This window comes from Haemaphysalis longicornis, unplaced genomic scaffold, assembly GCF_048455015.1.
Source record: "Haemaphysalis longicornis isolate Haplotype H1 unplaced genomic scaffold, Haemaphysalis longicornis Haplotype H1 scaffold_1, whole genome shotgun sequence".
Taxonomy (NCBI): domain Eukaryota; kingdom Metazoa; phylum Arthropoda; class Arachnida; order Ixodida; family Ixodidae; genus Haemaphysalis; species Haemaphysalis longicornis.
The window spans coordinates 256601184-256672471 of record NW_027526203.1 but is presented as its reverse complement, the minus strand read 5'-3'; the positions used below and the strand labels follow the sequence as shown (position 1 = coordinate 256672471).

The 71288-nt window shown below is 50.1% G+C and overlaps 2 protein-coding genes across 2 annotated transcripts; one reads left to right on the top strand and one right to left on the bottom strand.

Annotated features, from left to right (window-relative positions):
- Positions 1–21682: 21682 nt before the first annotated feature.
- On the bottom strand, positions 21683–22303 carry LOC144158638 (disks large-associated protein 1-like). Its single transcript, XM_077689671.1, has one exon. The coding sequence runs from the start codon at positions 22301–22303 to the stop codon at positions 21683–21685; it is 621 nt and encodes a 206-aa protein (XP_077545797.1).
- A 19136-nt stretch (positions 22304–41439) lies between these two features.
- On the top strand, positions 41440–53881 carry LOC144169351 (uncharacterized). The gene is made up of 11 exons (XM_077698457.1): positions 41440–41636; positions 49208–49384; positions 49705–49881; positions 50202–50376; positions 50696–50872; positions 51193–51369; positions 51689–51865; positions 52186–52362; positions 52679–52855; positions 53178–53316; positions 53627–53881. The coding sequence occupies exons 2-11, from the start codon at positions 49251–49253 to the stop codon at positions 53686–53688; spliced, it is 1572 nt and encodes a 523-aa protein (XP_077554583.1). The 5' UTR covers positions 41440–41636; positions 49208–49250; the 3' UTR covers positions 53689–53881.
- Positions 53882–71288: the final 17407 nt, after the last annotated feature.

Below are 71288 nucleotides of genomic sequence, written 5' to 3'. Positions count from 1 at the left end.
TTGGGAGATTTGTTCATTTTTAGGATGGGAGGGACAAGTTGGAGGCCAAATTGAGCAGGGAGGGTGCCGGAAGACAAGTGGAAGTTTCAAAGTCAAGAAGGCGCGAGTGCTGCCTCTCGGCTACGGGCGCACTTTTCCTTTTTGCATTTTGAATGGCCCGCACCAGCTCGGCCGCCATGAAAGGAGCTTCAAAAGCCGTGCTCAGGGCGAAGGAGGGAGCCGGCGCGGGGGCGTCAGATTCTTCGTTTTGGGCTGCGGCAGGGTTTGCGCGAGAAGAGAAAGCTCGGCCACGTTTTTTCCCCTTGCGATGGAGCGGGCGAGGAGGGAGGGGGGGGGGAGGTTGTATGTCGGGGCAGGTCGGGGTCGCGGAGATGGCGCGAAGCAAGTGCCGTGCATGGAGGAAGGCCCTCGTCCTGCAGTAGACAGGCTGACGATGGGTATTTCATTTATGTGCGTGCCTGTGCGTGTGCGTGTAAGTGCCGTATTATATGCAGCTAAAGTACAGTAATTAAAGTACACGAGGCGATGGTACAGTGAACCAACGTTTTCTAAACCAACCTAATCTAAAAACGTTGCAGTGAACTGTGGCTAAAACGTCCATTGGGCATAACCATTTGAACTTTTATAGGTGACGTAATTTCTCCAAAACATGGGTTAGTGTGGTGTTTCACATAATAAATCAATGGAAAGCAGCTATACATTCAACATTCCTCAATATTGCGGCAACCTAGATAAACATGTACACAGGCAATGTTAATTTGAAGGTTTTTCTTGAGCATTGCTAAATATGTAGAAACTGTACGTACGCGTTGATCACATTTAACCACACTCCCGAAATTAACGTATCCTGACGTTACATGTACTATATCGCAAACATTCAAGTGTGCTGTACGGGATCATTTGAATTTTTAGGCAGCTTATGTAACTCCACGTGAAATCGTTTATCATCATAAATATGACATTTGCCAACATTCGGCAACATTGCTGCAACGCGAAAAAAGCGTGTAAATGGCAAAGTTTCTCATGCGTTGTTTTTAAACGTTGCATGAATGTATCCAACGTTGGCCCACATTTGGCAACATTGCTGCAACGCAAGAAAATGTGCAAGTGGGCAACATTGCCTACGCGTTAAACGTTGCGTGAATGTTGTTGGATGCGTCCAACACTGATTTTACGTTGGCCCACATTTGGCAACATTGCTGGAACGTGAAAAAACGTGCATACGGGCAACGTTGCCCATCCGTTGCTTGTAAACGTTGCATGAATGTTTTTGAATGGGTCCAACGTTGGCCACATTTGGCAACATTGCTGAAACGTGAAAAAATGTGCATACGGGCAACGTTGCGCATCGGTTGTTTGTAAACGTTGCGTGCATGTTGTTGAATGTTTCTGAAGTTGGCCCACATTTGGCAACATTGCTGTAACGTGAAAAAACGTGCATACGGGCAACATTGCCTATACGTTGTTTGTAAACGTTGCGTGCATGTTGTTGAATGTCTCCAACGTTGGCCCACATTTGGCAACGTTGCTGCAACGTGAAAAATGTGCATACAGACAACGTTGCCTATACGTTGTTTGTAAACGTTGCGGGAATGTTGCTGAATGTGTCCAATGTTGGCCCACATTCGGCAACATTGTCACCACGTTGTGTAACGTTGCGTAACGTTACACAACATTGGCAACACGGCAGAAACGTTGCGGCAACAATTTGTGCTACTAGGGCTATAACGGAAGCTGCTTTTCGAAATCGTACGGGCAAGTAGCTTTGTAAATCAAGGTCTGCCCTTTTACTTGCAATGCCAAAAACTGCTACTCCGGCAGTTAATATGATGTAAAAAAATTACTGTCGGGTGGTCTACTTCATCTCGACTGATAGCAATGGGATGCCGGAATAGCGCCTACCTCCATTATCATGAGCATACGTTAGTGGAAGTTCTTCTGTGGAAATAAAAATGCGAAACGCGGCGCTACCAAGCGCATTTGAAGGCGGCTCTCAGCGGCCGCAGGTCCTGGCGCGGCCGCTTCCGTTCTGCCACGTACGTCACGTCCGGTCGCCGGTAATGGCCGCCTTTTCTATTCAGTTTCGGTTCCGAAAACGCCAATGTCACGAGACGTTTGTGTGGCGCGCGTTGATGTTTGAAGCGCAGTATTTTGCATTTCGCGCCCTTTTTATATGCACTATTTGGTGACATTATTTTTACGTTCTCAAAAATTTTGGTGCAGTTGGCCTTTAGAGGGACCCTGCAACACTTGCCATCGACTACTAGTACTGTATTTTGGGATAAAGTCTATTGTCCCAGAAATCTTCTCCCGCAAGAACTATGAAAATCCGTTCACAATTAACGAAACTACGCGCGATGAGAAATCGCGCATAATCGTTCCCTCTCAACTCGAACGCGGACAAGGCGCCGAAAGCTGCGCGCTCTCTCCCGGAGAGGGGGGCGGCTCGCGGCGTTCTCTTCGGTGGCCTTCGATATATCACATGCCCGGTAGTTTTCTCCTTTTCTCCGCAACGCGGAGGGGCCTATTTCCGGTCTGGTGCCACAAAAAAGCAGGCATGGGTGCCTCCTCGCAAGTGCGCGCTCGGGCTGGTAGGGCGTTTTTGAAGCAATAAACGTTTGTAGTCGAGTGGTCCCGTTGAAAGGGAAGCATTGAGCTCATCACTCAAACTCCGCGCGCACTCAAAACACAAAATAAACGGCAAAACTGTGCCTACAGGTTCAGGCATAGAAGAGGTTCGTACACAGCGATGACGACGACGGAAATGGGAGAATCTAGCCGCGAAGTTGACCAGTGACAGCCGATCGGGCAGCCATGGCCTATGTGACGTCCCTTAGGCCATGCATAATGAGGACAACTGAAGAGAGAGCGGTTTGTTTTTTCGCGTCTTTCACATCGATTTGCGCGCTCACCGCTTCACGTGCACGTGTAATATTTGGCTCAGGTATTCCTGGCAGTGTATTCTAAACGTCGCGCAGGTTTACTTGCACTGCTCAAAGAGTGTTGCAGGGTCCCTTTAAGGGCGCTTTGCTAAAAAAAGTTAGAGAAGCAAGAAATACATCTTTCAACAACACTCTAGCAGAGTTTATAAAAACGATCCATCGAAATTCTGGCGCTACTTAGGCAACAGCAAAACTGAAGTGTCCAAATTGAATGTTGAGGGAGTTGCTTCGACTGATGCTTTTAGCATAGCGGAAATCTTTAATCGGTACTTTCACAGTGTTTTTTTCTGAACGTGAAGAATATGAGCCCCGAACCAGCGCATCGGACATGCCACAGGTCATTACGATAACGGGAGAAGGTGTTTTGGCGATGATTTTAAGCATTGATATTGGCCTAGAGGACATACCGTGGCGCCACCTACGAGTGACGTCACTTGTATAGGACGCCGAATCGTGTTGTCGTCTGCTACAACATTTCCCGTGCGTATGCGGAAGCGTGTTTTTCTGTTGTGGCCACCGTCTCGCCCGCTCCTTGTGGATTTGATGCAAATTACCAAAAAAGTTGTCTGTAAACCAAATAATTCGGGCAAGCAATCAGCGACTCGCTTGTTCCCGGCGGCACCGCCGCGTTTAGGTAGTTGCTACCATCGCGTCGACCCACAGCTCTTACATACGCAGCCAGCTAACGCCAAAGACGATGCAACTGATGCCGAGTAAAGTACGCTGTAAATTCATTATGAAATACTTGTGACGGAACATGTGTGTACAAGCAAACACCTTGTAACAGCGACGGAAACGCGTCGCTCACTTATGATCTCACCGTGCAAACTGGTCGAAACTGGCCTGGTAAATTAATGACGCGAGAACGGTGATCAGATTGCTTCGCCGCACATGCTTAAAAGTATTGTTATGGTGTGCAGTTTGGCTTAATAAGTGCCTATTTCCCCTTCGATGTTTTTTATAGTCATGCCCGGGTTTGATTAACGATCACTGCCGTAGCCTACTCTGCACGGCTGATACTTTTCGCGACTTGTCCGCAATGTATGAACGGTATGAACGCGAGTTTTTAACGCCTTCGAGCGGGTTCGGACAAGGTTATATTAAGTTTTCATTAGGTGCTCGGCGTGGTAATTTATAACTGCAGCGTGTTTTGTATGTTTACAGTAAGCCGGCATTTCTCAAGCATAAATTTCGAAACTCACGACTGCTCACAGAAGGCGAGGCTGCGTACGAGGCGAAACACGTCGTTAATGATTTCGGGTAATGGGGATATTTAGAATAGGAGAACCGAGCGTTGGGGGTCCCCAAGAAGTTAGAGGAACCCAAACGCAACACGCGCGTGCGCGACGGGAGGGCCTTCGCCAACAGCTCGCAGCCGGCTTCGGATGCACGTAATCGGATGTTGGGAACTTTAGGCTTGGCGTCGCAGAAGATATTTCATCGCCGTTAGAGTTGCGAGTGACAGTCCCTAACAGAACGTTTCACCGCGCTGGGAACTCTGTAAGCGCGGTGATTTCCGTTGACGCGATCGACAATCAAGGTATACCTGCACGGCCTCTCGGCCGCTCGCCGCACCGTGCGTGAACGGGCCGGCGCTGCCGGGACCGACCTCCGCGGCCGGTCGGCGTAAATTGCGGCAGATATTTGGGCACCGCTTTGAAAACCACAGCTGATGACACTACCTATCAGGATTTTTCATCACACTAACATCCGCTTTCACCAATTTGGAACTTCTTTTCCACGACTTGTGTGATTTTAAAAAGCGGCGACAAGTTGTTGCTGCCGCGACCTGCGTCGGTTCGAGCCGCACCGTCGGCTGTGCGGGCAGGCAAGGCGGATGCATGTGCTTCTGCGAGCAGTTAACGCTTCACGATTACCTGCTTTATACATTTCTTGCAAGCAAGGGAAATCTAGAAACTTCACTGGGCGATCGTCGTAGTCCACATTGTTGATCGGGGAAACAAGCTGCTGCTTACGCTTCGGTCGCATGCGTAATACACCACCACGCTCATGGTGTTTGCGGATAATCTACCACAGTTGATACGGTTATACAGTCACCATTAGGTCGAACTGCGCTTGACGCACTGAGAATTAACTTCAAACAGAGGAAATTAACACGAAAATACTTTTAGAACGCGTTTCCTAAGCGAAGTGTCACGCGCTGCAAGCCAACTACGCAGCAAGATAGGAACGGTGATTTTACAAGTGACGTCAAAACGATCGCAGCGCCGGCTTCTCCAGTGGTGGGCCTCGCGGCCATCCGCGGGGCCGGACGGCCTCCCAAACCAGTTTTTGAGGCGATATGCTGAACAACTGTATTGGTTTTTAACGGAATTATTTAATTTGTCACTGGCAACGGGTGAGATCCCAGAGGACTGGCGTAACGCACGTGTAGTTCCGATACATAAGAAGGGCAGCCGGCTTCTGCCTGATAACTACCGCCCGGTTTCTATCACCAACCAATGCTGCAAAATGTTGGAGCATGTGATTGCTAAATACATACGGGAATTTCTTGTTGAACATAAGGTGTTGTCAGTTTACCAACACGGGTTTAGACAAGGTATGTCCCCTATTACCCAGCTAATATCAACGTTACATGACTTGTTCAGTGTTCTTGACAAGGCTGGCCAAGTAGATGTTTTGTTTATGGATTTTTGCAAGGCCTTCGACAAGGTACCGCATGGCAAATTGTTATACATGTTGGAGAGCATTGGTCTTCCTCCCTGTATTATTAAGTGGATTTCCGCATACCTTAAAAACAGAAAACAATTCGTACAAGTGCCAAATGTTTTTTCTAGTATGCTTCCTGTCACCTCCGGGGTCCCACAGGGAAGTGTATTAGGACCTTTATTGTTTTTAATTTATATAAATGATTTAGCAGAAGTGATTCCACATGATGTTTCAATAAGATTATTTGCCGATGACTGTGTTGTTTTTAAAACAATCGAGACCGAAAGAGACCATGCTCCTCTACAGGCAACTGTTGTGGCAATTCATGACTGGTGTGTGAGGTGGGGCATGGCCCTGAATGGTGAAAAAACTGTCCTTCTGCGTGTAACAAGAAAAAAAATCCCGAGTGTTTGCAGTTACCAGCTTAACAGCAGCACTATTAAAGAGGTTGATAAATATAAATACCTAGGGGCAACACTAACCGGTAATCTATCTTGGGGGGTGCACATTTCTGAAGTCTGCGTGTCAGCTTTTCAAAAATGATGTTTTCTGAAGAGGAAACTTAAAAATGCCACTTCAAGTGTTCGGCTTTTAGCGTAAAATGCGTGTGTGAGGTCCAAGTTAGAATACGCGTCGGCACCAAGGATGTTAAAAAAAATTCCTTAAGTGGAGGGGACGCCCGTAAAGTGAAGCCGCCGCGACGCCATCTTGCCAAGGGGAGAAGACGCGTAGTTATAGCAGCGCGCGTTCCGTGCGTGCACGGAAAAGTGTTGTTGATTCGTATATGATTGGTTCGTGCGTGGCTTACGGTTGTGCAAACAGTGTGAATGCGGCGCCGGGAGTCAAATTTCCCACGTAAGCTGCACGCGTGCAAGTTTATTCCAAACTGGTCATGCTCGTTGCATTGTGTCGCGCAGTATTTGTGCCTTCAACGTTTGATTTATTTGCTGCTAGGTTTACGAACGATGCTGAGTCAGTGTCTTTTGTCAGTGTCGTTTATTTGCCATTTGAGAGTATGTTTTATCAATTGGATGTCTTGGATCATAAGTCTGTCTTATTTCAAAGAATAAACACTTTGTTTTCCAAATTACAAACTAGTTCATTCTTTTTCGTTAGTTCATGTCCCTGGCAATGTAATCTCATGGTGTTTTTTACCAGGAACATTGTTGGGTTTATTTTTCAGTTTATTTTTCGTTATGTTACGCAGCAATGCAATGAACGTAATAGCATCGGTTACTGTCATACTCATGAATGTTTTCTGTGTCGGTTTCTTTTCACTCCATTATGTCTATTATCACAATACTGGAATCTGGGTGTTTCCTGTTGTTTTTCTGACAATGCTGCATTTTATGGTCACTTAATTTGTTGCATAACTGCTGTTTTTCACTCTACAGTGGCAACTCTCAATTGCTTTTTGTTCTTACAACTTTCATGATAAATTTCTGCATTTGAACAGTTTAGAATAAAGAACATAAGTGTTAATGACTTTGCGAGTTCCTATGTATTTGTTTTTGCTTTGTGGAATCGGCATACCCGACCCTATTAGGTGAAAAAAAAAACAATGTCCGTGTACTCGGAGTTCTGAGTTTTAACAAAATTCCTTTGGTAAAAACCAATACGGAGACGTCCGGCATGGCTCGCCTCATAGCACGCAGTGTTGAATTATAGCTTGAGAATCCCTTACGTAATTTAAAACCTCTGGGAAGTCCGCAAAGACCGCTACAAAGCACTTGACATGAGGTTTCGTGCCCCCAGCAAGATGGCGCCGCCGGCTTCAGCCAGGCCCATTCCCAAGTAGCACAGAACATTAGAATAACGTTATCTGGAAGTTGCGAAAGTTTAAATAACGTTAAATGTTACGTGGCAATGTTTATGTAACGTTTAAAAAAACATTCAATGTGCATGTTGTGTTAGAAACGTTATTTTTACGTTGAAAACAAACATGTATGTTAACGTTTTGTTCCCAACATTTATTTAACGTTTAGGAAACAACTTAAAACCAATGTTAGAAATGCTAATGTTATTACAATGCTTATGACTCAACATTAAAGTAATGTTAAATATACAAACATTATAACAACGTTCAGGGCATGTTCAGGAAACAACTTATGACCAATGTTAGAAATGGTAACGTTATTACAATGCTCAGGACTCAACATTAAAGTAATGTAAAAATTTAAACATTATAATAACGTTCAGAGCATGTTCACGGCAGAACATTAATGGGATGTAAAAATGTAAACATTATTTTAATGTTAGGAAGCAACCGCACAGCAACGTTATAGGTAACACCTTTATTGCAACATTATTACAATGTTCAAGCCATAACGTTGAAGTAACTTTAGAAATTTAACGTATTAAAATGCTCGAGGTAATACTGTCAGGTAACATAATAAATCTGAACATAAGCATAACATTTAAATTACAACGGCAGAGTAACGTTATGCTGGAAGCATTAAAGAAATGTTCAAACTAATTGCACAATACGACAACTGGCTTTTACCAAAGTCCTCAGGGCCACAGCTGGTTAAACACGCCCTCTCCCCGAAATTTTTCGGGGGGGGGGGGGGGGTGTCATATAGGACGGGTATTTCGTGTAAACGTGAATCGCACGCGCCAGATAACGCTTCCAGGCTCCGGCGCGTACCGCTCGGTTCTTCTGGCTCCCTCTTCACCATTTTGACATACTAAAATGATAAGGATATTTCGGGTTGTTTCCTTATTTCACATATATGGAACTTTGCATCTCGTGCCGTCGGCGTGTCGCCACCGATTCTGCTATCTCTGGCGTGTCTTCCGCGGCCAACTTCCGGCTCGTTTGAGTAGCTCTGGCAGCTTGGGCCAACAATTCCTAATAGCATATTACCAGTCTTAAGCTGACAGATCACTGGAAGCCACATGCTCGTTCAGCCAGTCACGTATATATTTTTAGATGCAGAGCATCTGATTCACTCGCCTTGTCCCTCCGGCGTCGTCGTCGTTGTCGGCGTTGTCCACCCGTCCCCCATTCTCCTCGCCGCGCCAGCTGCGCTCTCCGCCGCTCACCCCCTCTCCTCTCCGATAGCGAACACTCTCTCGCGAGGGGCATTGGATTGGATTCGATTAGATTGGATTGGATTGGCTTGGCTTGGCTTGGCTTGGCTTGGCTTGACTTGGCTTGGCTTGGATTGGATTTGGATTGGATTGGATTGAAGTGGATTGTGTTGGATTGTGTTGCGTCATAGCCGCGGCACGTTACGTCATAGCCGCGGCAGACGCGCTGGGGCCGGCGCATGTGCAGTACTCTCTCTTCCGCGGTTTCCTCTCATTCGGGCGCGCTGCGCACATAACCGGTGTGCCGTTCTGCGGTGAAGCAACATCCACGCTTGGCTCAAACACCTAGAGTCCACGCCGCTTTACAAGTACGCCAACGTCGTCATCGACTGGGACCGGCTTACGCAGTCCCCTCAACGTTATGCGCCCTATAAAACGCGGTCCCTTCGCCGCTCCGCCTATGCGGCGCATCTACACAGGGGTTCCCGCGAGGGGAGGTGGGAGTTTTTTTCTATCAAAGAGGCCACCTTTTGGTTGGTATAGGAGACTTCCACTCCAGCAATTTTTTTTTAACCTCCTTGGTCGGCACTATGGGACCCACATGTTAAGAAGGATATATTAAAACTTGAACGCGTACAGAGGAAGGCCGTAAGATTTATTTTTGGCAAACACAAAAGGACAGATTCGCCGTCATCGATTATGAAAGATAATAACATTGCTACATTGGAAACACCGCAGGAAAATAAGCCGGCTGCTTTTACTTCACAAGTTTCTTTCAGGAAAAATTGCTCTAAATGAGACAAATCTTATCCAACCTGCTCTGACACGAAAAACAAGGCACACTGCTAAACAAGCCCTAACCCCTATTTTTGCGAAGACTAATTCATATAAGTATAGTTTCTTTCCCAGAACGGTGAGTGAATGGAATGACTTGCCACCAAATGTTGTCAATGCCAACACTTTTTTACAAGAGTTGGAACGCTTCTTTTGTGATCTGTAGAAACCGCAGTTTTGTCAGTGCATGCTATTTTGTGGTTATTAAGGTGCTATTACATTTTATGCTGTTTTCTTTTTCTTCCATCTTTTCTGTTGGTTTATTAGGTTATGGTTTGTGCGTTTTGCGTTCTGCATTTTATTAAGTTTACGCTCTTACGTTCTCAGTGTTGACGATGATTCTGTTACCTGTTTTTGTTTTGGCATTATGTCTGCCCATTGTACTAGCGTAGTCCACTGTGATTCTTTTTGAATTAATACTGTTTATCATTGTTTATATAATGCCCCCTCCTTCCAGGGCCAAATAATTGGCCTGCACTATTCCTAACAACGGGGAAATGTATGACAAGCGCCACCGGTTCAAGAGTTTTGAACACTTATGACTATATAAACCGCTTGGCTTTCGAAACCTCTGTGGGACGCGGCGACGACAGCCGCTTACGGTATAGCCTGTGATGCTGTTGTCATTGTTCTTCCTTCTTTGATACGTGTTTTTTTTCTTCTCTTCTTGCTAAATTCATGTTCGTTGTCATGTCACGATATGTATTCCCTGTCCGACACTGTCTTGTCCCTGTCCAACACTGTCCAACACTGTCCAACATTAATAATATTGTCGAATATAGTCCCGTAGGTTTCGCGGCGACACAGTGCTGCCAACATGCGAGACAAATAAAATTAAAAAAGAGGGCGGCGGAAAAAAGAGGGACCCCGGCCTTGATGGGTGAAGACTGGTACGATGAAGGTCCGAAAGGGGAACAGACGATATTTATTTATTTATTTATTTATTTATTTATTTATTTATTTATTTATTTATTTATTTATTTATTTATTTTTATTTATTTATTTATTTATTTTTTATTTATTTATTTATTTATTTATTTATTTATTTATTTATTTATTTATACTGTTAGCCCGTGATGGCCGATGCAGGGGGGGGGAATAAACAACGCTGGGATAGGCAGTTGACAAATGAAATAAGTAACACTTCAAAAACGGACTCTTCGAAAACAAATACATTGAAGAAAAAAAAGCACACATCGACATGTGGAAACACATAGTTCTTCATGCACGAAACACTGTTCCACACTACTTATAATAATGTCGAATATAGTCTCACCCGTTACGCGGAGACACAGCGAAGCCAACGTGCGAGACAAAAAAAATAAAAAGCTTCAAGGTACTCATCAATAGTCACACATTTATAAAGTAGATTTACACTATCAGTAAGCGCAGACCTTATATAATTTTTAAAATTCACAGGCCGGTTTAAAAACAACTCCAGGCTCTCACTTACGTATATGTAAGCAGAACCACGGGGAAGCGGCGGTGGCAGACACTCACGACGCCTGCAAGGTTACCGAAGAAAGAGATGAACATATACGTATTGAGCGAAATGTGTGGTTTAGCTGGATGAAAGTCGTGCGTGGGCAGAGGGACTTTGTTAGTGAGGTGCACAGCAAAGTATGCCTCTATTCCGCACGTCACCCCTTCATTCTTTATTTTTTACGTTCCTACCAAGCCCGAGAGGGTGTTGGGGTGTATGGTCTCAGCTTGCGCGCACTGCGTGTCCCCTTCTAAAAGCGGTGTTGTAGAGTCCTTTTTCCTTTTCACCTCCGCGATTAGACATATTTGTCTATGATTAGACATATTTGTGGCCGTGTGCGTGCGTGCATGCGTGCGTGTGTGCGTGCGTGCGTGCGTGCGTGCGTGCGTGTGTGTGTGTGTGTGTGTGTGTGTGTGTGTGTGTGTGTGTTCATGTTCGTGCGTGCGTACTTTATCATTAATACTACCCTGTAGTTTATCTCTACTTTGCCTCCCCTAAACATCTTTCTGACATCCCCTTCACTTCCCCACATCAGCAGGCGTTCCGGTGTCCAACCTTAGATGTGACGAATTACGCCTGCTGGTAGACCTTCATTTCATTTTTTCTTGTCAATTCATTCATTCATTCATTCATTCATTCATTCATAGTGTGTTTAAAATCTGAGCTTGCATAACTTGCGGAAGGCTGCGAACTCAAAGCGAAAGCACCCAACGGTGTGTGCACCCGCCGCGGTGGCTCAGTGGCTAAGGCGTTGCGCTGCTGAGCACGAGGTCGCAGGTTCGATTCCCGGCCGCGGCGGCCGCTTTTCTGATGGAGGCAAAAAGGAAAAATGCCCGTGTGTACGAGATTTCGGCGCACGTTAAAGGGACCCAGAAAAGCCTTTTGTAAAAGTTACAAAAGGCTTGTATTGTCGCGTAGCACCAATATAGCGATGCAATGCCGTAGGAATTGTTGATCAAAATTCAGTATTAGCTGCGTGAGAAGCAATTCAGTGCACCTCTCCCCCCTTGCCGATCGATTCCTCCTCCCTCTCTGCTTCTTTCAAAGCAGCTGGAAACACTGGGAATAGCCATGTGACATCGCGACGCTCGACTTCCGTTCTCCGCTAACTACATTCCTGCGCCTAGGCGCGCGTCAATCGCTGCGGAACCGTCTTTGCCTCGGGATCGTGCAGGAAGGAGGAAGAGCGGCCGGAAGCCAATGACAGTGACGTTGCCGGCGGCCGACCTCACCGGCGACTGGGCGAATCAGGGGGCGGCTCGCCGTTGCGTCACCCGCGATCTCCGTTGCGTCAGCTGCGATCGGCTCGCTGCGGCGTCGCGTTCATCGGCTGAGAAAGGCTACCTTCAGAAATTGTTTAAAAATTATCCGTACAACGTATGGGGCTCACACTTGGCTCAAAAATCCCCCGCTATGTGTTTTACCACCTCAATGCATTTGCTTGCCATCTTCACAAAGCTTTTCTGGGTCCCTTTAAAGAACCCCAGGTGGTCAAAATTAATCCGGAGCCCTCCACTACTGCGAGCCTCATCGCCAGCGTTGCGCCGGCGCGTTAAACCCTACAATCAATCACCAACGGTGTGTGCACCTTGATAGCAAATCTAGGTTACGCTGACGTCGCTGTCTAAAATTCGGCTCCGATCACCAACTCTGCTTTCATGAATTATGAAAGATTGCTCTTCTCAAGAAAAGAAGACTGCTAATATGAAAACAAATAATGCTTATGCACCTCAGAGAAGATAAGAAAATAAAAGATTGGCGATTTTTAAATGAATGCTTACTCCCATTCCATACCTTGATCTCACCCGGGAGGACGAGATCCTCTCCTATTGCGAGCACGGAGTACATATTTCTACTCTGTTCCCTCTCTTTGTGTATTGTACGGCCCATTGTGCTTGTGGATGGCATCCGTGAAGCTGTATAAGCGCCTATTCATGCCACTGCATGTAACAAAATTCACGGAAATGACGCCAGTACTACAACGAAGCAAGCGGCCTGTAAAGGGTGCACCCTTGCACAGAGGGTCTTCTTGAGGGGAAGCAACCTTTAATACTAAGGATTACTTTATACTTAGGGTTGTTCGTTTTGGGTTTTTACATTTTAAGACGAAACTGTTTTGTGCCGGGATACACCAAGATTTCACTGACGTCATATCCGTCACGGAAATGACGCCAAGTCCACCCACAAGACAGCCGCCGACCCGCAAATCATACTCAGCTGCAGATTTCGCTGTGCATTTCACTTTCGTGTTTTACCGATTCCTATGAACGAGGAATCAACCACAGCTTTTCTTGTTTTTGGTTTTTCGGAATTCTGTTGGACCAATTATCTCAATTTATGCTATTATGGCAAATAAATTAGTTACGTCCGCTATTTATGCATTTTTGTGGAGATGCAGGGCGTTACACGGTTTGCTCATTTTCGCTATTTTTATTCGAAGTATTTCCAAAGTTGTTTTCCGGTCTTTCTTACAGTTTAGTCTTCGTGTTTTGGAGGAGGTGGTTTCGTCATTTCGTCGGATCATTTTTGTAATTTTTTTTCTATTCCTTATTTTTTGGTACGCGATTATAACGATTAAATGTGTTACTTCCAACAACTGTGCATTTTTGTGGGAATGCAGGGCGTTACATGGTCCCGACTGTGGGGTATCCCACAAAGAATTATAAGGGAATGCGGACAGTTTATCGAACTGCGTTTTCATTAAAGGGCGTTTCACCGCAGGTGCTTTATCAAAAGAGCTTCACAGAGGCTCTTTATTTCACAGAACTTGTAGCTGTCCGTTCTTCCTAGTTCAAAAAGAAAATTCCGCTGCACACTTTTATGCGTGTTTAACCATCTACCTTAATTTTGTTCTGCTATGCGCTGCTCCAATTGCTTTTTATAAATCCTTTTCTCGCTTCAGCCCCCCCCCCCCCCTTAACTGTACCATACCATGGTATTCCACCATTCTAGATCATTATTCATTCTACTTTAGTATGAAAGCGGGAACGATTCCCAATGAAACGAAGTTGATGAATAGCAACAAAGAGTAAGAGGGAAAAAGACAGGAAAACCGTGTAAACATACATTTAGGCTTTCTGCGTGTAGTGCTGAGAAGCTGTAGTTCAGGGTTCGACGAAAGTCCGTCTGGTCAGCCTGCGAGTTCATAACAAAGTTGCGGTCACTGTGACCAAGTCAGATGCACAGTTTTGATGTTTCGGATCCCATACGGGAATGGGGTGGGGTGGGGGGGGGGAGGGGGGGGAGGGGGGGGGACAAGACGTCATAGTTGTTTTTATGCTCTCAAGATGTGTCGTAGTGTTGCAGCGATCGAGCGTAGATACCGAGAAAGTTGCCCTTTGTCCTGTTCATTGTATCTGGTGTCATTTGTATCACTAGCGCTTCCACGAGGAGTTATGTGCATGAAAGATCCCTTGCATACAGTAAGAACTCTCACGGGTGATTTACGGTAAGAACGATCCCCAGTGCTTCGCCCACTCGTCATGATTCACTTCGTGGAGATGCGTGAATTTTTTTATAAAGTCGGCTTCCCTAATAATACAAAATGTTTAATGAGAAGAGAGCATACCTGGGGCAATATGATTTGTCGAATATGAGGTCACCGAAGGGCCTTAATTCGATGCCTCCATACAATCCCATGTGTCTCTATGCACACGAATGCACTGCTGGGAAAAATTATTCCAGGGGCAATATGAGGAGTCTGATATCAAAGTCGATGGCCCGAGGTCTCTTTCTTCATAAGAGCCCGAGTATGCTTAGGGTGCACTATCTTCAGAGCACAGTTGAACTGGGCTTCACTGCCTTGCTGGAATGACTTGCTCGGAAGGCATTTTTCAGTGGCATTGCAAGGATTCTGATATTGCTGTATGACGGCCCTAGAACTTTTTATAAGAGCATTTATGCATACGGCGAAAGTGTGATTCATCAATAGACACTTTTCTTTGTTGAACTTAATAATCGTAAATTTACTTTGCTGGCATGAATACTGCATTAACGCTTCGTCACGACAAACGAATTCGAGATCTGTCGGGACTATGTTTCTGCGTAAAAAATTTATTAAAAAATACGAGTCTAGTGATAGTGACGGATCTTTGAAATCTTTGGGAATCGTTTTTTTTTTCGAAGTCCTGATTTGTTTAGATCTTGATAACTAATCCTTGGTAACTAGCTTGATAACTTTTCTGGCTTAAAGGGCATTGATCGATTCGTGGAAGCATATTTAAGCCGGATAATATATTAGCATCCTTAGTTTCAGATTTTCTAAAAATCTGAAGTTAGGTTCAGGCATTTCGATGCACAATGCTTGGACGTAAAATCAAATGAAATAACTTTACGACCCGCCGTGGCTACTCAGTGGCTAAGGCGTTGTGCTGCTGAGCCCAAGGACTTGGGTTCGATTCCCGGCCACGGCGGCTACTTTTCTGATACAGGCGAAAAGCGAAAACGCCCATGTGTTCGAAATTTTGGCGCACATTAAAGGGAGCCTGCAACTCTTTTTGAGCAGTGCAAGTAAACCTGCGCGATGTTTAGATTGTATTGCCAGGAATGCCTGAGCCAAATATTACACGTGCACGTGAAGCGGTGAGCGCACAAATCGCTGTGAAAAAAAGCGGAAAAACCAACAGCGCTCCTTTCAATTTTCCTCATTATGCACACCTGGCATGGCCTAAGCGACGTCATTGAGGTCATGGCTGCCTATTGACTGTCGCTGGTGAGCTTCACGGCTTATTTCTCGCATTTCCTGCGACGATCCGCCGTTGTCGGCGCGGTGTACACACCTCTTCTATGCCTGAACCTGTACGCACATTTTTGACGTTTGTTTTGTGTTCTGAGTACGGGTGGAGTTTCAGTGACGAACTTAATACTCCCCTTTCAGCCAGATCACATGACAACAAATGTTTATTGCTTCAAAAACGCCCTACCAGACTGAGCGCGCGCTTGCGAGCAGGCAGTCGTGTCTACTTTTTTGTGGCACCAAACCGGAAATAGACTCGTCCACGTTTCGGAGAAAAGTGGAAAACTCCCCGGCGAAGGCCGCCGGAGAAGGCGCCGGGAGCCGCCCCCTCTCCGGGAGAGAGCGCGCAGCCATGGTCGCGTTGTCCGCGATCGAGTTGAGAGGGAACAATTATGCGCGATTTCTAATTGCGCGTAGTTTCTGTGATAGTGAACGGATTTTCATAATTCTTGCGGGAGGAGATTGCTGGGACAATAGATTTTACCTTAAAATACACTGCGAGAAGTCGATGGTACGTGTTGCACGGTTCCTTTAAAGATCCCCAGGTGGTCAAAATTAATCCGGAACCCTCCACTACGGCGCGACTCATCGTCTGCGAAGCGTTGGCACGTTAAACCTCATAACGAACCAATAAAATAACTTTACAGTCCTAAGCAGCATTGGAAGAGGCATGGAAACATGCCCAACACCTCTGGTTGGGAAACGGAGTTTGTAGAAATACTGAAGGTGGTACGACTAACATTTAGATGCACGAAGCAATTCGATAAATTTACGCGGGGACCTAAGAAATAAGGATGACTTAAAACATGCTTCAACAATGAAATTCATTTCGTCTTGTTCAGAAAACCGTGAAATACATTAGTACACATTTTTGTGAGCAACCTCTCTACGCAAAAAGCCGCGAAGTTCTAGCTGTTGCGAAAACACGAAGCTTTTTAAATGCTTTAACCATGTGGTTGCGGAAGATATCGAGGAAACCCGTCTGTACTAACTTGATGCATCACACTTCTGTCGCACTCGGAAATGTTACTAACAAAAAATCTTAGGAGCTCCGTGCGTTAATATTAACAGCGGAGCTGTTGTTGCTGGCCGTAAGGTGTGTGGTGTGCGGCGTTATCAAAAAACCCCGGGTCATAGTTGCTCCTGGCATTTACCGCGCAATTGTGTGTATACGCGCCTCACGAGGAGCGCCCGGCATCATCCAGCCTTGCGCATTGCGCTCGCAAAAATATACCAAGAAAACAGTTCACTTGCGTCCGCGCATCAAGGGGGGAGCAGAGGACAGCTCGCGCTACAGACGCCCAGTTCGCGAAACCGGTTGCCGCCGGTTCTAGCGCATGCTGACGCGTTCCATTTTGGGAGAAATGTGAAAGCCTACGGACAAAACTATTCGAGCCCGCCAGTCATGCATGAGGAAGACGACGATATAGATGGATATGACATGATTACTACTATCACAGTGAAAAGGGAAGACGGAACATGTGAATCAACAATTTCAAACCCAATGCAATGCCTGGTGGTGTGTCTTTCAGTACTTATATAGAAAGAAATACTGCAGCTTCGCTTGGTTCAAGCCTTGCGCGACTTACTGCAAGCTTCGCAATTTTTTAGATGATTCATCCCTTTACGGCCGTTCACTGCTCCACGAACTAGTTCACAGCACACGCGCAGGCTGACACTGACGCGCTAGCGAGTTCTCGTTGGCGTGCTGTTGCCATAAGCACCGACTGCTTGCGGGCAGTGGGCACGTACAGGCCGGAATCAGCAGATCCTTGGCCTGGTGCGAACACGCTTTTTATGATACAGGCATGAGTGAGGCAAGCTCCAAATATAGGGGAAAAGCGCATGGCATTTGAGCGTCTGTGGTTACGCGGAGTGCGTTCATCCACTGCGTAGGCCTCGGCTAGTGGTTGCTACGATTCCAAGCCGTCCTGGGAGGCTTATGTTAGGCATTTTACAGCCGACAACATGGCAGAAGCGCGGTACGACGATTACTGAGATATCGACAATGCCCATGCAACGATGCCATCGGATGTCAAGCATGTTGTTTTACAGAACCGAAACCGAAACTTGTTTGAATGCTAACCTTGGACATCGTTCAATCAAGGTGCATCTGCTCCTGCCGTCACAGCCTTTAGTTGGTGCGGGCGCCGCAAACATGGTAGTTTTTCTTCTTTCGCGCTTTATAAAATAATTACCGACTTATCAACCGGATAAACGATGAAAAGTGTGCTAATTTTAGCCAGTCTACGCAGTGCAAGCCAAAACCGGGAGCTTGACAAATTCACTTCAGTGTCCCTTTAAAAACGGCGGATATTTCTTGTTGCTACTCTCGTATTTTTCGAATAAAAAGCGCAAGACACGACTTACAGGACTTGGAGAAACACGATCGGCTAAAAAATACACCCGTTCCCTTCGTGTGCGTTCCGTCATCACGCTTGAAAAACGCACTTACATCGCACCCTAGCTCCCGGAGTCCCGATCTCCAATGCCAAGGCGTGGTTCTCCGGCGCCCGCACTTGTCACTACCACTCGTGTCGACCCCGCCACCTCGAAAAAGCCGCCCTCGCACCTGGTACAATCTAAAACGGCGCTGACCGCAGTTCCAAAAACATGCGGAGGCATTTTCGTTCCCGGAGCATCCGCGGGCGTTCCCAACCGAGGGGCGGAGCCTACAACTGGTCATGTGAGCGGGCTCCGCGGGCCAGAAAGACGGGATTTCCGAATTCACACGACGGAGAAGGAGGCGCGCGGAGGCGTACGGATATGTGACGTCATCAGCACGTGACCGGATTCTCGGCGAGGCACCCTGCGGAACCTGTTTTTTGCTTGCTCTCGTTCTCCCATAGCGTCCCCAAACGCCAAGGCGCGCTTCTCCCTCTTTTCCCGACAACAGCACCTGCAGTGATAGCCGCGATGGAGGCAGATCGAAAGCGTCGTTTGGCTGCGATGGCTGTGTTGCCTCTTTCTAAGCGGCGCCTGCACCTGTCACTTCCCCACGTGTCGACCACACCGCGTCGAAAAATCCGCCCTTCCACCCGCTTCCACCTGCTACGACATAAAACCACAAAGCTGCAATTAGCACGCGTTGACAGACTCCGTGCCGCCCTATGTGCCAAAAACAGATGCCATTCCCCGCGGAGGGCCGCCGCCGTCGAGCGGAAACATGCGGAGGCATTTTCTTTCCCGGAGCATCCGCGGGCGATCCCCAGCGACGGGGGGAGCCTAAAACCGGTCACATGAGCGGGCCCCGCGGTCCAAAAAGACAGCTCGTGAGGATTACGTCCTTCGCCCAAGCTTGGGACAGCTGCTCCCTGCACGCACTTCGCGTACCTTTGACCGACTGCGGAGTAAAGCGCACTTCCTCGACTTCGCCTGCGTCCGAGCTTGTCTTTGGCACCTTCCGGTGAGTCGATTGGACCCACAGCGGCGTCCATGCGAGGCCACGTGGTCGATTGCGGCTGTGGTGCTCGTGTTCTACCTGACTAGCCTGGTGACACAGCCAATTTATAGCCGCGAACCCCACAGTTTTAAATTAGAGCACGCACACTGTCACAAACTCAAGCGTACTGCGTCTTATATTAGTGCACAGGTCCTATTACTGTTTTGCAGTCACTGGATTTATTGAGTGTTTCCTGCTTATTTCCCGAGAGACCTTGCGAACCTTCTGGTTCTGGGCGCGTCTGTGATTCACTATTCGGTGACCCGGGCGACGAAAAAGCCACAGTCACGACTATGAACGACAACAGCGCTTCTGTTTCTTAGATGATGTTCGTTTACGACCATTAGCCGCTAGATTCCTGCATTTGTAACTGTACCCACCGGTCCCCGATGGCGATTACGTAGTTTCGCTTGTTGTGGACGGGCTCATGGTGAATGAGGGGATGACTCCTCGCGTGCATCACTCAGTTTTCCGGAGAGGATGGTCGAACGTGGTCGGCGAGGATGGACTGTGGGGTTGTGGTGAGAAAAGCTGGCAATAAGAAAACGTCACGAGCACAAACGCGAAAAAGTCGTAGGAGGAGGAGGGGACGAACGTTGTATTGAATCGAAAAGCATAACAACGTTGGGTGGAGCCCTCATTCCAGGAAGCCGCTTGTTTCCGCAGCCCGTGTTGCCCGGTTGATCAGGCGTCACTGGTCCTTCCGATGCAAGTTATTCGGCGCGCGCTCCCACCGCCCAAGGGATGTGGAGGGGATGCGATCAGAATGTAGTGGGCAGAATCATAGAGTATGGCCGCGGTTGTGCGGGGAGATTACAGGAGCGGCTGTAGTGGGAGTAAGAGAGAGGAATATTTTTATTTGTCGAGCAGAGGCTGATGTATGGGCCTATAGGTGCACATGTTGAGGGAGATATGAACGAGAGTGGGGGAGAGTTGAAGTAGGTGCCGGTGAGTAATTCGCGCCACGTTCAGGCCTAAGTAGTAGTGAGCGAGCGCTGGGACGGAGAGTAGAAAAAAAGCCCGAGGACACCTAAGCATTTGGTTGTGACTGCGAAGGTATTAATGTAATCGAACACCGCGCTTAGTGCTCCTGCAGGCGTTTGGCGCTGCGAATAAGGGTGGCAATTGTGCCGCTGCACGAGGTCACCCAGCACGTAATATGCCGCGGGGAACACTTCAGAGTACCGTACTCACACCCTCAGCTGCAACTCTCCGCGTTCGCAGTGGCTCCGCGCATGTCTATCTAAGGGTTGCGTATTGGGAAAAATGCTCGTGCAATAGAACGCTCCGCAGTCGCATTTCAGTTGTTTCTCAGCTCTCGACGGCAACGCAGATCTTTCGTTTAATGAGCCATTCAGAGCTATTGCGTTAAAAATAGCTGCTTCCATCGCCAAGCAGCCCTGTTGGCTGATGAACTGCGGTCCTCGCCGGTAAACGGGGTGAACGGCGTGACCAGTGCGCACACTGCTAAGCGATCCCAGGCGGGTGACTTCGCAAAAAAGGTTTCGCGTTCAGACTAAGAAGTACCGGCACGTCGACGTCGCTGCAATGCTCTTAAACGGTGAGTTACTAAGGTCCGGTGTGTGGTGAATGAAAAGCCTGCCATATAAGATAAAAAATAATTTGCGGATGGACATACAGTGCGGATGGGCACTGTAGGGATGACTTAATTTTGTTATCGAAAATAATCTCAGTAGTTTTCATAGAGCGCACTTGAATGTTAAGCTGTCCAGGTTATTCCTTTCCTTTTCTCACAATCCCACCGAATGATACCAATGCTTTTCTTTCGCAGCAAAAGATAAGTTTTATATTGTTAGAATATCAACCTGGCGTCAGTTAATTGCCATCACAACCGATTTTGAGACCTGAGCGGAAAAGATAAAATACTCTCCTGAACTACGCTGCGTACATATGCGTTAATATTCCCATTTCACTACAAGAAATCCGTCTGTATACTGCTGCTACCACGGCAAAAACTAGACGTGGGAAAAAATTACAAGGTTAATTTGTTTGCAATCAGAAATTAAGCGTAGAAACAACTTTTCTTGGTATAAATAAACCCATATAGCGTTCAAGATCCCATACATATATAAATTGATTTTGTGTCGATAAGTATATCGGCAAACCGGCATACTACACTGTATCAAGCTCTAGCACTGGTGGAAAAGAAGTTATTATCTTTAAAAATCACGAAAATGCGACCTTCTAGTTTTGCCAATCTAATTTATTTCTCAGAAATACGCGCTTGTTCAGAAACGATTTGAGCTCACAGGCAACAAACACATTGGCACTCAGTTATGCAAAGTATCGAGGCTGCCGACAGCCACCGCTGCAGCAACGCAAAGAACAAGAAAAAGTACGTTCAGCTGTATACAATCAATTTCAAGAAAGAAAAAAAGACGCTCCACAAGTCTTGCGGGACTAATGGAGACGTGAAGCTTCTGGCTCAAAAATGACGAGCAGTTTTACCCTACTGTACCAACGACGTCTATGCACACAAACCCACAGGGACACGATCCCTTCACCGTTTTGCCGAAGCACAGTTAATCGCTCTTCTCTGGAGGCGCGTAAAAGATCACGTCCTCCTCACTGGATGCTGCCGGTGATTCCTGCAGCATCTGCCTCCTGGCCTCCATGAATTTCTTGCGGGCCTCGGTTCGTGCCTTGGCTGCCAGCTCAGCTCTCTCGGATGACATGGGGCTCGCCGGAACTGACCGCGAACGTCCCTTCTGGCTGCACCTCGGTGCTGGCATCCTCACGGAATCTGTCGTTTCAGGCTCCTGCCAGTTATTGGCCTTCAAGGTGGCGAGCTCTCCGAAGGAGGCTTGCACCTCATCGACTTGTATCATCACCACCTCCCAGAATCCGGCCAAATCGGATCCGTGGGTTTGGAAGAGATCTCCCGAACTTTGCTCAATGTTCTTGAGGCAGAGCTCTTTGAACTGGACGAATTTCTGAGTGATCAACAGGTTGGCCTTACCTATTGTTGCCATTATGTGGCCCTTCACGTTCTCAGACATGGCTGCGTCGGCCAGATCCCGCTCTGCCTCTTTGATGCGAAGCTCGAGGCTCTCCTGGGTACTGGACAGGGCTGATAGAAAAACATGGCCTGCCCTCGCTGCCGGGTCAGATGACTGCATGGCCTCGGTGGTCAGGGAGAACATTGCTGTCGCTCTTCTCCGCCTGTAGGAATCAGAAAATTTTCGTCGGCGCTGCGCTTCTATTTCCTCTCCGCTGTCACGTGGCAGGTGCAGCGAGCGAGTCTTTCTCTTCTTCACGTGCGTAATGGAGGGCGGCGACACGCACCCGACGAGGGGGATGGACCAAGGCCGATCAGCTAAAGCTACTCCTTTAATAAATCGGAAACTGCCGAAAAAAATGGCCGCGTATATGCTTCTTTCGTTGCAAATGTCGACGAAAGGCGATAGTCGACTGGCGCCCCTGCCAAGTGGAGTGGCGCCCTCATTTCAGGAAGCCGCTCGTTTCCGTAGCCCGTGTGGCCCGGTTGATCAGGCGTCACTGGTCCTTCCGATGCAAGTTATTGAGCGAAAGCCACCATCAGAGCTGCAAGTTCGGTAGCCGTAGTTGACGTTCTGTGACTGAGCATGGCACTGATGGTAGTACGGGATGACGGTATCCACACCCCGATAGTGCCTATTATAACGTGCCTATTTAAGTGCACTTACGCCGAATGCACTCGCGCTGCTAAATGACCGTGATTTCAGTGACGATAGCCGGCGTAAATATTACGCAAAATTACTTGAAATTCTCCCTCTTTATGACGTGAGGAACAATATAAACATTTTGTTGTGTTTGCGATGTTGAAAATCGCAATCGGCGCCTCGCACAAGTCCGCAAAAAACGGAGTCAGGACGGCGACTGAACACCGGCGCTGATATCTTCACTGTTATTCACTGCGCAGCGAATAGCAGCAGGATTATCGTTTGGGGGAAATTACCCGAAAGTGCGGAATATAACAGATAAGAGTGAAGTACCAACACAATCGCAGGGCCACAACAAACCACCTACGAGAACGCCGCAGAGAACAGCCGCCATGGAGCAAAACTCCACCAGGCGGTGCTGGCACGTCGTTGAGAGAGAGGTTATTTTCTTGTTTTTCGTCGCTGCTTCTCTTTATTGTAAAAGTAAATAAGCAATATATCTATAATGAACTTTTAACATTACGTATTATAATCTAAACTTTCGCAGTTTTGTAATTTTTCTCGATTTTCGAACTTCTGCTCACAAGATTACTCACTCGGCAAGCTGGCCGCGGGAAAGTGTGTATGGGGAACACACTCAGCTTAAAGTGCGTTCCTTGTAAAGTGTCATTCACGTTTGCTGTTTAGCTGCTCCCGAATGTCATTTTAGCCGAGTGCACTCCGTGGAAGTGCACTAAAATAGGCACGTTTGACAGGGGTATAAATGCCTCCCTTCTGTTTCCATCTCACCGCTCATGCTGTTCCTCTCCCGTCTCGTTCCTCCCAAGATAACACTCTGGAGGTTTGCTCAAGTCAATTTAAATTTACCGCGTTCCAGTGCTCCAAGTCGGGGGCCTCGATGCCAGCGCTGCCGTACGGCGGAGACGCGCGCGAATCGAGGCCCCCTACTGCAACGTTTATAGGTCCACTTTTCCCTACTCCACGTGCACTCCAAACCGAACCTGGAACCTATCTAGTGAAACCTTTCGTTACTGTTGCCGTTTGATTCCTTAAATGCCGCCAGGAGCTATAGTAGCGCAGGCAACAGCAGGCGACGGCTTTCTGCAGTTGATGTAGTATTTCATTTGCTATAGCAAAAACCAAGCATCCATGATTTTTTTATAAAGGAACACAGCAAATAAATATCACGTATGTATTGATTTTCTGCCTTATATTTGCGTCATGTCTTGTTCTTGTTCAACACTGTTGACAAGTGTGAACATTGCCACCGGACTTTGACGTTGAGATTTGGCTGTGGGTATATAAGACTATTGCGCAGATTGTTTCTCTTTGACCGGGTGGCTGAATACAATCACAGACAGACAGACAGACAGACAGACAGACAGACAGACAGACAGACAGACAGACAGACAGACAGACAGACAGAGACATAGAGACAGATCAAAATTTCTGCGTTTAAATCGCGCAAGAAAGACTATTGTCTTTAAAATTGGGGAAACAACACGATCTGAGTGAACATTTCACGCACCGTTTTTAGGTTAGGTCTAATAAGAAAGCATGCACTCTCGCCAAGGCGATGGAGCGGACCCCTACGCTGTATACAGCGTATCGGCGGCGCTGTGGTAGCTTTAGTCTAGCTTCTCCTAGGATCGTCTGCTGATACAAGTATATAGATCCGTGTTTAACGACGCAAGCAAGCCATTTTTAAGCGAAGTTCTTCTTCGCCTCACGTGCACTGATGGCGACCGTACGCAAAAACGCTCTGCAGGAAAGCCAACTTTGCACAATGGAAAGACATGGTAATGATGCATTGGTTTCTGCAAAGGCATATCAAGCGCCTCAAAAAAAAAAAAAAAAAAAAAGAACGCTTCCCGAGGACGGAATCAAACATGGGTCCCTCGCGTTATGAAGCTGACGTCTATCCGACTGCGCATTCCGACACGGTCGAAGGAGTTCGAATTTGGGGCTTTAACTTTCCCTCAGATTGCATGGGAGAAAGCTTCATCTTTTTCTTAAGAAAGGGGCGTTGATTATTTTAATGAGTACAAAGGCTTTATAGCAGCTTGAGAAGAGCTAGTTGAATGCTATCTGTACTCGTGAAAATACGACCCTCGATGGCGCCGATGCACGATTGGATAAACTGTGTGACGTTCTGTAATGTTCGTCCGTGCTTAAACAGATTTCGAGACGAGGCCCAAGCTCGGTGTGTATGTATGTTTAACCCAACTACGAAATTGAATCCATCAATATATTTACAAAACGCTAGCCTCCTGTCTTAAACGATTAGGCACCGCGATGATGTTTTGCTTAAAGTTAATGCATTACTACTTTAAAAACTTTACCGTCGCAATTACACGAAGAAGGAGCGCGAAAGGCAATACCCGAATGGAGGCAGACAGGTCCTTGGTGCTTGAACACATGAAGAAAGTTACTCGAACCACATGAACATTAGCCCGGATTGCCCAGAATCAGCACCGACGGAGTAGCGCAGCGGCTCCCGCAATTGAGCAGCTTTCTTGGTATGCTCGACTACATCACGTGGTTTCCTCCGGAGGAAGTGAGTGTATTGCCATCGCGGCTGGTTTCCCGAAACGGGAGTCATACAGGCGGCAGCAAGCCGCTATTCTGACAGATTCCATAGCGTGGGCACCCTATGGAAAGAATCGCTGTTGCGAGATATCAGCAGTAAAAGCAGCGACGGGCAATTTCAGTGACTTCCGTCCCATGTTGGCGTCAGGAAAAACAAGACCGCTAATCAGAAGGCACAGAATGAGCCGTGAATCGAACCTTACGCGAAAGTTACACCTGACCACCAGATCGTCCTCAGACCGACAGTTACCACCATTTGAAGTCCCTGCGGGGTCGCCAAGATCATCGACTGTATTAAGGGACTAACGAGATTAGACGTAGCTTCCCTCCACTGCATCTTAACATGACCAGGAGAAGTACCGCTTGGTGGTTTAAGGGAGGCCTCGTCGGATCACCTTAGTGCTTATCGTGTGCGGTGGTAGAAGATGTGAAACGCTACGTAATGTGCTGCCTGCAGGGCATGCTGCAGACCGGACAACTCTGTTTACAGCGATGCTAAAGCTAGCAGCCCCCCACACCACGTTGGATCACAGCGTCTTCACAAAGGGACATTTGATACTGCGAAGAAAGGTGTCGCACTTCCTCATTACCACTTTTTTAGGGACACAAAACTTGAGCTCTCATGGCGAAGCAGCCTTAATTTGAACGCAACAGGATGCCCCTCGGACGGAGCTATTGCCGGCAGATGTGGCCAGACTAGTAACGCTTGATCCAGCAACACTACCAACCAACCAAGGGCGCCTCATGTATTCAGCCACCTTGGCTTTGAAATCAAATGTTTTGAACAGCTACCGAAGTGGCTTGCGATGGTTGAGGAGGCGGAATGAGGAAGTGGCCAAGTAAACATAAGGTACACAACCCAAATAATGACACACAGAGAGGCAAAGCATTTGCTGCGTACGACGTTTAAGTGCACTGTTGCAAGCGCCATGGGTGCTTCTATTTATTCCAATTAAATCAGTCCCCACCTACTCGACATCGAATTCGCTTTGATGCCGCGGCTTCCGAGACAACTTTTACGAGGACCCTCCAAGGAGCAGTATTCTTTATTGAAAAGCTGTCGATTGGTTGCACGCGCATTAATGAAGGAGGGAAACCAACTCAAGTACCAATGCATGATCTACCGTTGCAGTTGATTCCTGGTAATTCGAATTATCAAAGAAACAATTCCCTAAAGGCTTCATTGTCGAATGTGATATTAGCGCCCTTTCATCTCGTCTAGTGTGCGCGTTTCATAACGGCGGACCTTGTTGTTGCATTAAGACGCCAATGCTGACGAGAGAGACCTGGTTAAATCCAAACTAGAAAGACATTTCCCATGGTTTATGCAGTGAAGAGGTAGGTAGCGACAATAAATTCCTCTTTGACGTTAGCCTACTATAAATAAAAAGGCTTGAGCTTTTTAGCAGGAGGACGTAATCGATCATTCGGATCTATAGCGCTTTTCTCTCGCTGCCGTTTCTTCAGTGGTGTAGACTCTTGAAACGTGCACATTCATGACACGAATTTCTGCCTGAGCTTTTTAATGAAAACTGGGTCAATCTTAACCTTATGGATCCTTAATTCCTTTGCTCCTGAACCCTTTGGTAAGGCTGGGTTTAGTTTATTTGCTCTGCTCTCTTTAGTTCGTTTCTCCCGCACACGGAGATTTTTCCTCGTGCTTTTCCATGGTGGGCACAAGCTTTGCTGAGACAGCCAACTAGATTTTTTGCTTCTCCACACGTTCTGGGTCTTGAGACTCCGTTTTTGCCACCGATAAAGTGGGGAAGAAACTACAAGCGCAGCCTGTGCACATGTTTGAGTTGTAAACTGTAGCTAAGGAGTGAAGATAATTTTTTGAGGCTCTAGAGCTACATCACGAACCGCATTCGCTGTATACACTCGGACGAATCCCTTGAGCTGACATTAAAGTCTATACTCAGAACTATGATCCTGTTAATTAAATGGAAATCCCTGTTGAAGAAAAAAAAACATCTTCAGTCATAAGATGCACATCACCCGACTCCAACTTTGAGGGCCCTTGAAAGGTCGGAAATCAGGTTGATTCCTTACAGCACAAACCTTATGAGAAGTGTTCGTAGTTTTGTTGAGACCACCGTTATCGCTGTTTTCATAACTCACGTTATGATTCACGCGGAAACATCCCTATTCGCTGTCACTCTTGATTTCGGCGTCTTCGTGCAGGCTTTGATGCGTTTGGTTGTGACAATGTGCGCAGAATGATTTAGAAATATTCGTAACACCGCTCCGGGATTAATTGCCCGCGCACGTTGCCTGTACAATAAAGTGAGGCCACTAATGACGTGCTCGTTGATTGATTTGATTGTAGGGTTTAACGCGCCGACGCAACGCAGGTGAGGAGGGGCGCCGCAGTGAAGGGCTCCGGATTAATTTTTTAATTTAATTTTGATTAATTCTGTGCCTTCTGGGATCTTTAACGTGCGCCGAAATCTCGTTCACACGGACGTTTTTGCTCTTCCCCTCCATCAGAAAAGCAGCCACCGCGACCGGGAATCGAACCTGCGACCTCGTGCTCTGCAGCACAACGCCTTAGCCACCGAGCCACCGCGGTGGGTTATGACGTACTCGTAGTAACTAATTTGGTGCTGTGGTTCGAAATGTATGTTCCAAAAGCAAGTCCATGTTGTTACCTATTAAAATGTCTTCCAGGAATTGTAGTAGACCTCAAGTACAGAACTTCGGTGTCATTCGGAGGTTTGAAGTGCCGCCGAGCACAAGATTTTTCTTCAAAAACGTTCCCACCTCCGCAGCCCAACGTGCTGCAGGTCAGTATTTTGATGGGGCGAAAAGCTTGGCCTAAAACAGAAATACGCATGATGAACACAACACAGCTCTCTAAGTCAATTTATGCAACAGAACGCGACTCCAGCACAATTCTCGGACGGCAGACGTGTTGCAATAGGGCCGTTTCGAACGTGGAGTTTTATAAATGATCTAATCTAAAAACGTTGATTTTAGGCAACCGAATGACAACGAGCAAAATCAGATTTTTTTTCGCTGAGCAGAACGTCGATACATGGATGTGATGGATGCCGCCTACATTTCAAGGGGCATAAAATACACCCAAAGAATCCTTATTCACGAACGGGTCATTTTACTTAATGTATACAAACATTTTCACGTAAAAGGTGATTGATTGATTGTAGGATTTAACGCGCCGACGCAACGCATGCGGTGAGGCGCGCCGTAGTGGAGGGCTTCAGATTAATTCTGACCACCTGGGGATCTTTAACGTGCGCCGAAATCTCGTACAAACGGGCGTTTTCGCTTTTGGCCTCCATCAGAAAAGCGGCCGCCGCGGCTGCGAATCGGACCCACGCCCTCGCGTTCAGCACCACAACGCCTTAGCCACTGAGCCACCACGGCGGGTATAATAAGCTCAATTAAAATATTTTCTCTCACGAGGGGTCGAAGAATGCCGAGACCGGGAAAGAGAGTAAAAGTTTTAACAGCGAGGCTCTTGAGGAAATCATTTGTGTATGGTGCCCGAAGTTTTAAAAATACCAAGACAATGCCAAGCGCTCGTACACACGTGCCTCGAGCGCACGTTCATCAACGTTTTGACGTCGAGCGCACGTTTTAAATGCAGAGCATTTCTTTAACACACGATGTCACCCGTTCTAGTATTCCATCGTCGTCCGCACCCCTCCCCCTACACTATATAAAAAAAAATAATACTTACCGGCACCTGGTTTCGATCCCACGACCCCGCGGGCGGAACGCAAGGTACATGGTGCTCTACCCACTGCGCCACAAAGCCGACACAGAATGGAGGGCTACGAACGCGCCTTATATCCTTGACTCATTCAAACTACGTCAAGAAGCTGCTGATACAACGCATTCACTACCTGTGGGCGGAACGCGAGGTACATGGTGCTCTTCCCACTGCGCCACAATAATCATACCCACCTGCTAATAAATGATGTCATATCCACCTGCTAATAAATGATGTCACGTGACCACGTAATTACGTCTCCTCATTTAATTACAATACAACAACCAACAGCAACAAGTGCAACAACATTAACGTAACGCAAACTACTTAACGTCGTGCGCCCCCGGAAATGCTCTGCATTTGATCGTGCCCCTCGCGAGGGGGATGTTTAGTTTCCTGCCGCAGCAAGAACCAGGCGGCCTCCTGCGCAGTTTGTGGCGCATACCCACTTGGGGGATTGGCCAGGATCGTTTCACTTACTACATGCCGGTTACGGCAGGGTTTGACTCGAATTTTTTTATTTGAGAGTTTGCTTGTGTGCACACGCATAACTTCCAAGGTGCGTCATTTTCACTCCTAGGTATGAGCACTGGCATATGGCCGCAAGTTTTTCATTACAACGATATTTCAAAATAATGAATGATTTTCGGCGGTCTCGCATTATTCCTTACATCGACATTTAAGTGTATACAACCTGTTTTGTTAAAGGGACAGACAACCGATTTTTGTCGAGTATATATTCTCTATCACAAATGAAAGGGCATCACTTAAAGCACCTTGACGAGAAGGGGTTTTGCTGATAACGCCCTAGAACATTTTAAGTCGAAATTTTTGGATCTGCGAGCCGCATGTGTCCCTCCCAAAAATGATGCTGGCAATCATGACATAGAGTAGCTCGGCAACATACTTTTGTCTGTATGCGAAATGAAAAACGATCATTAAAAACTTGTCCCCAGCTAAAAAAGTTTGAATCGCAGGCTTTCCTGTTCCGTTATGTGTTTTTTAATGCAACGGTCTATTGTGCACGAACGCGACATCTGCTGGGATAGATGATAGGTAGAATCTGGCTTCACGTTGTGGAGGTGGGAAGTTCTATTCTCCCCGGGTGCGACATTTTTTTATTTTTTTTAAGCTGCCGTTGGCGTATTTCGAGACTGAAATCAAATATTTTGGCAGAACAAACGCCTCTGACTCAGGCAGAATCGTCAAAGCTCCTTCACTGTGTCTGTTTACTGAACGCTGCCGTTGATTCTGGGCATGGTGGCTCAGTTAGCCACACTGAGAGCAACCCAGCGGCGGCGGGCGGCGTGTCTTTAGAATTTTCAAAATAATGTTTAGAAATACATATACAATTTAACCTTGTACAAATACTTGTGTTAAAAGGTTTTCAATACGTAAATAAACATTTCAGCAGTTACAGTAGCTGCTAGGTTTGCAGGTCACGTGACAGGGACACATATTGTAGTGCCAAGTTTCGACACTACGAACCGCCACCCTTCCGATTTCAGGAAGTTTGCTGCCAAAGTAAAATTATTTCCGCCGATTTGTTTAGAAATTGCGTGTGGTTACCGGGCTATATAAAACGCTGGCTTCATATGAGCTAGAGAACATATACGCGATAAAAATCGGTTGTCTGTCCCTTTAAATTTTGTTATTTGTTGCCAGCGTCTTGCTTTGTTATGATAGGAAGATTGTATCCCGCTGTCGTCGTTGGAATACAATGTTCGTCTTTGGTCGCCAATGTTATCGATCTGATTCGATGGTTCACCAGAGATTAACGCCGAAAGATAAATGCTCGCAAGGCGAACACCGCGGCATTCGATTCGCCGACACTCGCCTGTGCACGTCATTTTGTTGATTCTTCCTTCGCCGCTTGTGTATCCTTTAAATTCTCAGCGGAGCAAAAGTTCACTCCAATAAACTTTTGTTCCTTGAAGAAACCGGCGCCATCCTTGGCTACGTGAAAATATCTTCAACAACGCTATGCCTCGCGATGTCTTTCAAGACGACCGCCCATTTAGAGATTCCGATTTACTTTTATTTCTTGGGCTGTTCGGCCTACGTGGGCCGGCAACCACGTGGTGTTATGCATGAAATGAAAGTTTCGACGAGGAACCTTACCTTCCGCCGCGAGTCCGACCATTCGTACGCTCTCCTTCCTTACGAAACTATACGGGGAACGTTTGCTCCGATAAAATTTTGAAAGAATTGATTGATTGATTGACTGATTGATTGATTGATTGATTGTAGGGTTTCACGCGCCGACGCCACGCAGGCGATTAGGCGCGCCGTAGTGGAGGGCTTCGGATTAATTTCAACCACATGGGGATCTTTAAAGTGCGCCGAAATCTCGTACACAAGTTTCAAAGAACAATGCCTACCCCACACAAGATGTACACAAGATGCACAAACACCGAGAAAAATTCTAGCAAGCGCCTTTCAACAGAAATCCAAGTTGGCATTCATGTTTCCTAACAAATACAATGAGGAATGCTACACACGCGAAGACAAAGCCATTTTTTTTTCAGGCTACGTGGAAACTCCTTATTATTTGGCAGTCACAGAACAACCCACGCTATTCACTGGAAACTTGGGATGCGGCCCCATGGCCAGCCAAGCTCTACAGAACCAAGTAGAACTGATCCGTAAAGCCTAGACCGGAGCTATTGCGCCGGGGTACTGGAGATAGGACTGGTGGTGGTGGTGGTGGTGGTGATTTATTAAGAAAGCAGGGAAGAGAAAAGAACTGGGGATATTGTTGAACACAGTCGGGGAGTTCACTCTCATACAACCCAGTCCAGGGAAGGGAAGGAGGGTTTCAAAGGATAGGAAGAGAGAAAGAGGAAAGAAGGAAGAGAGTGGGGCACAGTCTATGTAGCGTTAGTCTCGTCCAAGGCTCGACGGCTACAAACCATGCACTAGTCCTATCACAACCAGAAAGTTGAGGAGGTGCGGGAAGACCTCCCGTTTTAAGGCGTCCGATACCGTGGGGAACAGGAAGTCTTCCAGCTTGTGGAGTCACTGGAGTGCGGCCCGGAGTTCCTCAATCGCGGGGTCGTGCTGGCAGCAAGAGCACAGTAAGTGCTCGAGCGTCTCGGGCTCTGGGCAGTCGGCGCAGGTAGGGGACGCCCGGCGGCCCTGGTAGTGCAGGCGGACTCCCACGCTGCAGCAATTAAGCCGCAGGCGAAGCAGGAGCGACCAGGCGTCTCTGCTGATGCGTCCGGGCAGGACCCGTGGGGCCTGACCGCTGATCCCTCGAGTACCTGAATGCAGGGCCTCCACTACTCGGATCAGGATAGTCCTTGCAGCGTCGAATGACACCACATCCCGAGAGGCTGGTACCCCTGCCTGGCGAGCAGCACCCTTGGTCAGGGCGTCTGCAACCTCGTTGCCCATGATGTCCACATGCGATGGTAGCCAGTGAAGTCGCATTGGGCACCCCTGGGCCCCCACTGCATGAAGCTTGACCGCCAGCGACCGGCAGCCAGGAGCTGGCTGGCTGGTCGGCATCACTTAGACGGAGGAGGGCACACCGGGAGTCAGTCAGGATGATGGCCCCCCGGACCTGGGTGTCCTGCTTGAGGAGAAGATCCGCGGCCAAGAGGAGTCCAGCCAGCTCTGCGTAGGTGGATGAGGCCGGGAATGGGAGGCTGCACACCTGGCTAGTGCCAAGTTCCAAACACGTGCAGGCAGCTCCGGCTCTGCCCGTCGACTGTTGCACGGAGCCATTCATGTGCACCTGCAGAAGTCCGGCAGCGTCGTTCTGCAGCAGGGCGGCCACCTCTTAGTAGATAGTCTGGGGTGGAGTGGACCTCTTGCTACGGACCCCAGGTAATGTGGTGGCGATGCGTAGAGCCTGCCCCATGCCTGGTGGTAGTCGCTCCATGCGGGGCCGATGCGGCAGCGCGATATGGCTCTGTAGGTACTGAGCAGCATGCCCATGCGAGAGTTGGGCCGGCTGCGGTAGCGCTGGAATCGTGCTGCGCCGTTCGATGTGCCCTGCAGGCGGTGGATGTGGTGGAGCCCCACCTGCAGGGCCCGCATCTGGATAGGCCAGGAGCCTGTCTCCGTGTCCGTGGCCGCCACCGGAGATGTTCTCGGAAGGCCCAGGCAAACGCGGATAGCCCGGCGCTGATCCACCTCCAGCTCCTCCCACCGGCGCGGCTTGAGTTGCACCAGAGGCAGAGCATAGAGGACGGCGAACGACGCCATCCCGTGGAACACCCGCAGGGCCACGGTGTGCGTGCAGCCCTGACCACGCGTCAACAACCTTCGCACGCCCTGGTGGACCCTCGTTGTGCGTTGCCGGAGCGGCTTCACCGAAGGTAGCCAGGACAACTGGCAGTCGACCAGGAGCCCCAGGTACTTGGCCCCGGTGCACCACGGAAGGGACTGGCCGTTCAATGTGAGCGGCGGAGTCGCCTTGCGTGCCCTGCAGCCCCTCGGGTGGAAGACCAAGGCCTGCGTTTTCGACTTGGACAGCTGCAGGCCCCTGCTTGTCAGGAAATCGTGGTCAGTTATCACGATTTTATACTCGCAAATATGACCCCTGACCAGACGAAGCTTCGCCGAACACTCGACTATGCTTGTCAGGAAGGCGGCGACTGCCCACAGCACCCCCTGGAGGCACGCCTTCACCCTGCAGAGTAGTCTCGTTGGTCCGTGTGCCCAGATGGCGATGTCGTCGGTATAGACTGCCATCCACACTGGAAACGCAAGCCCAGGCAAGATGCAGTCCGGGAGTGGAGCCAGGATGAGGTTGAAGAGGAATGGGGTGAGCGCACTCCTTTGGGGAACCCCAGAGCTGACGTCTCTTGGGCTGCCGGTTGCTCGGCCAACCTTGGTTTGCCAGGAACGCCTTCACGTAACTCCAGAGGTGCCCCACAACGTCCATGCTGTAAGGGCATCCAGGATGGCCGTGTGGGGTACAGAGTCGAAGGCCCACTTCATGTCAAGCAGAAGCAAGAAGGCCACCTCATTGTCATGGCGGGCCTGCTCCAGCATTGACACCACAACCCCCAGGGAATCCGCCGTGCAGCGGTGACGCCTGAAGCCGCTTTGCTGCTCCTGAAAGACGCCCCAACGATCAGAAATCTACTGGAGGCGGGCCAGGACCATGCTGTCTATCAGCTTCCCCACTACGGACGTCAGGGAAACGGGCCGGTACGATGCAGGCTAGGTGGGCGGCTTACGAACCTTCAGCATCGGCCTGACTAGCGCCACCTGCCAAGAAGGTGGAAGGCTTCCCTCCCTCCATACGCAGTTGACGATCTGCAGAAGCGGCTCCAGCTGGGTGACGTCCAGGTTCCGGAGCATCTGAGACATCACCCCGTCAATGCAAGGGGCGCTCCACCGCTTGGGGCATCGATCCAGGGCTGCCCGCAGCTCCCGGAGTGTGATGTCGGCACCGCAAATGGCCACCACCTGCAGGTCCTGGGGGGACGCCGGCAGCACGTGCAGGCTGGGCCACAGTGGCAGGTGAAGCCGAGGTGAACTGGTTGGCTAGCCGCTCTGCCAAGGCCTCCTCGGTGATGCCCAAGGAAATGGCAGAGGCCAGCAGAGGGTGCCGGTTGGTGACGGCAGACTGGAGCAACGCCCGGAAGACTCTCCAGGCTTTGGCTTAATCCCTACGCGAGTTCATGGAGGAGCAGAGCGACTCCCAGCTCTGCCTCCGCCGCTGCTTGGCTCTCCTTTTGCACTGCGCATCCACCTGCCGGTAAGCCGTCCAGTCTTTGGGACGCCTGCTCTGGATGACCTGCCGTTGCAGCTGGTTGCGCCTGGCCCGGAGTCTCAGGAGCTCCAGGTCCGGCAGTGCCGTGCAGAGGGGTACCTCCCCCCGTACCGTGGCCTTGTTGGCGCTCCGCACGACAGCTGCCAGAAAATCAGCCTGTGGGTCCTCCAAACACTTTGCCATCTCCTTGCGCTAGTTGTTCAAGTTGGTGACGGCGTAAACCCTGGTGTCTGCTCGCCTGCGGTCGCTACTAGGGGTGACGAGGATGGGCAGTGGTCCGATCCGCAGGTGCTCGTGGCGGTTTCTCAGGTGTAGGCACACCGCTGCGACATCAGTGTAACGTCGATATGGGACATCTGAACCGTGCCAGAGGGACCAGGGTGGGTGAAGGTGGGGCTGCCTGTGTTGGCCACGAGCAGGCCGCAGGCTGTTGCAGAATCCAGCAGCTCTCGTCCCCTGCGGGTGGTGCGGGGGCTGCCCCAGGCCGGGTTGTGCGAGTTAAAATCTCCGCACACGACAAAGTCCGGGCCGAGGTGGTCCCGCAGCCGCCCCACTGCTGAGGCATCCCAGGACCGCGTTGGACGGACGTAGACGCTGGCCACAGTGGTGTCCGTGGACCCCATGCGCACCGTGGTGGCGGCGCATTTTATAGGGCCATCCACGACCGAGGTCAGGTCCACTGGAGCACTGTTGAGCACGGCCCTCACGTAGACAGCTGCCTGGGACTTCCCTGGTGGGTGGCTGGCGTCTTGGCATGGATGTTTGGTGCAGGAGCGCAGGGTGCAGCTGGTGGCGCTGGCGTGGCGGACGTACCCCGGCAGATGCAGGGAGCTGCCGCAGACGTTCGTCTCTTGCAGCGCCAGCACATCGTAGTGCTCCCGCAGCAGCTGCTCTGCTAGTTCCGCATGATGTGGCCCCAGGTGGTTGCAGTTCCACTGCAGGATGCGTGGCCTCTGGCCTGTCCTGCAGGGTCTGTTAGCCATGCTTTGGGGCGGGGGAAGGGGGCTCAGGTGTGCCAGGGCGGCAGTGGCCGTCTGGCGTGCGGGGTCAGGTGACCCACCAGGCTGTGCACCAGGGCCAGCAGGACGGGCACCAGCTGCTCTTGACCGGTTGCAGCTGAGGTCACGGGCAGCTGCTCCTCCACTGGCGGTGCGGACGGCTGAGAACATGGGTGCCTGGCTGGCTGGCGTGGCTGCGGTTGGCGTCCCTGGGGAGCTGCAGGCTGCTGATGCGGACATTCCTGGGTGGCAAGAGGCTGCTGCAGTTGGTGGCTGGCCTGCTGCTGGCTGGAGCGTCGCCTGGCTTGGTCGCTGCTCAGTGCGGACCCACGCTGCGGCCTCAGCTCGGGTCACTGGTTGAGGTGCGCGTGCCATAGCTGTGACAATCTTGCGTTCGTGCTGCCGACGGGGGCAGCGGGGGTCGGTGACTGGGTGGGAGCCACGGCAGTTTGTGCAGCGGAGGGTAGAGGCAGGGCACTGCTGTGCGGTGTGGTCTCCACCGCAGCGAGCACACCTCTGTTTGTCTCTGCAGCAGGCAGTCACGTGGTCCAGTCGACCACAGCGCACACACTGCGTGGGCCGCGGCCGACATCCCCGCACAGACAGTAGCAACTGTACACAGCCACAAACGGGATAGGGCAAGGGGCAGCAAACGTGAGCAGCACAGCCCAATCAATGTTTCGTGCCACACCACTCACCGCCACCTCGCAGTCAATGTTCGCCTGTATCTCGTCGACGGTGAGTCGAGGGTCCACGCCAAAAACGGGACCGCAGCTGGTGCCTCGACTGGCGGGACGTCCGGCGCGAACAGCAATGCCAGCCACCCTCTAAGTGGCCAAGAGGGCAGCCAGGCACTCGTCCGTCTCGGCGTCGGCCGCAACCACATTCAGTCGGCTATTCACCCTCACTTGGGAGACTCCGAGAGTGGCGGCGAGCTCACGGGCGATGGCCTCCTTGGATGCCGTGAGGAAGGAGGCAGCTCGGTTCGCCAGATGGAACAGGCAGGTGCCCGCGGCCAGATGCATGGTCGGGCGCCTCGGCCAGTTTTCTGGCCTTCCGCCGCTTCGCCTTGCACTGCTGGAGGGTCCACGGGGCCTCGCGTTGCTTGGGACCAAGCTCCGAGGACGAGGAGCCACCAGAAGGGCCGCCGCAGGTAGCGATCTCCATGGGAAGCGGCCCGCTAGGCGCTTTGTTTTTGTCCTGAGCGCCGCCATCTTGCGCGACGACCGGAGGGGAGGTGGCGGTGGTGGTGCTAGTGGCGGCCGGCGGCGTGCGGCGGCTCGTGGCCCCACTGGGCCAGGGTGCGGAAGCCGGCAGGAGAGGGGCGAGGAAGGCCGACGACGAGCCTTGAACGCTTCCTCCTGCAGCGCCACAAGAAGAAGGGGCGTGGGGTAGCGCCTTAGCGGGCGGCTCAAAGTGGATGCACTGTGCAGCCGCGCCGCGACTGGCAGTGCTGGCTGGGTGAGACACGCTCTTTGTGAGCTCGCTCCGCTGGCTCGTGCCCGCAGCTGGCTCCGCTGGCTCGTGCCCGCAACAGTAACCTCCGCCCGATCTTCCTCACCTCTTGTCTGTGGAAGCTACTGGAGCATATTATCCTCGGAAGACTTCAATCCTACCTGGAAGAAACAAACAAGATGCCACCAACCATGTTTGGTTTCCGCCGTCACCTTTCAACCCAGGACATTCTCCTGCAGATAAAAGAAGATGTAATGGGCCAAGCCAACCGCCACACTCCGAAAGCCATCCTGGCCTTGGACCTGAAAGGGGCTTTCGATAACGTCACTCACCAAGTGATTCTGACCAACCTGAACAGCCTTGGCTGCGGAACACGGACTTACAATTACGTCCGAGATTTTTTATCAAATAGAAAGGCCATCCTCAGGCTTGGTGATTTGTCCTCCGGTCCCATTGACGTGGGTGGCAGAGGCACACCACAAGGAGCGGTTTTATCTCCCCTACTTTTTAACATAGCCCTTATAGGCCTACCTACCATCCTGGGGGCCATCCCGGATCTGCACCACGGCTTATATGCCGATGATATTACAGTGTGGACAGGCAAGGGTTCGGTAGGCGAGATGCAGGAACGTCTCCAGCTGGCCGCTGATGCTGTGAGTGACTACGCAAGGAGGTGCGGGCTTTCCTGCTCACCACACAAGTCCGAACTTCTTTATGGTCGGAAAGAGAAGAAGAAAAAAAGTCCAAGATCCGGGCATCCAGATCACCCTGGACGGCCATACCATCCTACCGTCACCTCACATCAAAGTCCTCGGTATGACTTTTCAAGAGGACTGTTCAAACACCATTCTTCTTAACCGGCTCAGTCACACAACGGGACAAATTACCCACATGCTCCGAAGAATAACCACCAAAGCGAGGGGAATGAAGGAGGAAGACACCCGTCGTCTGGTAGAGGCCTTCGTCATCTAACGCATTACCTGCGCCATTCCCTATGCTATATTAAGCAAGGGCGACTTGGCCAAGATTGACACCATGATCCGGAAAGCCTATAAGCATGCTCTGAGGCTTCCTATTAGTACCTCGACCGACAGGCTTCTGAAATTGGGCCTACATAATACGGCCGCCGAACTAGTCGAGGCCCACCTCGCCAGCCAGCGTCTGCGACTAAGCACGACGCCCTGCGGCAGGAGTCTCCTCACCAGACTGGGAATGGCGTCCCCCGAAGAAAGATTCCAGCAATTACGCGACGTACCTCCAAAAATAAGAATAAACATTGACGTTGCACCTATACCCCGTAAGATGGACCCTACTCACCACGCAGGGAGAAGAGAATCAAGAGCGCGCACTCTCGACAAACGACACAGGGACCGAGACCGCACGGTTTACACCGACGCCGCCGACTACGCCAGAAGGGGAGCCATGACCGCCGTGGTTACTTCAACGGTGAACCACCTCACCAGCATCACCTTGCCCTTCACAACCACTACCCAGGCAGAGGAAGCGGCCATTGCTCTGGCCATCTCCCAGACAAATGCGGATACCGTTATTACGGACTCGCAACAGGCTTGCCGAAACTTCCTTCGGGGTAGAATTTCCAAGACAGCTCTGGACATCCTGCTGCAAAAGCCACCCGAAAGAAAAGTGAAGATTGTTTGGACGCCAGCCCACTCAACCCTCCAGGGCAACACGACCGCCCACGACATCGTCCGAGATCTATCCCGCCAGGTGACACGAAGGTGTAGGTTAGAGACTGCGTGTCCTTTGGTGACGTATCAAGACATAAAGGGATACTATAAGTGCCAAAGAATGATCTATCCCCCCGGCCATGAATATCTAACCAAAGAGCAGGAGCACTGCCTCAGGCTCCTCCAAACAAATACGTTTCCTCATCCGTCAAAACTTCACTTGCTCCATCCCACTCAGTACTTCCCTCTGTGCAAATTTTGCGCTTCCCCGGGCACCCTGTACCATATGGTATGGGAGTGTTCGGCAAACCCAAAAATTCCAAGAATCGCGCACCCTTCCCGTGAGCAGTGGGAGAAGGAGCTGTCCAGCTCCGGTCTCGAATCCCAGCTTAGGCTGGTGGAAAGGGCCGTAGCGGCAGGGGTCTCCAATGGAGTCCTGGACTGAGGGCCCCACACCACATTACGATGCTCCCAATAAAGTTTATCCTCCTCCTCCTCCCGCAACAGTTTCAACAGGCAGGAGAGGAGGAAACAATTCATGTGAGGCGAGGTTCTCGTGCGTGGACACCTCAGTTGAACCGGGCGATGTGGCCTGGCTTGCCTGTAGCTTGCGCAAGCGCTTGGTTTGATGCACGGAGGGGAGGGAGGCGATGCTGGCCAGTTGGAATTGTCCACGTCACTGACGTCATCACCCGTAGCGCATGTGTCATCCTCAGCCTTGCCGCAGCTATCCCTCGTGCGCTTACGTAGCTGGGTCAAATCCCTTTCTTCTTTAGAAACCTCTTCCTGGGTATGATGAGGGCTCGAAATGGACTCTACTCATGGTTCCACCCCTATATCTCTCTCCCCTATGTTACAATAAAGTGTATGATGATGATGATGATGATGATAATGGTTGTTCAGACATGGAAAATGTAGGCTACATCTGCCGCGGTCGTACTGGTTCTCACCTTACATGAGATAACCTGGCTCTGCCGGCTACGGTGTTTCGCTGTGGTTTCATGGACTCATCGTCTCTTGTACTCGGCTACTCCACTCCTCCTCCCCTTTACCACCTTATCGGTCATACGGTTTTCACTAGATAAATAAATGCCTAAACCAATCTTTCCTCACTTATCCCCCTCCTCACCCTTCGCTCTCCGTTTCCGACGCCCGCATCTGGCGAAGACTTCAAGCTCACACATGCCACAACCACGTCGCCCTCCACCGCATCTCCCCCACCTGCTTTGCACCCAACTTCTCACGCTGCGACACTCCCAACACGACCCTGCACCTTGTCTGGATGTGCCCACTGAACCCCCAACCACCCGATCCCCCTTCTGTAGAGCGATGGGAGAGCGCGTTGCGCAGTTGCCAGCTCGGGGACCAGGAAGCCCTGATCTCTCGGGCGAAGGCGGCGGTGACCCTGGGATGGCCACCCACCGCTCCTAACTCTTTCTCTCCTTGTCCCCTCTCCCCTTTTCTGAATAAACGTTTTCCAACCAACCAACCAATCTTTCCTTGCTAAACGGTCAACGCCCTGATTGGGTACGTCCAGTCACCAGAGAACATCACAACAACGATTATCATCATCACTTCCCCGCCCTAGACATCAATATTTCCCTTCCTCACATACATTACGTTCCTTGTAGTAATTCTTTTTCTCCTGTTGCTGCTTCCATCCTTTCGCTTTCGTCGCATCTTGTGGTTTATTTTTGCTGCCCCTCACTTTCCAGGTATTTCACCCTTTGCGAGAATATTATGGGGGAAAAGTGTGCCCTTTCTGGAGTAAGGTAACATGCGGAAGTGTTAATAGGAGCAGCGCACTCCCTTTTAGTAGACAACTGTAGTAATGCTTACCGGGTAATTAACATTGAAGGCAAATGAAGGTTTTGTTTACGTAGGGAGATCAGGCCTCTTGCAGCCTATGCTTCGGTAGAGAAATCTGATCCTTCTTAAAGGCCACAACGATCATCCTACAGTCAAGACTCTTATCAAAAGCTCAGTCGTTAATTGGGCCACAAGCCACTACTATGCACGCATCGAGCAGCTAAATGTGACAGTGGCCCGGCCGTTCGCATGGACGTGCAGTGCACAAAGACAACGCAAGTAGTAGCGGAGTAGGACGTGCAGTTGATATTGGCGTGCTCTTATTTCCAGGCTATTATAAAGTTCACCGATTTTCCCCGCATTTTTTAAATTCCCTTGGGCAAGTTTTTCCTCTTCTGATTCTTCTTGGCGAGGCACATACCTTACCTTGAAAGCCCGGCAAGAATTTAGTCATAACGACATTCGCATGATCACCGTGTGCACATCAATTTTCCAATTGAAGGCAATTAATTACCACGATATTGTGTTCGTCGTCTTCATTTGAATTGCCGCGCCATCGTCGTCTTTTCTGCATTCACTATCATCATCACTGCTCCGCTCCACGTGCAACGAGCGCGCCAGTCAGGGATCGCCACATCATAGAACACCCGTCACCCTTGCAGAACGGGCCACGACGAAGACGCTGGAGACACTGGACGAGGTCAACTTCACCAACGCTAGGTGATACCACTGGAGTAGTTCAGCGATCGCCTCTGGTTCGGCAGGAATGGGAGGCTGCGGTGACAAGGTGCCATGACTGTAGACTTTATCTCGCCGTGGGTCCCGTATGGTAAGCCACGTCCTGCGATGCCCTCATGTCGTCCTCTGAACGCGAAGGTTTTCGACAATTGGTCACTGGCGCTGTATATTGTCATGTAAGCGAAATGTGCCGCTGTTATACCGGGGTTTATATCTGTTAAAGCAGCCACAGAGTAAGAGCGCTGACATATGGAATTCGTAAGAATTTTACTGCACAGCAGTATACCTCTAACCAGCCAAGGATATTTTCGTGTCCGTGTCAGCAGAAACCTCTTCGGCTATCTACTACACTGGTTACTGGCTACAGCCAGGCTACACAAACTACTGGCACCACCAGGAATCGAACCTGGGCCCGGAGAGGAGCGACGCGAGAGTCCGTCGGCTTGCCGACTAAGCTACGCCTATACGTGGAGAGGGGGGTGTCTGATGAGGGGGAAAGCGCTGATGGGAGGCTATACATGAAACAAGAGTGAGCGAAGGCAGTGAGAGAGGGCACGTTTTAATCGCGCGTGCTGCCCGCTTCCTCAACTTCAAATGACGTTCCTCTCCGTTTTCTTTCTGCCGACACACGGGCGGGCTATAGAGCGGCGGCCTCCTCAGCTCTCGCCCGGCCGTGGTCGACGCTGTGGCGTTCGGGACGCCGCCCCGGTGAATCCCGAGTAATGGCTGCTAGAGTCTCTGGTTTCGCTCTTTGTAGAGCCACGTGAGCGAATTCGAGGGGCGCCGCATGGGTAATTGTAGGGCGTGTGGTTTACAGCTTCGCAGTCCACCCACCTTCACAGCGGGGACTGGAGCCAATTTTTTTAAATAGAATCAATGCAAATGAGCGTTGAATCTGAACGAAGCAGCTTGGCATAGCGTTTTTTTTTTTTTTTTTGTGAAAAGCGTGGTAGTTGCCTGTAATGTTGACCTAACGTGCAGTGCTAATGCGCTGCGGCGGCTCAGTGACTATGGCGTTGTGCTGTGGAGCCCAAGAACGCGGTTTCGATACCGGCCGCAGCGGCCACTTTTCTGATGATGGGAAAAGCAAAAACGCGTGTGTTCGAGATTTCGGCGCACGTTAGACAACCCCAGGTGGTCAAATCAGTCCTGTGTCCTCAACTACGGCGCGGCTCATAGCCCAGGTGTACCTTCGGCGCGTTAAACCCCACAATCGAAAGTGCAGTGCTTGGCATCAATGAAAATTACGTTGGACATCACAAACGCAGGTTGCATGCGGGCGCGCCGAATCTTTTATCAATGCTGTGATTGTGCGCAAGGGGCGCGTTTTCTTTTTTTTTTTTTCTTACCTGCTTTAATGATTCGCGATGACTAAGGGTTCTGTCGACTCGCGCTCGGCCTCGCGCCGCTTGCGTCCCTGCTCCGTCTTCGTCGCCCGGCGCTCGGCCTGTCGATCACGAGACGAACCGGGTGCATACGTAGAGTTCCCTCACACGCTATCCCGCTTTGAGCTTCAGGTGGTGTTTTCTGCACGTGCCGTGGCCGCCCCTAGTAGGTGTTCTCTCACGCGCTGTGCTCCAAGAGAGGCAGCGTTCTGCTTTCTCGCTCATGCGCCCGTGTTCTCGGCATGCGCCGAGGCCGGCCGCAGACTTTCTCCTTAGGCGCTGTGACCGAGAGCGTCTTGAGGCTCTGTGTCGCTTATTTCACAGAATGGGCATTTAAGATTGCGCGTAGAAGCTGCAACACAAGTAGCCCTCCTTAGTTCACTTCTACAAAACTTTTCAACAGAGTCCGCAATTTTAAAGCACGCTGGGATGTCACCGGCTCACCGAGTGGCGGTGGGATGTTTGAGTGGCGCCGTTGTCGTCTGCGGCACTCCGCTTTTTTGGGGGGAGCATTTTGTGTTCAAATTCGCCGGTTTGGCTGCTTGATTGTATTGAAGAGCGTCGTTGCTTTGCTTCCATTATATTTAGGGCGTCTGGCGCCTCTAAATACCGTCAAGTTGCGGCTGTGGCTTTCTTCAAAGCGGCTCTATTGCGTTTATTGCTGTAATTGCAGGAAAGCCGTCCAGTAGCCGCTCCATCGCGGTAATGACGTTTCAAGGGGTTTGATTGATTATTGGGTTTAACGAGCCGACGCTTCACAGGCGATGAGGCGCGCCCTGTAGTGGAGGGCTCCGGATTGATTTTGACCATTTGGGGATCTTTAACGTGCGCCGAAATCTCGTACACATGGGCGTTTTTGCTTTTCGCCTCCATCAGAAATGCGGCCGCCGCGGCCGGGAATCGAAAGCGCCACCTCGTGCTCAGCAGCACAACGCCTTAGCCACTGAGCCACCGCGGCGCGTAATTCTAAGGGTCGAAGAACGCCAAGACCGGGAAAGAGGGTAAAAATGTTAACAGCGAAGCTCTTGAGCAAATCGTTTGTGTATGGTGTCCACAGTTTTAAAAATGCCAAGACAGTGTCAAGCGCTCGTGCACGCGTGCCTCGAGCGCACGTTTGTCAAGCTAAGCATACCTACTTAAGAAGATTGGCCAACCCCCCCTCCCCCCCCCCCCAAAAAAAAAAAAACACTCCAGCTTTCGCCGCGCGCCTCGAGCGCACGTTCGTCAAGCCAACCATTGCCTCTTGAAAAACTCCAGTGTTCGCCGTATCGTGGCAACACTTGCTCGGAACGAGACTGACACCTCATAGCGTCCCTCGTTCGTTCGGCCTGGTATCGTCGTGCGCATGCGCTCTGTACCGTAGAAGAGCCGCGACTTGAATGTCGAAGCTGCTGTATGTGATCATTGACTCCACGTGGCCCGGCCGCGGATAGTTCGCACGACCGAGGAAGAGGCCGCGCTTCGAGAGGCTAGGCGTGCAAAGCATCCTCTAGAGACGGTCAGTCGCGCTTGCAGAGTGGCGTATGTAAACGTCGACCAAAACGACGAGCTCTCTGTCGCTTTGGTCCACATAAGTTCATTGAAATTCCATGCCGCCGACGTTAACCACGACAGCACAACGACACTAAAACACAACTTTGTGTCCGTCAATGATCACCCAGAAAAGCTTCACCATTCAAGTCTTGCGCGTGAAGGCAAGCTTCCCAGATTTTTTTGAGCTAGTTTCTGAGTTATCTGATTGTCATAGAGAGTCGTAATTTTTGGGCTGAGGTACTTTGCGACCCCCTAATCTAAGTAATGGGTGTTTTGGTTGTCTGTGTTCTGCAAGCATTTTGGATTTCGAAAAAAGTTGATAAAATTGTGGCAGGGTCCTTTTAAAAACCGGCTTGCATTATGTCTGAGTGCGAGGCGGGTGCATATCCGCAACGTGGGTTAACCCTTTCGTTACCGCGCCTATTTAAAATCCTTTAATTTGAACGATACTTTGTGAGCGCCTTTTCATATCGTTCCAGGCGTTGCTCGAACAAGTAAAGCTGTTTGGAGTTATATCAGAAAATGGCCTTTCAAAATCAGTAGTGTTTCTTTTTTGCAAAAAAAAAAAAAAAACGGGATTTTTGACACGCATTTGAATCACCTGGGTATGGAAAAGGGGCGTGGCCATCGCGCGTCACTGCTACCAACGAAGAATGTGTGCCACTCGTAATTATTCTGCATCAGTTTTGTTTTTTGTTATCAGGGCATGAACGATGAACAAGCAAACGATTTTCAATCGTCAGGTTTGCACTCTGACAGTAATAATCCCAGAAATAAGCCGGAGTGACACAACAAAAAGTGACGTTAGAAGTAGGATCGCGACCGTCAGGAATTTTATAGTTGAAGGCCCTATTTTCTAAAACGATGGTCGGCCTTTTTAAACTATGCAGCACTGGCGGGCAAATGCATCCATTTTTTTGGTTCGGTACTCGTGTGGAAAGGTTGGAAGGGGCGCAAATCACATGAGATGTCCCCATTGCGACCACCTGGGGCACGGTACAAAACGACGATAAAACTACGCGCGCACAGTAGGCGTCGGTTCCCGCATCGTTTTTGGCTGCTCTGTCCGTCTATATGAAACGGACAGACCGCACGTGCACGTAATTTCGAAGCTGGTGCGCTTTTTTTCAGCAAAAGTTACCATCGTTTCAAATTCTTGTGCTTCTGTCTCCTTCTAATTAAGCTCTCAAAGGAAAAAAATTGGCGGAATACACAAATAGGTGCACATTGAAAGTAGTGGCGAGTGCTTCGAGAAGTGCGAGACGCAACGGGGAACGTTCAACGTCTCAATACCCTAGCGAACATGTGGTCAGTCCAACTGCCACTCCTTGACGCGGTCGGTGGTGAGTGGGAAGGGGGACAGCTAAAAAAGCACGCGCCGTAGACATCCTCTTCGAAGGTCGGTGACCACCGGTTGGTGGGGGCTTTCAAAGATCGACGTTAAAGTGTTTTATAAAAGACCAGTGTGTCTTCTTGTCCTGGCTGTAATCGTAATCAGAAATCACAGCCCCTGGTGCCTACTAAACGCGGCGTAGGGTGAGGAAGAGTCTAATTTGCGTTTGAGTTGCGGCCGTTCTTATGTAAGGGGTGGCCAAAGCTGGACACGTGTCGTCCACAGCATTAGCGAGAATGAGGTCGGCCTCTCTGCTGGATGGCAACGTCCACGCCGGCTACGAAATGCTGCATAGGGCCTCGGCGCGCCGGTACTCAACGAGCGGCTTGATTGACTGTCAGTGGAACACATGTCATCCCCTTTGTAGAGGGGTTATTACGCGTGTCCCCTCACCAAAGATGACGGGATGCAGGAGTGGGCGTCAATTGGTGGTGGAAACCCGACGGTCCGCCCGGCCAGGGCACGGCAGTAGCGCTCGAAAGGCTACTAGGCGAGATAAATCAAATTTTGCTTTAAAAATAGCGATCGGACCGTGCCTTCTCAACTAGCTGAGAACAAATTTTTTCATGTTAGCGGATTGCCCGTGATTGGTTATGCTTTCATTTATTTTACGTTTGGGCTTTGGAATGTCCTCTCCCTACATCTATTCATCACGCGCCGTACAGCAAGCTCTTCAGTGTTGCAGTCCATGCAGCCCTGTCTCTTTTCCCCAGTGTTCCGCTCTGGCCTTAAATTAAAGGGACTTAAATCAAAGGGACTTATCATTCGAGGCGACATATTTCCACACATGTTACATGGGCTGATGCAGTCGGGAACAAGCTGCAACCAATATGCACCGTATGGAAGTTATACTAACTACTGGCGCATTTGCATCATCTAAATTACTAAATTGCTTGGCTGGAATGCTTGAAATTAAAAGTCCAAATTAAATAAATTGTGCAACAAATATGCGCAATTTGCATAAAGCGCAGAATTCGAAGGCCAACATTTCCACCGTTATATTTTCCCTTCGCAACTCGTGTCTTGTTAAGCTCTATAGCACTTGAGCAAGCCAACGCCAGGTAAACATTGTGCCAGGTTAACAAGTGACCACTTCCTACCTGGACAGGTGTATACGTATGGGTATGAAGGTAAATAAAACAAACACTGTGAAACCTCGCCCTCACATTTCGCGTGGCTAGTGAAAAGACTCACTAGCTTTTGTCTGTGCCTGTTAAAGGAGCCATGAAGAGAAAACACAAGTTTTGTTCATTCGAAATATTGCCTCACTAGAACCATACTGACACAACTGTTAGCGCAAACGTCGCTCAAATAAGCGACATAATTAGAAAAAAAGGGAATGACCATGCGACCCACTAGCACATTTCCCGCAACAGAACCTATGAAGGTCATACTAGAATGCTCTGCGATTGGTGGAGGCAGGCAGAAGCAATTAAACGCAAGTTAGGCAGGGCTTTTATCAGTTTGCATAGTGAGCTATATGCCCGTGAAACATACTGCACATTCTTTTTATGACACTAAGAACGGTGGAGTAAACTGTTGAAGTTCCGAACGAACACGCGAACATGTACGCCGATGCGTACGAAACAACCGCCGGCCGAGCTGGACATCTCGCCGTCGCGCAGACGAATTTTCGGGTTCGAGGCTCTTCGGGGCCAATGAACCGTTCTAGCACGCACAGCCGCGACCTTGCTTGGTATCTTAATCCCTTGACAGGAAGTTGGCGTTATATCGCCAAAAAGGTAAAAATAGAAACCAGGGGAGTAAGGAGCAGCAAGCAGCGACGAGATAGTGCCACTCGTCGCAGAAGTTTCGGAATGGTGGTCGTGTTGGCTTGCTGCTGTCGTTACGAGCTCGTTTTCAGTTTACAACCACTGAATACTTCAGTTCATTAGAGTACTTAACAATGAAATTTCGTTGCTGCGTCCTGAAATGCCCATGTAGTACGGGCAAATAGTCGAGGGAGTGCGAAATCCCCGCCGGTGAAGAGATCTCCTTTCATGCGCTGCCCAACGACGAACCAAAGCGAAACAAGTGGCTACGTTTTGTGAACTTTGCAAACGGAGGAGAAAGAGAGCTAAAGGAAGTACGAGTGTGCTCACTTCATTTCCAACGAAGTGATTACGGCGGGGACCCTTACGTTAGCTCACTCCTGGGACATGCCACCGCTCGTCGCCGACTACGAAATCGCCGTCAAAGCGCTCTGAGTTTGAAAAAAAAATACCGTACACACCGCGCATTGACGCTCATATCTTTCTGGTCGGAGCAGAAAGCTCGTGCGAACGGCTTTCCATACACGACACTGGCCAACTGGCATAAGCGATACTGCTACTAAATTGAACTATTATTAACCGTAATAAAAATACGGCACATACGTATCAGTCTGTATTCGTCCGTCGCGACGGGGCTGACGAGGCAGCGGTGCCGACGGCTGGGCGTTCGTCTGTTGTGAGTATCGCGGAATGGTCGCTTTCCGGTCCATCCGTGTATCCCACAACTTCTGCCGCTCGTGCACTTGGAAGCATAGCGTTCAAGTGGGGTGAGGTTGTTAAATGCAAGCCCGAGCTCCTCGGCTAGAGCTTTGTTGTGCGGATCGGGCGATTCCATGACTAGGGCTGCGGATGTACTAGGTTTTACTAATACTTTTAAAATGGCCGCCGTCTCGGCTTCGGCATGAGTTCCGGTTCCTGTTTGATTCCCGCGTGTGGGTGCTATATGGAGTCCACATACTAAGCATCTGTTTCATGTACCGGCTCATATGACGCCATTGTTCACGTCCCGAAATGTACAATTTAGCCGGATATTTAAAAATTTGGCTTAAATTGCCTCTTTTCTCTGTGAATAAAGCATCGTTTGCTTCCGGGAAAGCGCTTGGGGTACTATGAAACAGCTAATCTTTCGAATAAAGCAAACTTTTGTGTTCTCTTCATGGCTCCTTTAACAGCCAATGGGACGAGGTGGACTTGCAGTGTTCCAGACAGCCACTCACACGGCAGCAACTGTCACGGCGCCTACTTTGATCTCAGAGCATCCAGAGCAGAAGGCATCTGAGGTGGGATGCACTCGCGCATCACGAGAAGCTGTTCCGGAAGAGGAGGTTGATCGGCCTCGGGAGGACGGTGTGCATAGTATGTCTTTTGGGTTTCATTGTTGGTGAATGAGGATAGAAAGATTGGTTCGCGTCACAGCTAATGATTTAAAATGACCGGGTTTTGGTGGTCCCCGCTTCTTAAAGCCTACCCGCAACAAGTATAACACTAATAAGAGAGTCCTGCAATGCTTTAAACACTCGTCGTAAATTTAGAGCGGCTACAAAGCAGCTCACGCGCTTTTGTCTGTGCCTGTTCACAGCCAACGGGACCAGGTGAACCTGGAGTATTCGAACCGGTCACTCATGCGGCACCAACTGTCGCGGCGCCTGCTTCGTTCTCGGAGCATCCGGAGCTGCAGGCATCTGAGGCGGGACGCACTTGCGCGTCACGTGAGTCTGTTCTGGAAGAGGACGCTGATCGGCCTCAGGAGGACGCTGTGCGTAGTTGGTTTCATTATTAAAAGTGTTGTGCAAAGGCAATGATGTAGCCAGTCTCAACGCATGCACGAATGCAGGGGGCAATTCTCCGAAAGTATGTCTTTTGGGTTTCATTGTTGGTGAATAAGGGTAGAAAGATTGGTTCGCGTCGCAGCTAATTACTTCCAATGACCGGGTTTTGGTGGTCCCCGCTTATTAAAGCCTACCTGCAAAATACATAGCACTAATAAGAGTGTCCTTCAATGCTTTAAGCACTCGTCGTAAATTTCGAGTGGCTATACAAAGCAGCTAACGAGCTTTTGTCTTTGCCTGTTCGCAGCCAACGGGACCAGGTGAACCTGGAGTGTTCCAACCGGTCACTCACACGGCACCAACTGTCGCGGCGCCTGCTTCGTTCTCGGAGCATCCGGAGCTGCAGTCATCTGAGGCGGGACGCACTTGCGCGTCGCGTGAGTCTGTTCCGGAAGGGGACGCTGATCGGCCTCAGGAGGACGCTGTGCGTAGATGGTTTCATTATAAAAAATGCTCTGCAAAGGCAATGATGTAGCCAGTTGCAACGCATGCACGGATGCAGGAGGCAGTTCTCCGAAAGTATGTCTTTTGGGCTTCATTGTTGGTGAATAAGGGTAAAAAGATTGATTTTCGCGTCACAGCTAATGATTTCCAATGACCGGGTTTTGGTGGTAGCCGCTTCTTAAAGCCTACCCGCAACAAGTATAACACTAATAAGAGAGTCCTGCAATGCTTTAAACACTCGTCGTAAATTTCGAGCGGCTACAAAGCAGCTCACGCGCTTTTGTCTGTGCCTGTTCACAGCCAACGGGACCAGGTGAACCTGGAGTGTTCCAACCGGTCACTCATGCGGCACCAACTGTCGCGGCGCCTGCTTCGTTCTCGGAGCATCCGGAGCTGCAGGCATCTGAGGCGGGACGCACTTGCGCGTCACGAGTCTGTTCCGGAAGAGGACGCTGATCGGCCTCAGGAGGACGCCGTGCGTAGATGGTTTCATTATTAAAAGTGCTGTGCAAAGGCTATGATGTAGCCAGTTTCAACGCATGCACGAATGCAGGGGGAATTCTCCGAAAGTATGTCTTTTGGGCTTCATTGTTGGTGAATAAGGGTAAAAAGATTGATTTTCGCGTCACAGCTAATGATTTCCAATGACCGGGCTTTGGTGGTCCCCGCTTCTTAAAGCCTACCCGCAACAAGTATAACACTAATAAGAGAGTCCTGCAATGCTTTAAACACTCGTCGTAAATTTCGAGCGGCTACAAAGCAGCTCACGCGCTTTTGTCTGTGCCTGTTCACAGCCAACGGGACCAGGTGAACCTGGAGTGTTCGAACCGGTCACTCATGCGGCACCAACTGTCGCGGCGCCTGCTTCGTTCTCGGAGCATCCGGAGCTGCAGGCATCTGAGGCGGGACGCACTTGCGCGTCACGTGAGTCTGTTCCGGAAGAGGACGCTGATCGGCCTCAGGAGGACGCCGTGCGTAGATGGTTTCATTATTAAAAGTGCTGTGCAAAGGCTATGATGTAGCCAGTTGCAACGCATGCACGGCTGCAGGAGGCAGTTCTCCGAAAGTATGTCTTTTGGGCTTCATTGTTGGTGAATAAGGGTAAAAAGATTGGTTTTCGCGTCACAGCTAATGATTTCCAATGACCGGGCTTTGGTGGTCCCCGCTTCTTAAAGCCTACCCGCAACAAGTATAACACTAATAAGAGAGTCCTGCAATGCTTTAAACACTCGTCGTAAATTTCGAGCGGCTACAAAGCAGCTCACGCGCTTTTGTCTGTGCCTGTTCACAGCCAACGGGACCAGGTGAACCTGGAGTGTTCGAACCGGTCACTCATGCGGCACCAACTGTCGCGGCGCCTGCTTCGTTCTCGGAGCATCCGGAGCTGCAGGCATCTGAGGCGGGACGCACTTGCGCGTCGCGTGAGTCTGTTCCGGAAGAGGACGCTGATCGGCCTCAGGAGGACGCCGTGCGTAGATGGTTTCATTATTAAAAGTGCTGTGCAAAGGCTATGATGTAGCCAGTTTCAACGCATGCACGAATGCAGGGGGAATTCTCCGAAAGTATGTCTTTTGGGCTTCATTGTTGGTGAATAAGGGAAAAAAGATTGATTTTCGCGTCACAGCTAATGATTTCCAATGACCGGGTTTTGGTGGTCCCCGCTTATTAAAGCCTACCTGCAAAATACATAGCACTAATAAGAGTGTCCTTCAATGCTTTAAACACTCGTCGTAAATTTCGAGCGGCTACAAAGCAGCTCACGCGCTTTTCTCTTTGCCTGTTCGCAGCCAACGGGACCAGGTGAACCTGGAGTGTTCCAACCGGTCACTCATGCGGCACCAACTGTCGCGGCGCCTGCTTCGTTCTCGGAGCATCCGGAGCTGCAGGCATCTGAGGCGGGACGCACTTGCGCGTCGCGTGAGTCTGTTCCGGAAGAGGACGCTGATCGGCCTCAGGAGGACGCCGTGCGTAGATGGTTTCATTATTAAAAGTGCTGTGCAAAGGCTATGATGTAGCCAGTTTCAACGCATGCACGAATGCAGGGGGCAATTCTCCGAAAGTATGTCTTTTGGGCTTCATTGTTGGTGAATAAGGGTAAAAAGATTGATTTTCGCGTCACAGCTAATGATTTCCAATGACCGGGTTTTGGTGGTCCCCGCTTATTAAAGCCTACCTGCAAAATACATAGCACTAATAAGAGTGTCCTTCAATGCTTTAAACACTCGTCGTAAATTTCGAGCGGCTACAAAGCAGCTCACGCGCTTTTCTCTTTGCCTGTTCGCAGCCAACGGGACCAGGTGAACCTGGAGTGTTCCAACCGGTCACTCATGCGGCACCAACTGTCGCGGCGCCTGCTTCGTTCTCGGAGCATCCGGAGCTGCAGGCATCTGAGGCGGGACGCACTTGCACGTCGCGTGAGTCTGTTCCGGAAGAGGACGCTGATCGGCCTCAGGAGGACGCCGTGCGTAGATGGTTTCATTATTAAAAGTGCTGTGCAAAGGCTATGATGTAGCCAGTTTCAACGCATGCACGAATGCAGGGGAAATTCTCCGAAAGTATGTCTTTTGGGCTTCATTGTTGGTGAATAAGGGTAAAAAGATTGATTTTCGCGTCACAGCTAATGATTTCCAATGACCGGGTTTTGGTGGTCCCCGCTTATTAAAGCCTACCTGCAAAATACATAGCACTAATAAGAGTGTCCTTCAATGCTCTAAACACTCGTAAATTTCGAGCGGCTACAAAGCAGCTCACGCGCTTTTCTCTTTGCCTGTTCGCAGCCAACGGGACCAGGTGAACCTGGAGTGTTCCAACCGGTCACTCATGCGGCACCAACTGTCGCGGCGCCTGCTTCGTTCTCGGAGCATCCGGAGCTGCAGGCATCTGAGGCGGGACGCACTTGCGCGTCGCGTGAGTCTGTTCCGGAAGAGGACGCTGATCGGCCTCAGGAGGACGCTGTACGTAGATGGTTTCATTATAAAAAAAATGCTCTGCAAAGGCAATGATGTAGCCAGTTGCAACGCATGCACGAATGCAGGAGGCAATTCTCCGAAAGTATGTCTTTTGGTCTTCATCGTTGGTGAATAAGGGTAAAAAGATTGATTTTCGCGTCACAGCTAATGATTTGCAATGACCGGGCTTTGGTGGTCCCCGCTTCTTAAAGCCTACCCGCAACAAGTATAACACTAATAAGAGAGTCCTGCAATGCTTTAAACACTTGTCGTAAATTTCGAGCGGCTATGAAAAAGCTCACGCGCTTTTGTCTTTGCCTGTTCCCAGCCAACGGGACCAGGTGAACCTGGAGTGTTCCAACCGGTCACTCACGCGGCACCAACTGCCGCGGCGCCTGTTTCGTTCTCGGAGCATCCGGACCAGAAAGGAATGGTGGGGACAATTGAAACGCCCGTATTCTCTGAAAGTACGTCTTTCGGGTTTCCTTATTGGATGAAAAAGATAAAAGATTGGTTTTGCGTCGCATGTGATGATTCCCAACGACATAATTTAAATATGATAGCACAGGCTATCCTTTTTGATGGGGAGAGTGTTTCGCCCTGTCGTCACTAGACTAGAATGTTTGCTCTCCAGTGCTCTAAATTTAATTCGATGGTTCCGGAAGAAAAACGCGGAGAGATAAATGCTCTCACGGCGAGCACCAGGGCATTCGATTCCCCGAACCCGTGTGTGCACGTCACTTCGTTGACTGCTTGTTCGCACTTGTTTTTGTGCAGGAACCTCCATTCCTAATGCACGGCGTGACACCTCGTGGAAGTGCTGGGTTCATGATCCCTAAGCCTTAAGCAAGTCGCCAAGCCAGCCCAAATTGTGCCAGCTGCCGATGGCAAGGTCTTCAACCCAAATTTGGACTACTGCCGCAGAAAGTGGAGAAAGAAGTCGTTGTGACCCGTGACTTGAACAATGCATCCACCATGTGCAACGTTGCCAGCACTCACGTATTTCAGCAGCAACCCGCTGTATCAATTAAATATTGATGTCTAGGACAGGGATATGATTATTTTTTTATTCCTGCAGAACCGCACGTACCCACTCTATCAAGCTGTTGACCAGTAATGAGGGAAAGATTTCGTCAGTAATTTGTAAGCAAGGGAAGGCCATACTACCAAAAAAAATTAAACACCATCTTCCCTTGTGGGAACCCTGAGTAGTATGCGAAGCAGCTATGGGGTCGATGGGGTCGACTGAATTTCCCATTAGTTTTCAGTTCGTCCTTTCCGTTGACGTTCAGCTTCGCGTGCCTTCATTGTATCAGTAGCTTCTTGACGTAGTTTGAATGAGTGAAGGACATACGTCGCGTTCGTAGCACATGCTCCTGTCTCGGTTTGTAGCGCAGTGGGAAGAGCGCCCGGTACCTTCCGTTGCGGCCAGAGAGTTGTGGGATCGAAACCGGGCGCCGCCTAACTATTTCTTTTTATAGTGGACTGCGCTGACGTCAGCCCAAACGCTGACGGTGCTGAAGTGACGCGCATGCGAATTAGACTGAGGACGGCGGATAACGACAACGAGGAAGGGAGGGACACAGCCCCGAGCATGAGATGCTTCGCATCTAAAAGGTTAAAGGAAGGGAGGAGTGGATTAGCCGAGTGCTGTAGAATATGAGTTCGCGAAACCAGAGCAGATACCGCAGTCAACGGAGCCAGAGATCATTGTCAGATGAAAACAGTAGGACCGGGGTAGACATTAGCCTACATAATCCTGGTAGACTCCTGTAGGCCGAGCGACCTAAGTGCGGAGAGAAAATTAGAATCTTCAAAGGGGCGGTCGTCTTGAAAATCATTGGGAGGCATCCTGGGGGAGAGGATATACAGGGCAGTATGTTGCAACGTTCGGAGAAAGCCAGTTTTTGTGGTCGATGGTGGCGAGTACTGACATCTGACAGTAGTGACAGTAACTCAGTGGAAATCCTGTCGGGGGAAGCAATTTTTCAGTGATTTGAAGTGCGACTGCCTTTTTGTGGCTAGGGTTCACGACCATGTTTGCAGAGCATAACATGGGAGGATCCAGAGCCAAGTAGCCGAGAGCGGGGGGGGGGGGGGGGGGTGTAAAGCAGGCGAGATGAACTCTTGTTTTCTGTTTTCTGCCCTGCACCGTCATAGTGTTGAAGGCGAGTTTCCTAGGTGGAGCGCGATTCGAGGTAATCCAGCGGAGGGCAAGGGTCTCAGGTCCCGGCACCTCAGGTAACGATCCCATAACGGGCCAAAATGGCGGCAATGTGTAGGGTTGTGTCCACTGTTCAATGATGGATGAAGGTCTTGCTCAGTTCTGGAAATTCTTGAGAATACAAGTACGTGGATCCAGGGCAGTAAAAGTATAAGCGAAGAAAAAATTCTTAGCTGGCAGGCGCAAAAACCCGTCTTTTTTGTAGCCGGCTTCCGCATTCATTTACACATCCTCTCAAGCTTTTTTTAAATTACTGCTCGGAAGCGTCCTTCTTGAGCACGCCTTCACATCCCACCCCCATAAAACAGTATACGCTACGTTATGACACTCCTGCCATAACGGGACGTCTGGGTGTCATACGCTACTGGTGGCCGTAAAAGAAACACTGGGATTCTCGACCGAGCCCCTCCACTTCTCTCTGGAAAGCTTCTACACTCTAAGGTAAGCCCGCAATATAGCTACCCCACAATGAAATCGAGTAACAAAGTCATGTTGTCAGCAAAATAAATTCGGTGCATGAGAGTATACCCTGCGCGTCATTTGACCCGGAAATGTGATCTGCACTGGCACTGCGCAATGCAGAACGTCATGCTCGCTAAATAAAATGATTGCGCTAAAAAGGGGACAGGGGCGGAGTGAGGACAGACACACACGGCGCAAACTTCCAACTACTTTTTATTGCCACTGTGTCAACTTTATACACTTTGCAAAGGACGATCGCGCATGCGCAAGCAAAAAGATAGATTAAACGTTCGGTGATGCGGCGGCCAAGAAAACCAATTCCTTTTCGGTAAGAGGCAGCGAGGGCGTGCTAACACACTTATCACCGAGTCTTGCTATCGCCTCAGCCTCAGTGATTTCTCGCAAAAGTTGCGTACGACCACGAGATAAAATTGCACACTTCTCAAAGATAGGCTTACAGCCGCATCTCAAACAATGTGCCGCCAAGAAACCACCGGTGCCAGATTTTATATTATTGCAGTGCTCGCGTAACCGATCATTCGGGCAACGCCCGGTCTGCCCAATGTACTGCCTCTTGCATTTGAGCGGGAGGCTGTACACTACCCGGCTCGCACAGGCAACAAACCTCTTATCGTGCTTCTTGTTGCACTTCTCTGGGATGGGGCGATTGGGGTTCGTGAGTCAGCTCAGCTTCCCCAGCTTGTTGGGCGCCGAAAAAACCACCTTAATATTCGCCTTCTTCCCAATCTTCTTGAGGTTGTGGGAAATCTGGTGCATATAGGGCACAACACCAACTTTCGGGCGATTGCCGGATGCGACATCTTCACCTGTATGTTGAGCACTGGGTCTCGCCTCTCTCAAAATTCTTTCCGCTACCGACACCAGCACTGGCTTAGGATACCCTGCTGAAAACAACACCGTTGAAACGTTTCAACAGTGCTTAACTCCGCTTCAGGTTACCCACGAGTTGCCGGTGAAAGGGTCAATCCAGTTTGTTGATCTTCTCCTCACCTTTCAGTAATAGTCATACATGCTGGTCATATGAGCCGCGAGCCAATAAGCCACTTTTGCCATATACGTCAGGCCATTCTAAGCTCGTAAAGCGCGCCGTCGTCAGTTTGTGCTTTAGGAATGCTCTAAGAAAGTCTTGCTGCCACTCCATGGGCACAAGTTTTGAGCAACAAAGCAATAGTTTGTTTTCAGCAGGGTATCCTAAGCCAGGGCTGGTGTAGGTAGCGGAAAGAATTTTGAGAGGCGAGACCCAGTGCTCAACATACAGGTGAAGATGTCGCATCCGGCAATCGCCCGAAAGTTGGTGTTGTGCCCTATATGCACCAGATTTCCCACAACCTCAAGAAGATTGGGAAGAAGGCGAATATTAAGGTGGTTTTTTCGGCGCCAAACAAGCTTGGGAAGCTGAGCTGACTCACGAACCCCAATCGCCCCATCCCAGAGAAGTGCAACAAGAAGCACGATAAGAGGTTTGTTGCCTGTGCGAGCCGGGTAGTGTACAGCCTCCCGCTCAAATGCAAGAGGCAGTACATTGGGCAGACCGGGCGTTGCCCGAATGATCGGTTACGCGAGCACTGCAATAATTTAAAATCTGGCACCGGTGGTTTCTTGGCGGCACATTGTTTGAGATGCAGCTGTAAGCCTACCTTTGAGAAGTGTGCAATTTTATCTCGTGGTCGTACGCAACTTTTGCGAGAAATCACTGAGGTTGAGGCGATAGCAAGACTCGGTGATAAGTGTGTTAGCACGCCCTCGCTGGCTCTTACCGAAAAGGAATTGGTTTTCTTGGCCGCCGCATCACCGAACGTTTAATCTATCTTTTTGCTTGCGCATGCGCGATCGTCCTTTGCAAAGTGTATAAAGTTGACACAGTGGCAATAAAAAGTAGTTGGAAGTTTGCGCCGTGTGTGTCTGTCCTCACTCCGTCCGTGTCCCCCTTTTTAGCGCAATCTTTTTATTTAGCAATGGAGTACCAACGTGCCCAGGACGCCACCCTTATTAAGGTCATGCTTGCATTGCGGGATGCCACAGCGAAGACAGGTCGTCTAAGCCAAATCGTATGCTCAACGTTGCCCTTTGCCGAAATTTCATTTCTGGCTGTATGTACTCGTCACTTGTGTGCATGGTGGTGAAGCCGAGGGACCGGACTGTCTTACAGCGTATTGTGGGTCCACAAACGGTGGCTGAACAAAGGCGTCGCCGGTGTCCGCGATATCAATTTATCAGCTACGTCCCAGGGCCAATGGTCTCACAGCATCCGGTACAGCATCCGGATCCCATCTTCGGGACATGGGTACGAGCCCGAAAAATCAGGAATTTTATGTTTCGTGAAATTATGAACCCGCTCTTTTATGTCAGTGTCCTCTTACCCGTTCGTGAATAAGGATGCTTTGGGCGTATTTTATGTCACTTGAAATGTAGTAGGCAACCAATCACATGCGTGTATGGACGCTCCGCTCCGTGAAAAAAAAAATCTTGTTTTTGCTCGGTGTCAGTCCGTTACCGAAAATAAACGTTTTTAGATTAGATCATTTAGAAAACTCCATGTTCGAGGCGGCCCCATTGCCACTCGTCTACCAGCCGACAAGTGGTGCTGGAGTCGCGTTGCGATTTGCGGAGAGAGCCACTGGTGCGTGCCTTGCTATAGGTTTTTGAGAGATGTGTCATGTTCATTACATTTCATTTGTGGAAGGCCAAGCGGCATGTACCATCAATATGCCTACGTGGAGCGCTCCTGGCTGCGGAAGTCGGTACGTTTCTGAAGAAAAATAGTGCGTTCGGAAGAACTCCTACAAACCCCCGGATTACCCCGAAATTCTTTACTCGTGGACTGCCGCCATCCCATCAACACACTGCTAGGTAACAACATAGACATGCTTCAAGGACATGCATTTCGAGTCATAGCACCTCGTCACTTACTACGATCACGCAATCAACGGCAGCACTGCTCACACCCCGCTAGAAAAAGGGGGCAATTAAGCCCGGCGCGGTTTCCTGAATTTTCCCGAATAAATTTCAGCGCACTTCTCAAAAACCAAAAGCATCTAAACCTGCAGGAAACCGCCGGAACCAAGAGCGACAGTGAATAGGGATGTTTTGTGCGAGAAAAATAAGAGTAGTTATGGAAACAGAGAAAACGGGGCTCCCGACGAAACGGAGAAGCCATCTGATTAAAGTTTGTGTTGTCATTAATCAACCTAGTTCCCTACCTTTCTAGGGCGCTCGAAGTTTGAATCGTGAGAAGGGCAGCTCACGAATAAAAACAATTTTCTTTGAAATTGGTATGAGGAGGGATTTTTTTCTGATTAGCAGTGTCGAGGTTCTGATGATAGAGACCGTACTGTGGCCATGAAATCAAGTGGAAGGATGTTTACCTTCAGTACACAGTGAATGCGCTGCGGATTTAAGCCTCAAATAATTATCCTCGTTTCTAAGCTATAGTTGACAACTTAACAATGTGCACGGGTTGTGCTTCTAAATCATTCCCCTCTATGTAGTAAAAACTGAGTTTCAATACCCAGAACATGTGGAGGGGCGTAAAGTGTTCACGTCGTGACACCTCCCTCAGCAATTGAAGCTTGTGCCCACCATGGAACAGCTAGCACAAGGGAAAATCTCCGTGTCCGAGAGAAACGAAGCCGAGAGCAAAAAGACGAACTTACCCTGGCCGAAAGCTTCAAGATCGAAGAATTAAAGGACTCATAAGGCTAACATTGACCCAGTTTTAGTGAAAATGCCCAGGCAGACATTCGTGAGTGACGGTGCACGTTTTACGAGTCTATAGCAGTGAAGCAACGTCAGTGAGAGTAAAACCTTATGAATTCGAATGATTGATGACGTGCCTCCTGCTCATGAGCTAAGCTTTATAGAATAACATCAAAGATGACTTTATTGCCAGTGCCTATCTCTCCACAGCATAAATTATCAAGCGAATGCTTTGCGCGCATTTTGCTTTAGTAACGTTGCGATTGGCAGTGTAATGAGCTGCCAATATCAAAAGGAAACTAAAGATGGAAAGGCCCAGCGCAAGGTGTCTCCGTGAGAGAGAGAGATATATAAAAACTTTTATTGACACCCCTGGCCCAAGGGACCGCCATGGCTGCCCGAAGGGCCGCCACGGAAGTGGGCTCGGAAGATGGTTTGCCAGGCGGGCTCAATGTTCGAGGCGAGTACGAGGGCTCTGGAAGCCTGTCTTCAGGACGGCGAGGACCCAGGTGTTCTGCGACCGTTGGTATAGAACGTCGAGACACCACGTCGGCACTGGCAACTCCGTGCCGTGACCCTGTGTCCAGTGCGTCTGCTCTTACACTGACGGCGCCACAGCATCTTCTTTTCCTGGGCCTCTCGCTTCTTCAGCAGCAGCGCCTTCATCCGGCTGTTACTTCTCAAGACGTCCACGTTGCTTGCGCCTTCAACCTCCGCAACGACATCTCCGTGCATCGACCACGTGAGACTCTTTCTTGTCGCGAGAACCTGGAATCATATTTTGTGTGTGTGGGACTATGCCACTCTTTACGCTAGTTTGGTTCCGTCGAACTGTCGCTTGTAGCTTTTGTTAAGTGTGCGTCTCCTGGTTAGCGTCTTCCCTTGCCCAAACTTGCTCTCGTGCATAAATGTTCGTTTCCCTTGCCCATCGAACCACTGTCGTGATTTCTTGCTCCTGGCATCTACTTCCACGTCGTGACACCTCCCTAACCTCAACATCATCACAGTCAGCATCGGCATATTCATGCAACAATTGATCCGCCATTATGAAACGCGCACACTATAAAGGCCCAACCACATGCAGCGTACTTTCGGCGTTTTCTCGCGTCGACGTCGTCCCGCGTCGACGCGCGTCAGCGCGCGTCGGCAAAAATGCATGGCGACGCATGAACGTGCAGTCGGTGCATAACATGAAGGTTAAATCAAGTAACAAGCAAAGCAGTTGTGCGAAGTGCGTCTTCGTTTATTATCCTGTCTTATTTTGTTCAGATTTGTCCGTGCTGTCTCGACATGCATTTCGCAGCATTTCAATATTTTCCCGCCAACATACTTAGCAATGAATAAAGACGCCATGTAATTTTTTCTTTTTTTGGCTAAAGCGGAAGTCTTGATAATTGCAGTTCAAGAATCAACAATAACTGCTCATAAACGACTTCAACAGGATGACATACGTGTCCAGCAACGCCACTTACTGCATACCAAGTTTTCGCGGATGGGCGCGTGAGTGACAATTGACTGGTGAGGTAATAAAAAAGGGTTGTCCTCCTGATGGATCCACTAAGAGGGTCGGAAATGGTGGTGGGAAAGCACACTGCGGCGCTTGCTTTTAACGGCTTGATATACTAGGGGTAGCAAAGAAAGAGGTGAGAGCCGGGGGGAAAAAGGGGCGGGGGCTGTCCCTTCTGCTGTTAAAAATGAATTAGCTGAATTGACTGGGCTACGCCCCTTTAGACCGAATAATGACCGCATTAGATTGGGTGAAAAGTCAAACTGATGACGCTAAGGCGTGTAAGGTATCAAATAAAAGGCCCCGATTAACGGAATCACGCGGGGCAAATAAAAAAAAATGCTTCCTGATTGTAGTCATCAGGCAGTCATAATGAGTCATAGATTGGGTTAAAATTCAAAATGGCCCTGCAAGGGCATGTGGGGAATCAAATTCAAGGTCTCGATGTGGGGAATCATTCGGGGCAAAAATGAGTTATGGTTATATTCTGACGTAGTCATGGTTAGTCATAGATTCGTTTAAAAGTCAAGTTCAAGACGCTAGGGCGTGTGGCGTATCAAATTAAACGGCTCGATGAGGGTAATCACGTGCTTCCTGATTATTATCATGACATACTCAAGGTGGGTCATAAATTAGGTTAAAATTCACAATGACGCCACTGGATGTGCGGGGCATCAAATTGAAGGTTCCGATGAGGGAAATCACGTGGGGAAAAATGCGGCATGGCTACATCATGAGATAGTCATGGTTAGTCATTGATTGGTTTAACATTCAAATTGATTCCGCTAGGATGTGATGGGTATCCAATTAATGGTCTTGATGAGCGGAATCACGTAGGAGAAATACAAAAATGCTTCCTTGTTATAACCGTGAGATAGTCATGGCGAGTCTTATATTGGGTTAAAATTCGAAGGGACCCCGCTATGGCGTGTAGGGTATCAAATTTACGGTCTTGACGAGGGGAATCACGTGGTACAAATAAAAAAAGGCTTCGTGGTTTTATAATGAGATAGTCATTATGAGTCATAGATTGGGTTAAATTCAAGGTGAGGCCGCTAAAGCGTGTGGGGTGTCAAATTGAAGGTTTCAATTGGGGGAATCACGTCGGACATTTAAATAATGCGTCCTGGTTACAGTCATGAGAGTCATGGTTAGTTTGACTGGTATGAATTCCATATGATCCTTCTAGGGTGTGTGGGGTATCAAATTAAAGGTCTCGTCGAGGGGGATCACGTGGGGCAAATATAAAAATGCTTTCTGAGGATATAGCAAAAGGTATTGCTGGGTCGGGTTTAACCAAAATTCCTTGCCAACCCGTAAGGCAGTTGTGCTATATACATGCGAAGGCTTGTCCAGAGATGTCCATCAATGCGGTATATAGTAATAGAAATATTGGCGTCTAATTGCTGAATCATCGAGGCAGGATGGCATGGGGTAAAAACAAAAGCCATGCCAAGCTCTCGAACTTAAATCACCAGATTTAAACAAAAAAATTCCCCGCATTTCCCCGAGGGGAAGAATGTGAAAGTGCGAATGCACGAGTTGAATTTGCGTGGTTCGGTAATGTTCGCGAAAGAGAGATCACACACACACACACAACTACAAAGAAAGAAAGATGCATTTAAGCGGGTGCATTAACCCTTCTCACGCCCGATTCCTGGCCAATCCCCCACGTGGGTATGTGCCATGTCAGCGGCCAGGCAGCGCGCGCCCATCTCCCCCCGTTGCCAAGGAAGACGAGGAGATTCCTGGCCAATCCCCCACGTGGGTATGTGATGCGGACATCGCCGGTGGACGCAGGTTCAGGGTCGCTTAAGAAGTGCATTGCACTTAAAACTCTCTGCTAATAACTGCCATTCAAACGTTACTGTTGTAAAAGAAGTAGCAATGTCCCTCTCGTGCCCCATAATCATCATCATGAGTTCATAGGATTAAAGCAATCATCGGGAGGGATCTCGACGGCTCGTCCCTTTGTGCACACATTTTTGGTGCCGTGAAACCTGGGACAAGGGACCTCGAGAGGTGAGCCAGACTCAGCGGATTTTGCTTCTCTTCGGCCGCCCTCTCACCTCTCGGGAGCCAGAATGAAGCCGCAGATGGAAGACACCGATTCGAGGAACATCGGAGCAGCCTAAGAAGAAGATGGAACAAGCCGAGCCTTAGGAGATATCTGCACGATGCAAGACATGATGATCCTATGCGGGGCCGATACTGATGCGGAGACGATGCCGACTAGTGCCCTCTGAGCCCGGTCGCCAGCCCTTACGGAATTTGCGACGCTGGACCGGACTATGGAGGCCCTACTTGAAAGGCGGCGCATCGTCCGACAATCTATCACGTCTATCATCGGCAAGGTTGAAGACCTCCTCCCTGTGGAAAGACCACAAATAAATGAGTTGAAAGAGCTGCTTGGTAATTTGATTGAATATCGTGACGCACTGAAAATAATTAAGAGACCGTGGACATTGATGAATTAGAGGCAGAGGTTGAAGATGCGCTTAAGTTTGAAGAAGTGGTTTGTATGGCAAAGGCAAAGGCTGAATTTAAAGTGGCCCAAGCGCAGAGAGCCCGAGAAAACCTAATTGCGTCTTACAGAAGTCGAATATACGCAGAGCTGCAGGAACACCGACATGACATGAAAGAATATTGGGAGAGTACCGATACTTCATACGCGAACCAACGTAATGCAGCAGCGAATGACAAAAGCCAACTTACGACAAAACCGAAGGTGAATTCGTGTGGTATAACGCTGCTGGAAACCAGCCATCTCGTGTCTAACCCCGAAGAGACAACCAGGTTACCACTCAAAATAAAGTACCAGATCAAGGGGCAATGATCCCTAGCGCGGTTGTATTAGCGCAAGCAAAGGCCATCAGCAACGGCTCGACTACAAACAACCTGAGCTCACATGCACCAATCAAGGAACCGTGTATTCTTAATGCAACTCAAGCGAATAACGAAGGAAATTGCACGAGTACACAGCCCAAGGCGCTTTCGAGTGATTCACCGGTCGAAGACGGGAAGAGATCTTTGTTTCAACGTGACCTATTTGGTGCTCCAGTGTTAATATATACGGTCCCGAGGAAGAAGGTGTGCAAGCGAAGCAAAGAAAAGACTGCCAAGAGGAAACGTCCGATGACAAAGGAGCTAAAAGTCTGTTCACATGGCACTTCACCCCCAGTTAGAGAAAATCGGCGCCGCAAACTACAGGTTGCGGAAGGGAAGCATATCTATGGGCGCCGGCCGTTTTCAGCGAAAGGGCGTACAGGATGCCGCGAGCCAAGGCAAAAAGCTGAATGTGCCTCCAGGACAGAAAACAAGCCTACTTCTAATAGGCTGAATGCGCACCCGGATGCCACTAGGGAAAATGATGTGAGGCGGAAACAGACAGTAATACCTGCTACCAAGATAGAAAGAAGCAGCTCAAGTACTAGTCTCCTCACAAGACTGCATCTAGTGGCTGCAGTGGCTTGGTTCATGGGTCCACCAACTCCAAGGCATCATTACCATCCGTGGAGGTGGAAGGTGCAAGGTGTCGAACTCTTTTGACTCGCATGGACATGAAAGGAACGCTCTACGGACTAAAGAATTTTTTGGACACGGAGTATGCTCGTTAATTGTTGCGTGGGGGAGGATGTTGTAAAAGAAGTAGCTCTGACTCTCTCGTGCCCATGATCATCATAATGAGTTTATAGGATTAAAGGAAGCATCGGAGGGGTCTCGGCGGCTCGTCCCTTTGTCTACATATTTTTGTCAAAAATATGTGGACAAAGGGACGAGCCGCCGAGACCCCTCCTGATGATTTCTTTAATCCTGTGAACTGATGATGATGATTGTGGGGCACGAGGGGGACATTGCTACTTCTTTTATCACATCCTCCCCCCGCGCGACAAGGAATGAGCAGAGTCCGCAGACAAAAATTGTTTAGTCTATGGAGAGTTCCTTTCCAGTCCGTGTAAGCCAAAAGAGTTCGACACCTCGCGCCTTCCATCTCCACCGGTGATACCGATGTCTTGGCGTTGGTGGACCCACGAACCAAGCACCTGCGGCAACTAGAGGCAGTCTTGTGAGGAGACTAGCTGAACGTTTGTCCTTCTTGGCAGCAGGGATTACTTGCTGTTTCCGCCTCATATCATTTTGCCTAGTGGCAGCCATGTACGAAGAAGGCTTCCCTTTCTAGGAGATTATGCGCGTTGAATTGCTGGGGGCTAATTCAGCTCTGTGCCTTGACATGCGGCGCACTCTACTCTTTTTCGCTGAAAACCTGCCATCACATGCAACACCCAAGGAGCCTTATAGTCTTCGAGCACCTCAAGTGACCACGGAAGACATGTGCAAGAGTACACAGCCCAAGATGCTTTCGAATGATGTGCTGGTCGAAGACGGAAACAAATTTTGTTATGGCGCGACCTTCTTTGTCCTTTAGAGTTATTACGTATGGTTCCGAAGAAAAAGGTGCGCATGACTAGCAAAGAGAAAACTGTCAAAAGGAAACGTGCGAAGATGGAGGAGCAGGAAGCTGCTTTAAATTTCAACTCACCACCACCAAAAATATGTGGACAAAGGGACGAGCCGCCGAGACCCCTCCTGATGATTCCTTTAATCCTGTGAACTGATGATGATGATTGTGGGGCACGAGAGGGACATTGCTACTTCTTTTACCACACTGCCATTGCCGGCGCTAAATGCAGCGTGCCATATCTTGCGCGTGCTGCAGCCGGAGCGCACCCACGGACGCCAGCTCTGCAACACCGATTCACCGGACAGGAGAACTGCACTGGCCTTGCCGTGCCGAGCTTCGCCACGCGGAAGCGCTACGCCAGACTATAATGCGGCCTTTATTCGGAACTTTTTTTCGAATATTCCACGAAAACACATCTGAGTGGCTTCATTCTCATTTTAAAGTAATTATCAGAACTGTCCGTAAAAGAAATACCTATATGGAAAAGAAGCTCTGCACCTCAGTGGTTTTCTCCTATGTATAAACATTATACGCACAGTTCCGATCACTTTTTAAAATAGTGATCTGTATTTAAAATACACCATACTAGCATCATCACAACAGTACAAGCCGTTCATATAATTTTTGATGTCAAATAGTGCTCGAAAATTCTGCGAAAACGGTGTACGGTGAGCTGAGACGAACAAGAATTATTTGCCTGGTCGACGTGCCCTGTGGCGAGTGGCAGCGAACATTCCCCGTTCGCGGGTAATAGCTGCACGTCCAGACGGAAACATTTCATATTCTTGAAAAAAAAAACACAGAGCATGCAGAGACAAATCAGGGAGCTTTAGCAGAAACAAAGCTCTTCCAACAACCTTTTCACTCGGTCTTGTGCAAGCTATGCTTCCATGCATAACAGCGTCTGTTAAGTTCGGGCTCCGCATGTAATTAATGAAGGCCGCCGGTGGCCCATGTATTGGCGTCGCCTCCGCTGGTAGCCACTTTCCCGTGTCCCTTTCATGTAGCCGCACGGACGCCAAGTTCGGAGCCGCGGAGAGCGTGTTTTGTGCCCGTCCTATTGTGTGTCAAAAGACGGGGGCGCTTGGCCTAAGTACGTCTGTCGCGTCGAGGGTGGCAGGGTCATTCGCATAACAAGCTGACGGGCGGCCAGATGATCGTATCTCTTAGTGTTGAAAGCGCGCGCGGTGTAAGTTTGGAAAATCTTCGACTCCGGCGGCGGGCGCTCTTCGTCGACGGGTCGTTCGCCTCGACGATGGTCGCCTCGGCTGGCAGCGTCTCTCCCCGTGGTCTGTTCAGGTGGCCGGCGGCGCCCCTTTAGTCTGGGAGGGAATTAGCAACCCTCTTTGTCCCGCGACGCGGGCGTCGCGGGAGGCGCCGCGCGGAGGGAGGTCAGCCGCGCGAGGACCGCTCCGGGCCCTCGGCTTGGCTGTTGTTTGTGCAGATGCCGCCCGCTTAACGTAATGGATGGTTCACTTAAGGCCGCAGATGTTCTGTATTTCCTGGCCGGGTGCAACAGCGTGCGTAGGAAACGCACTATGAGTGTGTAAGAGAGAGTGTTAGGTCACGTGACCGCAGGTGGGGACATGTGTGTGATTGGCTGGTTCCTGTGGCCAATCAATGGTTTCTATTAATTGTTTGAAAGGTTTTTTTCTCTCTTTCTTGTACGCCCCCTTCTTGGAGGCGGGGTTTTTCGTATCAAAACCGGAGTGTTGGGTTTTGTCGGGGTCGGTCGAGAGGGGAGCTAGTTTAGTATAGATCTCGGCCGAACAGGCTGCTGCTGTCAGAGTGACAATGTAACCGTCACTCTGACCTGATGTAAAGTTGGAGTTTTGTAAATAATGTAAATAAACCTAATATCCAGCAAGGAAGGCAGTCCTCGTCCCTCACCCGCTCCAAGCATCGGTCGTCGGTCATCGGAGCGAGTCGAGATAGTCCTCTCGGCTCGCGCATCAAAAGAACATCACTATTTCGCCTCCATCGGTTCGCCAAGAAGATGGAGAGGCGAAATTTAACTGGCGCAGTCGGCAGGATGACCACGACCATCGGCTGGAGCTGGTGGGGCATTGCGGAGAGACTCCTTCAACGCAAGGTTCGGCTCCGACCAACGACGAGCCAGACTCCAAGCATCGACGGGGCGACACCTCAGCGGGAGGCCTCGTGAGTTCCGGCTCAGTGCGGCAGCAGCCGCGATTCAACGGCAACGGGGCGACACCTCAGCGGGAGGCCTCGTGGGCTTCGGCCCAGGGCGGCGTAAGCCGCGGTTCAACGGGGCGACACCTCAGCGGGAGGCCTCGGGGGCTTCGGCCCAGGGCGGCGTAAGCCGCGGTTCAACGGGGCGACACCTCAGCGGGAGGCCTCGGGGGCTTCGGCCCAGGGCGGCGTAAGCCGCGGTTCAACGGGGCGACACCTCAGCGGGAGGCCTCGTGGGCTTCGGCCCAGGGCGTCGGAAGCCGCGGTTCAACGGGGCGACACCTCAGCGGGAGGCCTCGGGGGCTTCGGCCCAGGGCGGCGTAAGCCGCGGTTCAACGGGGCGCACCTCAGCGGGAGGCCTCGTGGGCTTCGGCCCAGGGCGGCGTAAGCCGCGGTTCAACGGGGCGACACCTCAGCGGGAGGCCTCGGGGGCTTCGGCCCAGGGCGGCGTAAGCCGCGGTTCAACGGGGCGACACCTCAGCGGGAGGCCTCGTGGGCTCTGGCCCAGGGCGGCGGAAGCCGCGGTTCAACGGGGCGACACCTCAGCGGGAGGCCTCGTGGGCTCTGGTCCAGGGAGCACGGCCCCATCCCAGCGGCGAGAGCGGCGCATCGGGTCCACGAGCTGCTGCACCAGCGACACTGCGACTCGGCCGAACCCGGAGCGGGCACAGGTGGGCCCTGACTTACTTTCTCCGGGTTCACCATGGCCACTATGCTAACGGGATGCCGCGGCACCGACCGAAAGGTTAGTGCCATTGTGCTCGAGATTGAGGAGTTGAGAGCGGAGATAGCTCTCAAAAATGCCCAGCACGCTTTAGAAAAAGCAAGGCTAGCGGGTAGCCGGGGCGCGGGTAGCCCGTCCGCATGGGCAGCTGAAGAGCTTAGCGCTCAATTAGCCCAAGGGCGAGCGGAGATCGCTTATGAAAAAGCGAAGCTTCGCAAGACTGGTGGCCTCGAAGAGGACGCCAATGTTTTCACAGTTTTTGTTCCCTCGTGGGCGCTTCGAGCGCCACGGGATGAGGAGAGTGGGAATGTAGTGGAGGTGGCCGAAGCCACCCCAGTTGTTGAGCGACACCGTAGCGTTCCCACTGCTACCGATGAGATCGTGGAATCTCGCGAGGCAGATGTCTTAGCTGCCGAACTTCTTTCTGTGGAGGCGGACAATGAGCAGCCGTCTGTCGCCGAGGCAGCACAAGGGGCATGCAAGGGCAGCGGATCGGCGTGCCTAATTGTTGAGCTTCCGTGCGCAAAGCATGAAAGAGCAGGCGGCCCGCGGTGTCTCGCGCGTAGGGCGATTCAGACGGGCCCAGGAGCGCGGAAGGCGGGGGCAGGTGTGGCGGCGCAGGTGCGACATCGTCGTACGCGCTACCGCCGAGTAGGGTGTTCCTTTTCTCCCGGGAGCAGAGGACACCGCGAGCCAAACCAGGGTTCGTGTAGAATCAGCTGGTGGCGCACAAAACGGAATCAGCTTCCGTGCGACGGTCGGTGTGTGCCGCCGCGGAAAGGGGCATTAGCGCTGAATAGTGTGCAGTGCGAGACAGGGACGGTTCAGTGTTGTTTGCCGCACACTTAGTGGTTAGCGTTTTGCGTTTTTTTTCTGCTGTTTGTTTTATGTGTAGGGTTCGCTCCGACGAGCGTTATTCTTAATTGTCCCTGTACTGTAGTTCTCCCCCTTGTTGTTAGTTTTTTTTTTTTTTTGTGCATGTGTTGGTTGTGTTCAGCTGTCGTAAGGCGTGTGATTTACGAGTAGCGCAGCTTGGCGGGTTTAACTGTCTTCTTGAGGACTAGAGCCGCTGTTACAGCACGGTAGGGAGTTTACCTCTGGGTACAATGGCGAGTGCCTTTCTTTATTTGCGCTCGTTGGCATGTGGTCATGGTGGGCCATGGAATGTGCAGGTAGGGCCCACTTGTGGCGCTTGTGTGCGAACTGGTGTCTGAAGTACTGAAAAGTGAACTTTCAGTACATCGCATGTGGACAGCGGGTGAACCGCAACCGGAACGAACAATCTGTGTCGCATTCCGAAAGAACCGGCGTCCGCGAGTGCGTGAAGAAACGCTGAACTTTCTTTAAACGTTTTGTTATTGGTACAGGAGTAGCCTCATTTTGAGCGTTTGGGTTTTGTTCGGGTGTTGTTTTTTTTTCTTTCATTAGAGTGAAAGAATGTTCCTACATGCGCTGAACGGTTAAGGATGGATGGTGTCATTCATCCAGTTGTCAAGTTGTAACATTTATACCCTTCGTGGGGTTAGTTGCCTTTGATGGTAGAGGGTGCCACGAGTGTGTTCTCACGGGCCCTGTAGTTGAGCGTCTTCGTTTATTGTTTGATGTTGTGCAAGCCATGGCTGGGCAAAGGCACTGAGTATGCCGTGTTGTATCCGTTTTTGGTGCAGTTGGCCGGCGCGTTGTGCTGTTTGGGTTGGTGTGTAGCGGGTTAATTTTTTTTGTTGTTGTACTGTATTGTACCCGCGTTGTATTGTACTTGCGTAACGGCTGGAGTGTGTTTTTTTTTAGTTCTGGCACTGCAGTAAGACATAACCTGCAGGAGAGTTAATGTTGTACGTACAGCTAGTGTACGGACAACATTCTTAGTGCGGAGGTGTTAAGTTCGGGCTCCGCATGTAATTAATGAAGGCCGCCGGTGGCCCATGTATTGGCGTCGCCTCCGCTGGTAGCCACTTTCCCGTGTCCCTTTCATGTAGCCGCACGGACGCCAAGTTCGGAGCCGCGGAGAGCGTGTTTTGTGCCCGTCCTATTGTGTGTCAAAAGACGGGGGCGCTTGGCCTAAGTACGTCTGTCGCGTCGAGGGTGGCAGGGTCATTCGCATAACAAGCTGACGGGCGGCCAGATGATCGTATCTCTTAGTGTTGAAAGCGCGCGCGGTGTAAGTTTGGAAAATCTTCGACTCCGGCGGCGGGCGCTCTTCGTCGACGGGTCGTTCGCCTCGACGATGGTCGCCTCGGCTGGCAGCGTCTCTCCCCGTGGTCTGTTCAGGTGGCCGGCGGCGCCCCTTTAGTCTGGGAGGGAATTAGCAACCCTCTTTGTCCCGCGACGCGGGCGTCGCGGGAGGCGCCGCGCGGAGGGAGGTCAGCCGCGCGAGGACCGCTCCGGGCCCTCGGCTTGGCTGTTGTTTGTGCAGATGCCGCCCGCTTAACGTAATGGATGGTTCACTTAAGGCCGCAGATGTCCTGTATTTCCTGGCCGGGTGCAACAGCGTGCGTAGGAAACGCACTATGAGTGTGTAAGAGAGAGTGTTAGGTCACGTGACCGCAGGTGGGGACATGTGTGTGATTGGCTGGTTCCTGTGGCCAATCAATGGTTTCTATTAATTGTTTGAAAGGTTTTTTTCTCTCTTTCTTGTACGCCCCCTTCTTGGAGGCGGGGTTTTTCGTATCAAAACCGGAGTGTTGGGTTTTGTCGGGGTCGGTCGAGAGGGGAGCTAGTTTAGTATAGATCTCGGCCGAACAGGCTGCTGCTGTCAGAGTGACAATGTAACCGTCACTCTGACCTGATGTAAAGTTGGAGTTTTGTAAATAATGTAAATAAACCTAATATCCAGCAAGGAAGGCAGTCCTCGTCCCTCACCCGCTCCAAGCATCGGTCGTCGGTCATCGGAGCGAGTCGAGATAGTCCTCTCGGCTCGCGCATCAAAAGAACATCACTATTTCGCCTCCATCGGTTCGCCAAGAAGATGGAGAGGCGAAATTTAACTGCGTCCTACGTGAGATCAGATGTTTGTGGAAGTCGTGGAAAAATGAAATATAATGCGGAGCGTATGGGGGTCGGAACGAATTAGTATAAAGTGTGTCCTAGAACACAGGCTGGAACGAATATACTACATTCTAAAAGCCCAAAGTATGTTTCTCAAGCTCACTA

Bases quoted from the DNA above. Each gene is read 5' to 3' on its own strand.
- LOC144169351 (XM_077698457.1), top strand. From the start codon at position 49,251: ATGCGGCACCAACTGTCGCGGCGCCTGCTTCGTTCTCGGAGCATCCGG. The intron at 50,377-50,695 runs GTGCGTAGATGG...GCCTGTTCACAG, and splicing joins ATCGGCCTCAGGAGGACGCC to CCAACGGGACCAGGTGAACC. The intron at 52,363-52,678 runs GTGCGTAGATGG...GCCTGTTCGCAG, and splicing joins ATCGGCCTCAGGAGGACGCC to CCAACGGGACCAGGTGAACC.
- LOC144158638 (XM_077689671.1), bottom strand. From the start codon at position 22,303: ATGTTCTCCCTGACCACCGAGGCCATGCAGTCATCTGACCCGGCAGCG.